Below are 60,948 nucleotides of genomic sequence, written 5' to 3' on the forward strand. Positions count from 1 at the left end.
GAGGGAATTCTTGTGGTTTTAATCCTGGATTATTCCGAAAACTGTAAACAGGAACATGATAATCAACAAAAATTTACATATGAACCCACAAAAAATTGCCATGAAAGAGAACAAACTTATTTATAGTTTATACCAACCTCATGGGAGTAAAATATGCAAATGAGCCATTGATGGGGATATCTCCTGTTAAATTGTTGCTTGAGAGATCACTAGATTCAACAATAACAATGGCTTCAAAAGTTAGTCTTTCAAAATTTAAGATGCAAACTACAACTAAATATCTAAGTTTGCATTATGTTATAGAAAACTAGCTTGTTGGAGTAACACTCACAGGATTTGTAGAGTGGTAACGGTAGTCAGAGACATAGGAATGTTTCCTGACAAGTTGTTATTGTTCAGAAGCCTATTTGAAAAAGTACAAAGAATCAGCATTTTTGATAATAAACTAATGGAATAGTGTAGAGCTAAATATTAAAATTGAGAAATGAGTTCATTTAGCTTGTATAAGCTTGACTCTTGTAGGTTTGAACTCAAAAGCCTTAATATTCTAAAATTAATCATTTCTTCAAGACCAACCCTTGTTGATTGGGCTTATGACCAAGCCCAAAAGCCATTTTTTGTTTTTTTGAAAATTAAATTTGTTATTATTATATTATATATTTGTGCTTTGAACAATAAATTAAAATATTCTAAAATTTAAAAGAAGTAATACAAATCATAATTTTAAAGTACACACATTTTTTAAAGTTTAAAGTTAATCCAAAAATATAAAATATAGTACTTTTTTAGAGTTAAAATAAATGTGGACTTAAACTGATAGTTCGAACTCGAGCTTGTTCTCTAAAAATTTCAAAAGAGCCAAGATCACAAGTCTTATTATATAAAAAAAAATCCCAATTTTCAAAAATTGAGCCCAAGAAAATACTTGAATGGTAGCCCGATTGCATTCCCGGCTCAAATAAATACAGTACTAATTCAGCATATAAGCTCCACATTATGGAAACAGACAAATGAAATTTAAAGATCAAAGAGAATAATGAGAGCATGACATACAGAAGACGTAGCTTTTGAAGGTTGCCAAATGAGTATGGGATGGGACCACTCAATTTGTTGGAGGAAAGATCCAAGCTAATTAAATTTGTCAAATTTCCAAGCTCTGCTGGAATTGTTCCACTTATGCTATTGTCATGAAGTTCCCTGTAAGATACAAATCAATATTTTAGATTTGAATCACTATACCATTAGAAAACCATAACGTCAGAAATTACATCACGCGCAAATAATATTGAATCCTGAGCCTGAGATGTAAATTAATCAACTGAATTGAAAATGTTATGAAACCTCAATTAATAATCCAATTCAGTGGGCCTGCCTGACTGATTCTAACAACTGGACCAGGTAAATTGTACTGGGAGGGTGACATTTAGGGACCACTTAAAAATATTATTTATAATTAAAGATCCTAAAGTTTTAAAATTTTAACAAATAACCATAATCCTTAATTAAAATTAACATTTTTCAAAGTTAATTTTCACTACTCATCTTGAGCCTTTTCAATATTTATTTTTTTTTAAAATTTTTTAGTGGTCACTTTAAATGTTTTCAATACTTATATTTCATTTTTTTAATACTGAAAGACAGTTATCTTTTAATTCTTTTTAATTTTGAAATTGTGAGATATAGTGATTGAAAATATCAAAGGTAATTACTAAAAAAATTTAAAAATAGTATTGAAAATGTTAAAGATGATTATTGAAAAAAATATTGAAAATAGTATTGAAAAATGAAAATGCTAAAGATGACTATTGAAAAAATATTGAAGATGAGTGTTCTTACATGGTCTTTTTTTTTTGAAATTTCATTTTTAAGGTTCTTAATTGTAATTATATAATATTCTTAGATGGTCCTTACATGTCATTTTACCTATTATATATCCTAAAGTTCATACCCTTGCTACTCAGTATAATAGTACTGTTTATAAGATCATCCTTAAAGAAGCCTCAAGGAAATAACAGAAGAGAATACCAACTAAAAATTATTCTAAAGCAAAATGTTGGCATCATATAAATGAGGCAAATCAAGTTAACAATTATATTTGATTCTCAACTTACAAGTATTGCAAATTTGAGAGCTGACCAAGCTGTGGAATCAATGGACCTGAAAGGTTTGCATTTTCAAGATCACTGTGACAAAACACAAGTTAATTGTTTACACTAGGTGTGCTAAGGATCTTAAATTGATGGTCAAAACCACAGAGAAATATTACTCACACATGGGTCACACTATTGTTGCTGTTGCACGAAACATGAAACCAAGTACAAGGATTTATAAGGGTAGGATCCCAACTTTGGAGAACATCGTTTGGATCAGCCAAATTGGTCTTCCATGCATTCAATGCATCACCTGTCTCAGAGAAAAGCATTTTTTTAGGTGAAAACATCCTTAATATATGCTAATATTAGAATGATGATTATTAGGAGATGGACTATTCCTATAACTTTTAAGGAACTGAAGCAAACAGAAGCTAATTATATCAATTTATGGGAACAAACAAATATCAACCATGTTGTAATGGGATATATGTACAGAAATAAGAATCATGAAGACCAACTTGCAAGAGGATGCCCTTAATAATATTTATGACCCAGCAATAATACAACTCAAAGGTGGATAACCAGATTAAAAAAATAGATTTACTCCCTCTAATTTTATTCATAAGTTACTTTCAATATATTTTATCAAAATTAAAAAAAATTAAAACTTATTAATTCTGTCCAAAAATTTAATAAATTTTCAACCTGTTAAATAAATATATTTTAACAATGTACTTTCTCTCACTAACATTTGATTGAGGGTATTGAAAAGGAAAATTTGTGATGAAAAATTAATAACATGATTTATAAATATTAAAAGATCATATCCTCCACCTTATAAATAGGATAAGAGAAAATAATAATACAAAAAGTTTGTAATTAAGCTATCTAAAACATTAATTCAAAAGTGACCACTCACCTTCTGCATTCCCAGAAACATTTAGCACCAAATCAAATGCTAAAAATGCCAATAGAAGAAACAAACCCATCTTCATATCTCCTATCTTCTGTTTACTGCACTTTTGAGAGCTTCAGCTACATTTATAGATTACATTCATATAAATGAATATAATAAAGTTCCAATTGAATATTCATCGATCAGTCAAATCCCATATTTGAAATCAAGTAATATTCAATGAGAAAATGATTATAGAAAAGCAGTATCAATATATAATTGTAGAGATTTACTCTGTTGTGTTTTTGCACGCAATATCCAACACTTGAAATTCTAACATCTGGACCCTACAAATTCGTTTTATGTTTTATTTTTAGTTATTTTATTTCTAAACATGTTGAACATAGAATTTGTCTTTCAAAGGAACTTCGAGAACTTTGATTAGTCTAACATTGCTGAGTTATAGTCAGAGTCAACCTTCCTAGACTTAATCCCTTTTTTTAATAAAAAAAAATTCTTACGGTTAATTTATAAATAGGATAAGAGAAAATAATAATACAAAAAGTTTGTAATTAAGCTATCTAAAACATTAATTCAAAAGTGACCACTCACCTTCTGCATTCCCAGAAACATTTAGCACCAAATCAAATGCTAAAAATGCCAATAGAAGAAACAAACCCATCTTCATATCTCCTATCTTCTGTTTACTGCACTTCTGAGAGCTTCAGCTACATTTATAGATTACATTCATATAAATGAATATAATAAAGTTCCAATTGAATATTCATCGATCAGTCAAATCCCATATTTGAAATCAAGTAATATTCAATGAGAAAATGATTATAGAAAAGCAGTATCAATATATAATTGTAGAGATTTACTCTGTTGTGTTTTTGCACGCAATATCCAACACTTGAAATTCTAACATCTGGACCCTACAAATTCGTTTTATGTTTTATTTTTAGTTATTTTATTTCTAAACATGTTGAACATAGAATTTGTCTTTCAAAGGAACTTCGAGAACTTTGATTAGTCTAACATTGCTGAGTTATAGTCAGAGTCAACCTTCCTAGACTTAATCCCTTTTTTTAATAAAAAAAAATTCTTACGGTTAATTTATAAATAGGATAAGAGAAAATAATAATACAAAAAGTTTGTAATTAAGCTATCTAAAACATTAATTCAAAAGTGACCACTCACCTTCTGCATTCCCAGAAACATTTAGCACCAAATCAAATGCTAAAAATGCCAATAGAAGAAACAAACCCATCTTCATATCTCCTATCTTCTGTTTACTGCACTTCTGAGAGCTTCAGCTACATTTATAGATTACATTCATATAAATGAATATAATAAAGTTCCAATTGAATATTCATCGATCAGTCAAATCCCATATTTGAAATCAAGTAATATTCAATGAGAAAATGATTATAGAAAAGCAGTATCAATATATAATTGTAGAGATTTACTCTGTTGTGTTTTTGCACGCAATATCCAACACTTGAAATTCTAACATCTGGACCCTACAAATTCGTTTTATGTTTTATTTTTAGTTATTTTATTTCTAAACATGTTGAACATAGAATTTGTCTTTCAAAGGAACTTCGAGAACTTTGATTAGTCTAACATTGCTGAGTTATAGTCAGAGTCAACCTTCCTAGACTTAATCCCTTTTTTTAATAAAAAAAAAATTCTTACGGTTAATGATTTATTCAAGAAAGTTCAGTTTGATAAATTTGTAATGTAATTTGCTTCTATAATAATTTTACAATAACTAGGCTTAGACATAGATCACTCATAAAATTTTCTGTCGAAAGATTTACTCCAAAAGCAGTAAATGATTGTTAGTTGGATTTTTTATTATTAGTTTTAGCATTTGAGTTACTATTGGGGGAAAAAAATCTATGATCCTGAAAGCATGTAAATTAAATGACCACTTGTGACTGTATTTAAGCTTATAATCAATAGTATTGTTATCAAATTTATATTAATTTTTCAAATTGCAAATATCAAATTGTTATATAAATATGCGTATAGACTTAGATTACTTACAAAATGTTTCATTATAGTATATTTATGTTTACTCCAAAACTAGAAAATAATTTTAAGTTAGAATATCTTATGATTGTTTGCAGTATATATAAAAAAGAGAGTATGTTCGGTGAGGCATCATTGGAAAGAAATAACCAATGTATGAGAAATCATCTGACTAAAAACTTTTCCAAAATAAAAATGAAAGAAATCCATTTTATGGTACATTGTCTAAAGATATATTTTGCCCAAATGAAGCATATAATATCCAAAGGAAAGATAAATATATAATATACTAGTTAGAAAATCAAGAGTGGCGTTTTAAGGTCCGAACCTAACGGTCAAACCGATCTGGCTATCAACCAACGTGGCAAGTGGGTTGTTTTGCTGCATTAAGCCATTAACCCATTTTAGTGGTTAGATCAAGTTAGGTCGTTTAGAACCAGATTTTGGATTGGAAATTGGAGTGAGTAGTGGAAAACCAGATAAGTGAGAGATGAAATGAAACTTGTAGTCATTGTAGGTAAAGCTTGTGGTCATTTAAACAAGAGTAGAAATTAAACTTACCAATCAACATATAAAATTTTGAACGAAATGATCAAAGTTAAAGAAGTTGATGACAAAACTTAAATTCGAACTAACAAATCTGGCAAGGAAAAACAAAGTGAGATCGTTCTTAATAATATTCCTTCATCCCTTGCAAAGGAAGATGATTGATGAGAAAATGATTAAATGGAAAAGTTCTAACGAAAGAAAAAACGAGTGAGTAGAAAAAGAATCAGAGAGAGAAGTGAAAAATTGAATTTTTTTTTTAAAAGCTGCCTAAAAAAATTTAAAACGATGAGAAAGAAGATGCAAGGTTGCGTGGGATGTTTAAAATAGTCAAAGAGAAAATAAATGTTTGCCTAAAAATTGGGAAAATGTTGAGGAAAAATAAATAAGAAAGAGAAAGTGCTCCTATTTGATGTATGTATGTGTGCGTGACTGTCAATGAGGAAAAAGAAAACAGTCTAAAATGATTCATTGGTAATTCAAGGATTCACTTTGACTCTATATTTAAAAAAATTAATAAATACTCCCTCCGTTTATGTGTGTGTATATATATATAATATTTTTAAATTAAATTATACAAATTAATAAAAGTTAATTATTTAATTAAAAATACAGTAACGTTTTAATTTTACTTTTAATTATTGTAAAAAATAAATTTTTTTTAAAGTAAATTAATAAGAATATTTTTTTTCTCTTTCCAATTTAATAAGGATATAATGATTCATTTATTAAAAAAATATGCTAATAATTTCTTATATTTAGGGACAGAAAAAGGTTTTAGAAGGTTTTTTATATATAGGGATGGAGGGGCATGTAGATTAGTTTATTCATTATATTTTTAAAGATAATCTAGATATTAAAATTTTTTATAATCCAACATATTAGTATTAAAATTTTATGCGTTTAGACATACCTTAATTACTTTTTCTTGTACAATTTACCCATGACTTTATATTAAAAAAATAGGGCAATTGATTGTGCATACTTATGTGGCAGAGAGCACTTAAACGGCATTTCTTTTGTTCACTCTGATATATTTTTTGGCTAAACACTTGAAAATAAATTTCTAGAAAATATAAATTTTACACACCGTGGTGTTTTTAACACCTTTATACTTTCATTGGATAAAAAATAACACACACACATAAAATATGTGTATGATATTATTTTTATTAATTATTATGTCTCCAATCTTGAACCATGAAAACCTTCACTCCCTGATCTTTTTAACGGAAGCAGGAAACATAGGCAATTGTAACCATATATAATCTCCAACAACAATCCATTGCAGCTAACAAACCACTCACATAATAGTACGATTACAGCAATGCCAAAATGGCTTATCAATACACGCACTCACATGCGCGTGCATAACTCAAAACAAAGAGATTATTCAAAATAGGATTATGAACCTAGAAGCCATAGATAATAGGCAAAAACAGGGCAAGCACTTGGCAATGTTGGAGATGGTGATCATGATTCATTTAGAGATGATTGTGGAGAAGAGGGTCCTCCAGCTGCAACAAAACAATTTATAATTCACACAAATCAAGCCAGTTAAAGAGTTTCTCATAAGCATGTCAAAACTCTTAAATACTTTCTCAGTAGATATATCTCTTCTTTGCTAATAATGTCTTTCTAAGAATCTCTCAGTTTCAACCATGAGCAAAATAAAAGGATTCTTGAGTAGAACCAATAGGTCAAGTCTACTAAAAAAATTATGAGATGATGTTAGACATTAGTTTCGTATAAAAAGTTAGGTGTACACTTAACGACTAACTCAATTTATTGGTGATACTATTAAATGATTGACTCAATTTATTGACTGAGTCCATCATGAAAATATGAGTTAAGCAGAAATTTTAATATAAGAGTATGATTATTTATCATATTCTTTCATTTGACAGTTGACTGTGTATGAAAAATATGGACAAGGTATATAGTCTGATAGATACCTTGAAATTAAAACTTTAACCATTAGACTAGGAGATCCAAAAAAAAAAAAAAAACCAAATACTCTTGTTCAACCATACTATAAATCATACTTAAACAATTTATGTTTCTCAAAAAAGTTGGTTAAAATTTTGATTTTCTAAATTTTTTACTTATTTTCAGTCGTACGCTTAATGTGTGGAATAAATATAATATTTGACTTATTCAAAATATCTTTATTAATTATTTGAATGGAATATAATAAATAAAAGTATAATTGAAATATATATATATATATATATAACTTATCCAACATTTTATATTTTAAAAAATTAAAACTTTTAAAAAATGTCCTATATTATAGTTCAAAAAAAGTACAAGAAAATAGTTGTAAAACAAGTATCCACAAACCTAATTTGCTTCATTGATCTTACAATGATTTTTCTGGTACAAAATTTACTCCAAACCAAAACCAGTATATCATTGGAAGTTAGAACTTTTTTAAAAATTACTTTTGCCGTCTAAAATATAGTATTTGAGGTATAGTAAATAAACGAGAACACACACAAACACAATACAATTGAATGGAACTTGAATTTTACAATAGTATTTCAGCACATCAATTCAAACTAAAAATCAACATTAACATTAATAATCTAGTACTAATTAGAGAATCAAGAGGAAAAGTCTCTATTTTTAGTGAAAGTAGGAAAAGTAGCCATTTGTGAACATGTAACTCAACCATCCATTGTTATACAATACAACTGCTAAATCATAAAACCACTTACATATCAGCACAACTGCTAACACAACAATGCCAAAATGGCTAATCAACACACACACAACTAAAGTAAATTATCGAAATAGGAAATCATCATCATGTAATCATCTCTCTAGCCTCAAAATATGCAGAAACAGGGCAAGAAACAAGAATCCAGAAGCAATGGTAGACATGGAACATGCAGCAGAGCAGCCGAGAGATGGTGTGGAGGAGAGTGGAGACACAAAGCATCTCATTTGCAGTGCCCACTTCACAACCTGGTTGATGATGTTTCAGATGATTATGGGGAAGTGGGGCCCCCAGCTGCAACAAAACAATTGATTATTCACACAAATCAAGTCAGGGAGTTTCACGTCAGTATGGTAGAATAAAACACTTGGCAAAAACAAAATAAGGTTTCATTAATTATATTTATTTTAATATTATATTTTCTTTTTTATTATTTTTTTATTTAATTTTTTTATAAATAAAGTTATATTAAATGAAAGGTATGTTTGGAAATTTATAATTATGTGTTTAAAAAATAAAATTGTAAAATATATTTAATGAATTTTATTGACATGCATAATTTTATCAAAAAATATAATATCTCATAAATTAGGATGAAGGGATCGAAGTACCTTCTTAGTACAGATCACTTCTAATATATTTATGTGTATCTTCATATTGATTGAGTTTGAGATATATTCAGCCCATAAAGGCTTGACCCTTGTGGGCTTGGGATCAAAAACCTTATTACCCTTAAATTGATCATTTCTTTAAATCTAATCCTGGTTGATCAACCTCATTACAGATGCCAAAAGCCATTTTTTTATTTTTTTAATATTAAATGTGTCATTTTTATATTATATATCAGGGAAAATATCACTCAAGGACTATTATAGCATATTAATATCAATTAAAGACTGTAAAATTTTGAAATTTCATTGCAGTTCTGTGGTCCTTAGTTGAAAGTATTTTTTTACGTGAAATAACTAAATTGCCCCTAAATTTTAAAATAATTAAAAAAAAGTCACCCCCCACTATCATCAGTGCCAACCACCAAATAGCTGTTGGCCGGAGATCCTGCTAAAAAGTATCTAACATAGTAATAAAAAGTAAAACTTATTTTTTTCAAAAACCCCCATGGTAAATAAATACTTATCATGGTAGATAGATCTTTAAATAAAGAGCTTTTCTTGCAGTAAAATATTTCTCAAATGGAGCTACCATGGTAACAAAAAGGTTTAGACATAATAAAATAAATCTACCACAATAATTTAAGACTAAATAAGGTAATTAGACGAATACCTATAAATAATTTAGGACTAAATAATTAAACAAATACCAAGGTAAACAAATACTCACCATGATGGATAGATTTTTAGATATCATTTTATAAAGCTTATCATAGTAAAAAGAGCTTTTATTGTAGTAAAATATTTCTCAAATGGGGTTACAATAGTAGAAAAGGTTTAGACATGATAAAATAAGCCTACCATGATAAGTTAGAATTAAATAAGCTAATTAAACAAATAGCTATGAAAACCAATGTTAAACAAAAGATGCATAATTGATTATAAAAATTATTTTTCAATGTATTTAAATATCCTTAAACTCTCTTAATATATTATTAACTTAATTAACCCAAAGGGTAAGAATTTGGGATGTTACAACAATAAATCATTCGAATTAACATAAATCTATTTGAGTTTTAACGACAACAAATTCATGATTAATAATCATACATTCAAACTTTAATAAGTAAAATATATAAAGTTTTAAATCTCCCAATTTGTAATTGACCATATTAGATTAACAAATAATATTGAAAAAATAACAAATATCATTCTGAAATTACCAATATATCGTTATGTTATAACATGGAGGAGGCTTAGAAGCTTGGATTATTACGTACGTACGTACGTACATACATATTTGCCATACATGATTAAATAGACTTGGTAACTTGGTGGCCACTAAACTTTTTAGGTGACCAAGAGGTCATGGAATCAAACCTCCCTTGACCACCTTAACCAATTATCCAATAAAAGAGTCACCAACACCAGAGCTCTAGTGACTAATTGCTAGTTGCGATTCGGTGGTCAACATCAGCGATAGGGGAGTGACTTTTTTTTATTTTAAATTTTTGGAGCAATTCAATCATTTCACGTAAAAAATAATAATAATTTGATCTAAGGACCAAGAAATTGCAATGAAATTTCATAATCTTACTGTTCCTAATTGATATAAATATGCTACAGTGGTCCTTGTGTGATACTTTTCCTAAATATTAAGCTCAAAACTATAAATTAAAATATTCTAAAATTTAAAATAAGTAACACAAACCATCATTTTAAAGTACAAACACATATTTTAAAGTTTAAAATATAATATATTTTTAGAATCGAAATAAATACAGACTTAAACGGGTAGCCTAAACCTATTTTTTAAAGGCTTAAAAGGGCTAAGATCATAAATCTTTTTGTATAAAAAATACCCTAATTTTCAAAGTTCAAGCAAAAAAAAAAGGTTTAAATGGGTAACCCGATAGAATGGTAGCCCAAACCTAAGCTCATTCTTTAAAAAGCTCAAATGGTCCAAGATCATAAGTTTTATTATATGAAAATAAGTTAAGATGTAATTTTATCCTTAAACTATTCTCATAGGAGCAATGTTGTAACATCCCAATTTAAATTTTAATAGTTAATTTTGGTTAATAAAAATTTTGAAAAAAAATATTTAGAGGTAAGCAAATTAGTAGGAGATGATTATTAAATCTAACTTAGAATATAATTATAAATTAAAAAAATTTTAAAAAAATTTAAAAATAATAATAATAATAAATAATATTATTAAATTATTATTATTATTATAAAAAACAAGAAAAGAAGAGAAAAGGTATGGGAAAAAAAACAAAACAAAACAAGAAGAACAAGAAAACTTTCGCCGCATGCCATCATTACATATATATTATAATAATAAAAAAAAGGAGAGAGAGGAAAGAAGAAATAAAAAAAATATGGGACCCACTAAATTTTTATAAAAAATCACCCGTTTCCTTTCGTTTCTTCAATTCTTTTTCTGTGCACAAGCTGAGGCGGAGAGAACGCGAGTCGCCGGTGCGAAATATCTAAATTTTTAAGGTAAGAGTTTTTAATAGGATATTTAGGGTGTAATTTTAAGCTTTTCAAGACTAAGTGTTCTAAAAAATTTTCTTAATCATCCTTCTTCTTTGGTTTCTGAGTTTGTAGTGGTAGAAAATTTAAGATCTGAAAGAGGGATGAATTTATGTTGAATAAATATAGTTTTTGAGGTTGTCAGTAGTATAATAAATGTTCTAGAGTATAAATTTGTTGATGATCTTTGAATTTGTGGCTTATGGATCAAATTCTAGACTAGATCTAAAAATATATGTTGATTTATTGAGGTTTAGATGATTATTTAGAATGAGAAATGAATTATTATGGCTATAGGATTATGATTCTAAGCTAGAGACTCAATTTTTAATTTTTGGGTATTTTAGGTGCGAATTTATGAAATAAAAAAAATTTTGATAATAGAAATTAGTTTAGAAGTTGATTTTTAGATTATTAATGTTTATTGATAATTAAAAGAGGGGTTAAAAATTTTACTTAATAGTATTAACTCTAGATTTGTATTAAGATTGAGATTAGAAATTATGTTATATTTTTAATTCTATTATTAAAATTATTTTATTAGTTTCAAAAATTGAAACTAATATTTATAAATAATATGTTATTTATAGATTGTATTACTGGTGAAGATTGTGGTGAGAGAGAAATTTTAAGGAATAATTTATTGAAAAAGCCACAAGATAACCATGCTTTTAATTTGTGATTAGTGTTACTTCATGTTAATTGGGTGATTATTAAAAAAATTATGAATTTTGTAATATTGTATAATTGTGCAATATTATTATGAATTTGTTTGATTATTGTGGGAGGTGTTGGGAGACTTGCTATTGTTGTTGTATTTATGTGCCACGTGGTACGCCCCTATTGGAGCTCAATAGGTAGTTTGTAAGGGCTCGGGCTAATCTACCTTTGGTCGGGTAATTTAGCACCGAGTGAGGGCTACGGCTCGAGGTTAATGGAGGGATATAAGGATGGTTGTTTGTGTGTATTGTAATATTTCTTATATTTGTTAGAATTATATTATTTTTAATTCTCACTTAGTAAGCACACACTTAACTGTTTGTATACACTATCATAAATTGGCTTTGGTTACTGGGACTTTTGAGTCTCATTATGTGGTTAACAATTTTCAGGAGGAGAGCCACAAGTGACACGTGGAGGAATCCTAGAGGCTTAGTGGCATATATCCACTGTCTCTTTTGGATATTTGATTTATGATTTATAATGTGTTATATTGCCAATATTAGGGCTTTTTGTTTATTGTCAATTATATGAATATATAAATGTAATCATGCCTTTTAAACTATTTCTATTTTTGGTACAATTTGGATGACTGTAATTTTAATATTTGGTTTATTTTGAATTGGTTAAAATGGCATGATTATAAGGCCAAATAACTGGCTTGTGTTGGAAATTGACTAAATTGCTTATTTTAGTTGTTGGGAGTATAAGGATGGACAAATGTGATTTAGTTTACTTGTTGGGAGTATAAGGATGGACAAATGTGATTTAGCCTAATGGCATGTGGGAGGTAAAAATTTATCTGAAATGTTATAGTGTGTGAGTTGAAGCCAATTATAAAATATTTTATATTGAAATTATTGATAAAAAAATGTGTTGGGTGGCTGTAACTCAACTATGGTTGAGTTAAATTATTTTAAAAAAAAATTTTGGTGTGTTACAAATGTTGCCCCTAAACTACTCATTGTAATAATATTGCCCCTAAACTAATTAAATTAAAGCAATGTTACCCTTGTCGTTTAAACATTTGTTACTATAATTAGTAAGACCCACTTTTCATGAGTTAAAATACAATTTTGCTCCTAAACCATTCTTAGAGGAGTAATGTTGCCCTCACCATTTAAAAATCATACACGTTCATTAATTGTAGCTAATGAGACTTACTTTTCATTATCTCTCTTTAGTTAACATTGAATCAAGTCAAGATTTCAACTAAACTATAGCATTTTAGTTGTTGCATTAGTTTTTTGTTTTTTGTTAATAATGCATATGTGAGAGTATATTTATTTATGACAGTCAATTTTATAGATTGATACACTCAAGACAATAAGAAGCGACCTTTTACCTTGAAAATATTGTTTATACATGCTTTTTATTGAATCAAGAGCTCCTCTTGTAATGTTATCAGTGTGAATTTATACTTCAACAATTGTTATATTTGTCACTGAAGAAAATTAATACTAAGATTGAGCTTCTTCTTAATGTATAGTTTAAGACTTATAGGAATGTTGGTCGAGAATATCATAACATGGATAAATACTTTCATATGAATATTGGATGTTAGAAAGAATGTGAATGGAATGACATTGGTACAAAAAGTACTTTTCATTATTTCTCTTTAGTTAACAGACATTTATGATTTTTAAACTACGGGAACAACATTGCTCAAATTTAATTAGTTTAAAAGGAATATTTCTCCTTTGAGAATAGTTTACAGGTAAAATTGCATATTAACTCATAAAAAGTGAGCCCACTAGCTATGATTAATGGATGTTTAAATGATAAGGCAACATTGCTCCAATTTAATTAGTTTAGAAGCAACATTGTTACGGTAAGTAGTTTAGAAATAAAATTGCTTTTTAACCATATAAAAATATTCCAATTTTCAATAGCTTGAGACTAAAAAAAAGGCTTAAATGGTAGCCCGATCAGCCCAATCCATATTCCCAGATCAAATAAATACAGTAATAATTTAGCATATAAGACCCTCATGACGGAAATTAATAAACAAATGAAATTTAAAGATCAAAGAGATTAATGAGAGCACGACATACAGAACACATAGCTTTTAAAGGTTGCCCGATTAGGCTGGGATGGGACCACTTAATTTGTTTGAGGAAATATCCAAGCTAACTAAATATGTCAAATTTCCAAGCTCTTTTGGAGTAGTTGCACTTATATTATTGTCATGAAGTTCCCTGTAAGATACAAATCAATATTTTAGGGTTAGAAAACCATAAGTTCAGAAATTACATCATGCAAATAATATTGAATCCTGAGCTTGAAATCTAAATTAACTAACTGGATTGAAAATGTTATGAAGCCTAAATTCATAATCCAATTCTGTGGATATAATGGTTAATATATAGAGATAATCATGGAATGACATGGACCTCCAGAAACTGAGAAACACAGCAATTTTTGCTGTACTGGTATCAAAATGATCAACTCTAGTTAGTTCAGAGTGTTTAAATCATTCATTATTAGTTTTTAAAGGCAAAAAGAAAACAATCCAGGAGTTAAAACATCAAAACTCAGGACTATAGACAGATGCATAAGGAAGATAAATTTGTTTGACTATTCTTTAGGACAATATAGAGGACAAGAAGAGAGAATGCTTTGTCAAAAACAGACATTGTTATTAAGAGAATAAGAGGCCCTTGGCAAATTATACAAGGAGAGTGACATTTAAGATTATTATTTATAGTTAAAGATTCTAAAATTTTAAAATTTTAAAAAAGGACCATAGTCCTTATCTGGAATTAAAAATTTTTGAAGTTAATTTTTTTCATTACTCATCTTGAGCATTTTCAATATTCAGTTTTTTTAAAAAAAAATTCAAAAATTACCTTAGATTAAAGGTAACTACTAAAAAAAATTAAAAAAAATAGTAATGAGAATGCTAAAGATGACTATTGAAAACATGAAAGATGAGTATTCTTAAATGGTTTTCTTTAAATTTCATTTTTTAAGGTCCTTAACTATAAATAATATTCTTAAATGGTCCTTAATGTCATTTTCCCTATTATATATCCTAAAATTTTAGTGTGTGTTTGGATAGAAGAGAAAATCAATTTTTTAGCCCACAATCAATTTTTTGAACAAAATTACCCAAACACCACAAAACTGCAAAAATCGATTAAAGAGGCAAAATGCACGTTTCCCCATAAGCTCTTTCTGTTTGCTTTCTGCTAAAAGTTTGTCAAAAATGTTGGGAAAAATTACAAAGACAAGCTCAAAAAAAAATTACAAAAAAAAAACACATAATTTAATAAAAATAAAATTAAACTCTCTTCTTTTCCCTTTTTATTTCTTAATAAAATTTAAACTTTGTATCTTCAAAAAATTAATATTTAGTATTTAAAAATTAAATTATATAGCAATTTATATAGCTAAAAATTCATTCTGATTAAATTATCCAAATATCTTCAATTCTGTTAAAATTAATTTTAAAAAAATAGTATCCAAACCGATTGCATTATAACATAATCAATTATGATTAAAATTAACTACTTAATCAATTATTTTTATAATCTATTATATCCAACTAAAATCCAAACGGGCACTTAAGCTTTGTGGTAGTAAATTATAAAATCAATTCATACCCTGCCTACCCAATATAATAGTAGTATTTATAAGATCATTTTTAAAGAAGCCTCGAGTAAATAGTAGAAGAGAATAACAATTAACAATAATTCTTAAGCAAAGTCTTGGCTTTAGATAAATGAGGCAAATCAACTTAACAATGCATTTGATTCTCAACTTATAAGTACTACAAATTTGAAGCTGACCAAGCTGTTGAACTAATGAACTTAAAAGGCTTACATTTCGAAGATCATTTTGACAAAACACAATTGTTTACACTAGGTGTGGTAAGCATCTTAAATTGAAGGTCAAAACCACAAACAATAAGTACTCACACATGGGTCACACTATTGTTAATGTTGCGTGTAACATGAAACCAAGTACAAGGATTTTCAGGGGTAGGATCCCAACTTTGGAGAACATTGTTAGGATTAGCCAAACTGATCTTCAATGCATTCAACGCATCACCTGTCTCATAGAAAATCAAATTTTATGTGAAAACATCCGTAATATATGCTAATATAAGAATGATGGTTATTAAGAGAGGGACTATTCCTATGACTCCTAAGGAATTGAAGCAAACAGGACCTAATTATATCAATTTATGGGAATAAGCAAATATCAACCATGCTGTAATGGGATATATGTACAGAAATAAGAAACATAAAGTCCAACATGCAATAGGATACCCTTGATAGTATTCATGACCCAACAACAATACAACTTAAAAGAGGATAACCTAATAAATAAACATACTTTAATAATATATTTTCTCTCACTACCATTTGATTGAGGGCGTTGAAAGAAAAAATTTGTGACAAAAATTATAACAACTTAAAAGTGAGAAAAATACCATATCTCTCTACCTTATAAATAGAATTAGAAAAAGTAGTAATATAAAAATTTTGTAATTAATCTATCTAAAGTATCAATTCAATGGCAACAAATATTTCTAAAGTAATTGAGATTTTTAAAAGTGACCACTCACCTTCTGCATTGCTAGAAACATTTAGCACCAAATCAAATGCTAAAATCGCCAACAGAAGAAACAAACCCATCTTCATATATCTTCTTTTTACTGCACTTCTGAGAGCTTCAGTTATATTTCTAGATTACATTCATATAAATGAACACAATCAAGTTCCAATTGAATATTCATCAGTCAAATCATATCTTTGTAATCAAATAATATTCAATGAGAAAATGATTATAGAAAAACAGTATCAATATATAATTGTAGAGGGTGAATCTATTGTGTTTTTGCACGCAATATACAAAACACTTGAAATTCCAACACCTGGACCCTGCAAGTTCGTTTTATGGTTCAATTTTAATTATTTTATTTCTAAACATGTTGAACATAGAATTTGTCTTTCAGAGGAACTTCGAGAACTTTGATTAGTCTAACATTGCTGAATTATACTCAGAGTCAACCTTCCTCGACTTCATCTTTTTTTTTCCAAATTTTCTTACGGTTAATGATTTATACAAGAAAGTTAAGCTCAATAAATTTGTAATCTAATTTGCTTCCATAATAGTCTTACAATAATTAGGCTTAAACATAGATTACTTATAAAATTTTCTGTCGAAAGATTTACTCCAAAAGCAGTAAATCGTTGTAAGTTGAATTCTTTTATTATTATTTTTAGCGCTTGAGTTACCATTGAAAAAAAAAATCAAAGATCCAGAAACCATGTTAATTAAATGACCACTTGTAACTCCATTTGAGCTTATAATCAATAATCATGTTATCAAATTTAAATTAATCATTCGAATTGCGAATATCAAATAGTTATATAAATATGCTTACAGACTTAGATTACTTACAAAATGTCTCATTATAGTATATTTATGTTTACTCCAAAACTAGAAAATAATTTTAAGTTAGAATATTTTATGGTTATTTGCAGTATATATAAAATAGAGAGTATGTTTGGCGAGGCACCATTGGAAAGAAATAACTAATGTATGAGAAATCATCTAACTAAAAACTTGTTCCAAAATGAAAGTGAAAGAAAACCATTTTATGGTACATTGTCTAAAGATATATTTTGACCAACAAAGCATAATATCCAAAGGAAAAACTAAACATATAATATACTAGTTAAAAAATCAAGAGTGGTGTTTTAAGGTCTGAACCTGATGGTCAAATCGATCCAGCCATCAACCAGTGTAGGGAGTGTGGCTTGTTTTGCAGCATTAAGCCATTACCCATTTTAGTGGAAAGATCAGGTTAGGCTGTTTAGAACCAAATTTTGGACCTGAAACTAGAGCAAGTAGTGGAAAACCAGACAAGTGGAAGATGAAATTAAAATTATGGTCATTCTAGGTAAAGCTTGTGATCATTTAAACAAGAGTAGAAATTAAACTTACCAATCAAGTTATAAAATTTTGAACAAAATGATCGAAATTAAAGAAGTTGATCACAAAACTTAAGTTCGAACTAGTAAATATGGGAAGGAAGAACAAAGTGAGATCATTCTTGATCCTGTTCCTTCATCCCATACAAAGGAAGATGATTGATGAGAAAATGACTAAATGAAAAAGTTATGACGAATGGAAAACCGAGTGAGTAGAAAATGAATGTGAGAGAGAGACAAGTGAAAAATTGGGGGGGGGTAAAAAATTTGAAAAAGATGAGAAAGAAGATGCAAGGTTGCGTGGGAAGTTTTAATAGTCAAAGAGAAAGTAAATGTTTGCCTAAAAGTTGGGAAAAAGTAGAGGGAAAATAAATGAGAGAGAGAGCACTCCTATTTAACGCCTATATATATGTGACTGCCAATGCGAAAAAAGCAAATGGTCTAAAATGATTGATTGGGAATTCAACTGATTCACTTTAACTATATAATTAGAAAAGTTAATAAATATAGAGATTAGCTTACTTAACAGATTCCTAATGATAATATAGATATTAAATTTTTTTTTTATAATCCACCATATTGGTATTGAAATTTTATGCATTTAGACATATCGTAATTACTCTTGTACAATTTATCGATGACTTCATATTAAAAAAATATAGTAATTGATTGTGCATAGTTATGTGGTGGAAAGCATTTAAATGGCATTCCTTTGTTCACTTTGATATATTTTTTGTGCTAACCACTTGAAAATAAATTTCTAGCAAATATAAAGTTTACATATTGTGGTGTTTTATTTTTTTGAATACAAGGTCACAATTTAAACCATGCAAATAGACCAAAATTAAGTCAAGTCAAAGGTTATAAAGCTCTTACAATCATTAGGCGGTCTATCAAATACATAACATCAGCCTTATGGGTCAAAAGATTAGTGCATTTATTAGCTTCTCTATAAATATGATCAAACGTGATCTCTCAATCTTGCATGATGATATTCTTAATGTTTGTGATAATAGCTGAGAGAGGGTGGCTATCAATGAGGTTGCAATCAATGAGAGATAGAGCCTCTACAAAATTTGAATAGACATTTACTCTGGTGAGCTTAGCATTCCAGCAAAGGTTCAGCCCTTCCATTATTCCTAAGTGTTCAGCAGCTATTTTGGGTTGATAGCCAATGTTTGTGATCTCTCAATCTTGCATGATGATATTCTTAATGTTTGTGATAATAGCTGAGAGAGGGTGGCTATCAATGAAGTTGCAATCAATGAGAGATAGAGCCTCTACAAAATTTGAATAGACATTTACTCTGGTGAGCTTAGCATTCCAGCAAAGGTTCAGCCCTTCCATTATTCCTAAGTGTTCAGCAGCTATTTTGGGTTGATAGCCAAGGTTTTTGGAGAAATTCTTAATCCAATTACCCTTATCATCTCTTATAAGTCCTCCACAAGCAGCTATACCATTAAAGTTGGTAGAACCATCAACATCAAGTTTAGCCCATCTCGTACTTGGTATGTTCCATCTCGTTTCATTTTTGTTGTTGATTTTGCTCAGAAGATCTACTTTATATTAAAGCTTTAGGTCATTAATAATTTTTTGGGTGCATGAGAAGGTGATGTCGTTATCTACGATAGCATCTTCTGAATAGACTTTCTTGCACCTAGCTTTCCATATGTTCTAGCATGCCTAAGCAAAAAGTTTCTTCCATGGCAATTTTCTTGTACATAGTCTGCCAGTCTCAATTTTAGCATTCCAAATTATCCAATCCTGTATAGAAAAAGAAAAGAAAGTGTTATGTTTGATAGGATTGACTAATTTATACCATACCTCTTTAACTTCCTTACAATCCCGTAAGATATGAATCAAAGAATCAGGAGAGTTACAACTAAGAGGGCAAACACATTGTTGATAATTATTCTCATCAAAATGAGTAAAATTGACTTGAAGATTGTCCCAAGCAACTTTTTAGAAAAAGTATTTAATTTTTTCATAAGTTGGCCACTTCCAGATTTTGGACCAGATGTCAGATTGTTTCTGAGTTTAGCGAACCTCCAAGGCTTTGTAAGCAAATTTGATGGAGAAGTTACCATCAGAAGAAGGTCTCCAAATAAGAGTGTCTTCATTATTTATAACATCTTAATTTTTAATTCCCTAAATTACTAAGATTAATAAAGATAATTAAGTAAGTTGATGTGGGGTGTGGTCAGAGAAAAGTAATAAGTGTTTTTAGTTAGATTTTTAGATATAATTTAGGTTTAAAGTGAAATTGGGCCACTTGGGGACTAAAAAAGTGAAGAAAAACAAGCTAAACAGCCTCTGTGCCACATGCGGCAACACATGAGGCCATCAGGCGAGAATTTCCTTTTCTATACCACATGCCGCGGCACGTAGGGACAAGTGCCGCAACACGCGATGCGAATTTCACAGAATTAATACGTGAACTAATGTGAAAAATAGAGAGAATGAAAGAGACGCACCAAGCTTTGCTAGGTTTGCTTGTGGATGACATTAAGAGTATTTTGAAAGCTACAAACACCAAAGGTAAGTATCACACTCATTAATCTCTCCATTTCTTCCACATTTATGAGTTCATAGTTAGGCTTTGATAGTGGAAGTGGATTTTCAGTCTATATGAATTATGGGTCTGAATTTATTGACTTAAATGGAGTTAATGGGAGTATATTAAAGTATTTAAACCTAGTATAATGAATTTTTGGTGTTTTGGGTTATTGAGCACCATTAATATCCAAAAATCTCATTTATTATAGGTGGTTGGAAGATTGTGATGCCATTAATAGAAATTTAATGGTTTATTAATGTTATTAGGGACTAAAGGCAATTAATAAACCCTAGGGATATGCTCAAATTCTTATGGAGTGAATGTTAGGCAATTTAGAAGTAGAGATTGAGGGTTTAATACTTGAGATGGTAATGTTGATGAAATTCAACTTGATTGATTATAGTGTTTAGCTCTATTGAAAAATTCAAGCTTGGAAGCTAGTAGATTGAGAGGTAAACCTTTGATCTCTCAAAGGTTTGAGGTAACCGAGGGAACTTTACTTTAGGTAGTTATATGTTAATTGATTGTTAATTAATTGTTAAATGTGAATTGTGAATGTTACAGGTATGGGTTTGATTTTTAATGTGAAACCATGTATTAGCTCAATGAGTGTATGAAAATTTAATATGCATAATGTTATTGTGGTTTGAAATGCAAATGTTATATCAAAATGTTTTTGAACTATGAATATGCATATGTCTTTAGAAAGATGAATGTGATGATGTGTTGTAAATGAGTAGTAAATTGATTAATTTGATAAAGATGAGCAATTGTGATTGAAAAATAGGTATATGTGATATAAGTGAAGGATAAGAAATTGATGTACACTTGGGTAGCCCTTAGTCGTGAGTCCAATATGTTGATATTGATAATGAGTAAAGAAAAAAGTGAAAAGAGTGAGTATTGTCTATGGCATGATCAGTGGGCAGGAGTTCTCCTAAGGATTGGGAGAAGAGAGAAATCCATATGGTATTTAGGTTGTCCTTCATTATACGAGGATATAGCCTTATCCCACAATTTGTCGAGGGACTATTACATAGTTTATCGAGGGACTAAAACCTAGCTATCTCCACTAGTTCAATGAGGAGAATAGCCTAGGGTATGAGATACCCCAGAGATTTGAGAATGAGGGAAGCTATGGTTTGAAAGTGAGTTATGTGATCTTTGGCCTGGTTACACCTCACGATTGGTGAGTTTGGGTAGTTCAATCACACAGACAAAACCCTATTCAGTGTTATAGCCAATGGTTTCAGTCTGAGGAAATAAGGAAGGTATAAGGTTGGTTGATCATTGCCTAAGTAAATATATGACATATCACATATGTTAAGTTGTGACAAGTCGTGTGAATAATGGGTTATGATCACATGTCTGAGAATATGGTGACAATGCACCTAGTAGATGTGAGATAAAGAAGTTATTAAATGATAAATGACAAGTTATGATATGTGTGAGCATGTTTTACATACTTGGTTTCTTATGCATGTACTTGGTTTATAATTGATATATCACTGTATAGGATATGTTTAATCTTAGTTACTAAGTAGCTAGACTCATCCCTTTCATTTAACACTTTTCAGGCTCTAACTCTGGTGCAGAAAGGGAGAAAGCTCAAGAGGCTACGAATTAGCATATTACTACTGTATACCTCTAACTTAGATTTATTTTGTGTAATAGTATATAAATGCCAATTCTAGGATGTATACCATCACACTTGCACTATTTTGTTATTACGAATGTTAAATTTATATTTTAGGCCCTGAGTATTTGTGTATATTGAGATATATATGTTTGTAAGGCCAAAATACTAGTGCAATTATAGAAATGATGATTTGAATATGTTTGGATTGAATTGGATGCAAAGTGATGACAATTTGCCTCCCCCTCTATTTTTGGTAAAATGGGGTTAAGGAGTGAATTCTTGTTATAATGTTGTTTTAGTGCTTGTGACGTATTATACTGGCAGTCTTAAGTCTAATGGACATGGTCTAAGTGTTAGGAAAAGCTTTTGGCACTTATTGAGGATTTTAGACTCCCATTTTGTATGAAAGTTATGAAAAGTAGTTAAAATGTGTTTGGGTGTCTAACTTCTTAATGTGACTTGTTTTGAAAGTGGAACCCATCCCATTAGCTAATTCATGTAAAGGACTTTCCGTAGACACCTAGATCACGTCATTTGGTTGTTGGACAGGGAATCGAGGCACATCAAAAGTTCTTCAATTTTGCTATCAAATAACAGCAGAATCAGTTAAATTTTTGTGCAACATACCACGGCGCATGGCACCTAAGCCGTGGTACATGACACAGAAAGCAACAGCCGCAACGCAATGTGCATAAGCCATGGTGTATTGCCTTGTATCACAGCACATGTTTTGTTTTTCAATCGTTTTTTACTTCTTTCACTCCTCTGAGATATCCCATGCTTCCAAAATTTATTTTTACTCTGATATAAAGGGTTTTGATTAATTTAAACTCATTGTTATTTAGAAAACTTGAGATCCCTTGCTTTTGAACTAAACCTTGAAAATCACTATTTGAGTTAATCCTTTGATTATCATGAGTTGTATTGGTTAATTGGATTTAGTGGAGTGAGAATATCACATTATCACCATGCCGATTAGGCGGTTGTATGAGTGCAACATGCTTGATCACTTCAGGGTGGAGAAAACGTCTTAAATTATTCAAATTCCAACCACCAACCAAGTTACAAAAATCAAGGACTCTAACATGGAGAATAGGATCAATGTTGTGGAAAGCATACTTCACAATAGGGTCAGGTAGGGGGGCCCATTTATCGCACCAAAAGGATATTTAATCACCTTTACCAACTTTTTAACTTATATAAGACATGAATTTATCCCAAATTTTACATATGCTGCTCCAAGTATAAGAGCAAGAGTTCAGTTTAATGACCATTGGGATAGTGGGTTTGTTGATACTGCGGTGTTTTTAACACCTTTATATTTTCATTAGCGAAAAATTAATGCACACATATAATATATATATATATATATATATGATATTATTTTTATTTAATTATTATGTCTCCAATTTTGAACCATGAAAACCGTCACTCCCTGATCTTTTTGCCCTCCAATATGACTTTTAAAAGCTAAAACATTGATCCGAACAAATGTATACATTTTCAATGGAAGTAGAAAACTTAGCCAATTGTAACCATATATAATCTCGAACAATCCATTGCAATTAACAAACCACTCACATAATGGTACGACTACAAATATACAACAATGCCAAAACGGCTTATTAATACATGCACCCACACGCGTGTGCATAACTTAAAACAAAAAGATTATTCAAAATAAGCCCAGAAGCCATAGATAATAGGCAAAGACAGGGCAAGAATTTGGCAATGCTGGAGATGGTGATGGAATTGAAGATATATCACTTGCAAGCCCACTCCATAACTAGCACTACATAATGATTATTTGGAGATGATTATGGAGAAGAGGGTTCTCCAGCTGCAACAGAACAATTGATAATTCACACAAATCAAGTCAGTTACAGAGTTTCCTGTTAGCATGTCAAAACTCATAAGTACTTTCTCAATAGATATATCTCTTCTTTGCTAATCATGTCTTCCAAAGAATCTCTCAGTTTCTACCAAGATCAAAATAAAAGGATTCTTGAGTAGAACCAGTAGATCAAGTCTATTAAAAAAATTTATGAGACAATGTCAGACATGAGTTTCATACAAAAAAGTTAGCTAAACATTTAACAACTGACTCAATTTATTAGTGATACTGTTAAATGATTGACTCAATTTATTGATTGAGTCCATTATGAAAATATGAGTTGAGCAAAAATCTTTAGAGTATGATTATCTATCATATTCTCTCATATGATCGTTGACTGTGCATGAAAAACATGGATAAGGTGTATAGTCTTATAGATAACTTGAAATTGAAACTTCAACCATAAGATTGGGAGACAAAAAACAAAAAAACAAAAACAAAATACTCCCACCAAACCACACTATAAGTCATAATTAATTAATTGATGTTTCTCAAAAAAGTTAGTTAAAATTTTGATTTTCTAAAATTTTTACATTTTTTCAATTGTACATTTAATAAGTGGAATAAATATAATATTTGACTTATTCAAAACACCCTGATAAATTATTTGAATGGAATATAATAAAGTAAAAGTATAATTGAAAAAATATATAAAATCTACCCAATTTCCTATATTTTATACCAATTAAAACTTTTAAAAATACATCTTATATTATAGTTTGGAAGAAGTATAACAGAAGTAGCAGTAAAACAAGTATCCACAAACCTGAAGGAGTTGGTGCAATTTGAAACAATGGTGGAGGTGGAGGGAACTTTTGTGGTTTTAATCCTGGATTATTCCGAAAACTGTAAAGTGGAACACATTAATTACTTAGGAAAGTTGTTACATTTGATCCCACAAAAATAGCTGTGAAAGTTAAAAGAAAAAAAAAAAAGAAAACATTATTATTAGTACAAACCTCCAGGGAGTGAAAAGTGCAAATGAGCCATTGATTGGGATATCTCCGGTTAAATTGTTGCTTGAGAGATCACTAGATTCAACAATAACAATGGTTTATGTTACAATCTTGAAAATTTTAAGATGGAATAATTATCTAAATTTGCATTATGTTACAGAAAACTAGCTCCTGGAGCAACACTCACAGGACTTGCAGAGAGGCAATATTAGTCAAAGACATAGGAATGCTTCCCGACAAGAAGTTATTGTTGATACGCCTGTTTCAGAGAGTAGAGAGAATTAGTGCTTTTAGATAATAAACTAATAGTGGAACAAAGGAGAGCTCAATATGGTACTCGATTCAACATACAACAATTATCAAGAAACATGATTAATGCGTTGCTAACTTATGCTAGATTTTTTTTGTTTGGCATACTCAGTGGAACAAATATATTAAATATAGAAATGAGTGATTCATTCATAGAAACAAGCAAATGAAATGTGTAGATCAGAGAGATTAAGGAAAGCATGACTTACAGATAACGTAGCCTCTCAAGGTTGCCCAACGTGTCTGGGATAGGTCCACTTAATCTATTCAAGTAAAGATCCAAGCTCACCAAGTTCGTCAAATTTCCAAGCGTGGACGGAATCATTCCGGTTAGATCATTGCCATAAACTTCCCTGGAGTATAAAACAACGAAAATTTAGATTTGAACAAGTATTGAATCAAAAAACCATAATTAGAAGATCAGAAAGCATAGCATGATTAAATGATCGAGTCCTTGAAATCTATCAGTAGTTGATGTTTCTAGGTGGTGAAAATTAAAACAAGTAAGAAAATAGCTTTGTGATAACATCGGCTTAAGAACCACAGCTATTATTGCTGGCACTGGTATCAAATTGATCAACTGTAGTTTCTTCAGAGTGCTTAAATAATTCATCATCATCATTTTTTTTTTTTTAATAGCCAAAAGAAACCAACTCAAGAATTTAGACATCAGGACTCAGACACGGGGATAGATGAAGAAGGAAGAGCCAAAAAAAATAGAGAATGCCTCATCAAAAACAGTCATTGTCAAGAGGAAAGTTTAGGTGCTACCAAAATCTTAAATCTCAGGTAATTAATTAGATGCACTAAAGTTCTAAGCTTTAGTTCATACTTCATAGACAGCTTGCTCAATATAGCAGTACTGTTTATAAGATCAGATTTCAGGAAGCCGCCAGGTGATAACAGAGGGGAATACCAATTAAAAATTATTCTTAAACAAGATCTTGTTATCAGAAAATGAGACAAATTAACTAAATGATACATTCGGTTCTTAACTTACAAATACTGCAAATTTGAGAGCTGACCAAGCTTTGGATCTAGTTGACCTGAAAGGCTTGCATCTCCAACATCACTATGACAAAACACAAGTCAATTATTTTCCAGTATACATGCAGAAAGAATCTCAAATCCAGGTAAAAATTAACACAAAAGTCACTTACACTCTGGTCACACTATTGTCACTATTACATGTAACATGAAACCAAGTACAAGGATTTACAAGACTAGCATTCCAGCTTTGGAGAACATTGTTAGGATCAACCAAGTTAGTCTTCCATGCATACAGCACATCACCTGTCTTAGAGAAAAGCAATTTTTAGGTTAAAATGTCCTTAATGTCCAATCATACTTCGACTTACGTTAATAATTAAAAGGCTCATTGCATCAGTTTATTGAACACACAAATGTCAAAATGTTGTTATGGGAAATATGCAGAGTTACAAGAAGAAGCATGTAAGGCCAACTTACTAGAGGTTAGCCATAGCCATATACTCCTAAATAATTGCCATTCAGAGATAATCTCACAAAGAATTGGAATCAACGAGACCCTCTGGTCCCAAACAATAAACCAACAGTAAACTTGCCACTTTATGATCAAGGAAACACGCAAGCTGAATGATGAAGAGCCCAAGCTGAAATATTATAAAATATACTCCATATATGAAAGCCTGTTCATGTTTGCCCAGTTTGGTTTCTTACTAACTAGCAAAAATACAGCTGAAAGGCGAGTAATCAGATGAACAACACAGAATCAAATAGAAAAAGTCTGCAGGGGAAGCTTATTTAAAGAATCAATCCATTGGGAACAGATGTTTGTGAAGTATAATTAAAGCCCCAAAAAGTATCGTAAGACCCAAATGTTACCACTCACCTTCCAGATTGCCAGAGACATTAAGGACCAAATCAAACCCTAGAATCACCAAAAGAAGATACCAACCCATCTTCATATCTCCTATCTTCTTTCTTACACTACATTTCCAAGAGCTTCAGCTATATTATATATATATATATATATATATATTGCATTCATATAAATGAACAGAATAAAGTCGCAGTTGAATGGTTCTGCATTGCAAGTCATATCTATGACCCAACGCTTGAAAATTCTAACATCTAGACGCTGCAATGCAATTTCGTTGCCGTAGTTTATGGCTCCTTTTATTTTATAAATAAAAATGTTGAACTTCAATTTCTCTTCAACGGAATTTCCAGAAGTTCCTTAGTTAAATATTGCTGAGTAATGTTCAAAGTCAACCTTCCTCACAACTCACAAGTCACAATATATACCAAATTCCCATATTTAACAGCAGTTAAATTTTTAATAATTTTTTTTAAATGGTGTTACATATTAATTCAAACAGCTATAAATTTATATGTGTCAATAGCTAGCAAATAAAATATTTAAGTTTTGAATATTACTTTTTTGTTTACAACTAAAATTTTTATTTTTAACTATTTAAATTAATATTTATAATTATTTTTTAAAATTTTTTTTGAAGATTTATCTATCATTATTTCCCTCTTTTGTAACCTAACTATTATTTTCCCTATTTAAAATATTTAGGTTTGTGTTAACAAGTTGTTTTTAGGTTGTTTTGTATAGGCTCAAGTACTGAGTACCAATTTAAATTCCTAATTATTTACATTTTAAACAATCTATCTCAATCAAATTTCACATTGATATATGTTTATCCCATTACTGGAGGAAATGCAAGCCAAACGAGTGACAAGTGATGAAAAGAGAATTAAGAAAAGTAGGAGTAATACTAGGCAGTGTATTAAAGTTTTCAAATATAATGGTAATGATTAGAACCTAAATTAAAAATACATAAACTTGATGTGAATTCTATCAAGTGGTTCAGGTTGGGAAAAAAAATACGATGGTTTAAAAATTCAAGATGTAATTGAGCTTGTAAGAAAAGCAGAATTTTTTTCAAAATATAAAAGCGAGCAGGGATTTTCTCTCTCTCTGTTTTTTTTTTTTTTTTGGCTATAAAAACAGAGTTTAGGTTAGTTGGGTGGGCCACAAAATATGCATTTAGATTTAAAGAATGCGTACAGAAGTATTTATATATGGCCTATTAATAAAAAAAATTCTTATTGACAGCAGGATTTGATCTGGTTTCTGTCTTTTTTTTCCCTGAATCACATGTAAAATGCTCTCTATGTGGACCAAATTGTATGGGCCTGCTGTTTGTTATAGTGACTTTAATGTTTTTGGTACATATAGTGACTTTACTTGGTACAAGATGCCATATCATTTTGTGAACGATCACAATAATGGGCCTGATTGATATCAAATTGGACGAAAATGTTTTATTAAAAGTAAAATAAAAATTACTACAAAAAAAATAAAAATATCAAGGGGAGTTTGGTTAGTGAATTTTCAAATTTTTTTGAAGAGGTGCTGATATTTAATATTTAATATTCTTAGATTGAAAGAGAAAAATCTTTATTTTTTTATATAAAAATTAAAATACATCATACTATCTCTGTTTCAAATTATAAGAAATTTTTTAAGGAGTTTATCTATCTCAAAATATAAAATACTTTGAATAAATTAAGATTTTATTAAATATTAAAATAGTATGTTTTCCTTTCAAATCATCCCTTGCATTTGCAAGTATTATGCATTTAGAATACACATGACTTTCTTTTCTTTCTTTCTTTGTTTTTTTTTTTTTTGCCAAAAGAATACATATAATTAATGATTGGGTTTCGTTTTTTTAAAACAAAATAATAGGTAGGCCTTTTTACACTGATTTTTTTGTATTTAATTAGGCTAAAATATACAAAATCACTCTAAACTTCGATACAATTATACATAACTCCTCTCACCTTTAAACATTCATAATTAACCTCCCTAACATATTATTTTTATTCTCAAAGTCCTCTATCATTAATAACCCTGTCATCATATTAATAGAAATTATCATATCAGATTAATGAGATATACATAATACCTAACATGAAAAAAAAATTAATTATTCTTAGCACAATTTAAGAAAGAATCATATAAATAAAAATTTATTCTTTAAAACAATAAAAATATGCACCACTAACAATAAAAAATAAAGATAAAATTATCATGAAATTATTATTAACTTGTATAGGATTTTACATGAGATATTGCCTGCCTTTTGGTAGTAAAAACATGTCAACTTTTATTAATAAAATAACTAAAAGTTATGGTATAAAAATAAAAATTAAAAAAATTAATTTCAAACCTCTGAAAATGAGTAGTTCTATGCAATTGTATTAAAGTTTATGAAAATTTTATATATTTTAGCCATTGTAATGCTAGCAAGATGAGATTGTTTTAGATAGGTGTTGATTATGTTTTTTTGTAGATATATACCTACAAATTAGCTTTTAAATTTTATGTATAAAAATGTCTAAGGTCTTAAACTCATTTTTAATACAATATTTTCTTTTAACATTTTAAATTGATGCAAGATGGCCCTTATTATTAACGTGGAATATGAGAATCCCAGAAGAATACCTTGAAATGACCTAATCACTCTAGAATAACAAGCAACTTCTTTGGAATTAAATTTTTTACAAAATTACCTTACTAACCCTCAATCCAACACGCTCACTCATCCTGTTCCCTCTCCTCCCTCGCATGCGCTCTCTCTCTCCTTGTAACAGTGACCGCAGCGATTTTAGCTTTTTCAGAGACTCAATGGAATTCATGGGTGGTTTCGATGTTCGTAGTGGCCAATGTTGGGGTTTTCATTGCGTCCACGTATGTTAACGTTTGTCCTCGTAATAATATGGGCTTTTAAGGAGACTATGTCGCCAGGAGAATCCCCTGTTTGGACCTTCTCCTCCCTGCATGGGTGAACAAGATCTTGGGAGTTTCGGCTTTGGCAACATATTATTGCATGTCTGCTGCTTGGAAGTTGTTCAAATATGGATCTACAGATGAAGTGGAAGAAGCTCTGATGATTGAAGCACTTCAAGTTGGTGCATTTCAAAGGCTATTGGTAGTGTTGCAGGTTCGTTGTCGTGATGAGACGAAGGAGAAAGCAACAAAGCTTCATCGTACCCAACGGAGAGTAAAAAGCTTAAATCACTTCCGCCGGTGTCACAGAAACATGAAGTGAGTTGGAACCGGTACAAGGGAAGGAGTTGGATGGGGGTAGGAAGGTAATTTTATGAACAAATTTAAGGAAAAATATATTTACATATCCTTACAATTTTACTCAATTTTAAATTAAATTTTTATAATTTATTTTATTTTAATTGAGTTCTTATAGTTTAACCAATTAATTTTTTTAACCCCTTAAAGTTAAAATCCTTACACTTTTTCTTTGAAAAAAATTAAAAATTTTTATATTTTTATTAAATGATTATATAACTACAGAATTAATTACATAATTTTTATAATTCAAAATTTGTATAGTTAGATTTTTTTAAATATATATAGATATATATATAATTTTCATTAAAAAAGTATAATAAAAAATAAACAATGGATTAAATGAAATTTTCTTTTTTTGATTTTGGCTGAAAGTATTTAACTGAATTTTCTGCAAAATTCTAGAGTATTTTTGTTTTATAAAATTTAGTAATTTATTATTAATTTTAATCTTTATATGTCAATTTATATAATAGATGAGATTATAAGAACTTGATTAAAACAAAATAAATTATAAAAATTTAATTTAAAATTGAGTGAAATTATAAGAATCTGCAAGTATATTTTTTTAAAATTTAATCTTAGAGAAGCCTCTTGATACTTTACAGTGATTAAGTCATTTCAAGGTACTCATAGAAAATTCTTATATTTCAAGAAAATTTTTCTGTTATTCTCTTTTTTTTCAGATTTGATCTCAATTGAAAAAAAAAAAATTTGTGTACGTATAAAAATAATTGCTCCCTGATCAGTTTCCTTGCTTTCACCTCAAGTAAAGAGTTTAATATATATTATTTACACGTGATGTGAGGATGGGAAGTCAAATCACGAAGATCAAATCAATGTTATTGATTCATGATTATATAGTTAATTTGTGGCTAGAAATGAAATAACTGGATGCGGGATTAGCTAACTAACAAACGACACTCACTATCTTACAAAAAGGAAGTCCCAAATATCTATGTGATCAGTGTAAAGCGAGTGTCACGAGTGAGGGGGGCAAAAATAAATAATAATAATAATAATAATAATAATAAAGTGACCTCTCAAAGTGTCTTCAACATCAAGTTATTAATTATCATTGTTTTCACTAAGCCTTCGTTCTCACGCATGCTTAGTATTATAAAAATTATTATTATAATATGCATAATTTATTATAAATCCTGTCGTTTATTTCTCAAACTTTATGTGAATTAAAAGATCTATATTAATTAATTAATTATTTAATTATAAAAGTCAATTTGGGATACACTTTTGTGTAATGTTTTAAAAGCCAGATCAGATGTTGAACCAGAAGAAGCAATGAGCCACGATTTTCATGGTTCAATAGGTTAGACCGGCAACTGAATCGGTGACATAAAAATTAAATAAAAATAATATTTATATACACAAATATATAAATAAATGTTAATTTATTGATAATGCTTGGCATCCCGATACCAAAGACTAAATGCCTAGATAGCTAGAATTGGAGGCAGAGGCATGTTAATATGGGCTCATGATCTCTTAGCAAAATGCTAGAGGTGGAGACATGCCGTCATATCATGACTCTTGAGCTTTTAATTTCGATACTAAAGGTTAGATCGCTAAAACTAAAGGCAGAGAGGCTAAAGGAGAGCTCAAAGATTAAGCATGAGCTGTGGAGGAAGAGAGATTATAAATTAGAGCAAAGAAGATAGAAGAAAAATAGAGATTAAAGAAAAAAATTGTCAGTCTGAGTGACTAAGCTTAAGTTTTTTTTTCTTTTTTTTAATTTTTTAAGCTTGAATCATGTTGACTCGCTCTGGTTTCTAGGTCAACTCTAGTTCTCTTAAAACTGCTCAGGTTAATTTGGTCCAAATGTTAAATTAGTTCAATTGGTTGGATCAGACCGTTTTGTTTAACGAGTGACAGTTGAATCAGTCGGATTGTCCGATCTGATTCGGTTTTCACATCATTGCTTTCATGACCATGTCATGAGGTAAAATGTGAAAGCTACACATCATGTCTTCAAGAGAAATTTAATTTTAATCCTGACTCACTTATAAAATTTTTCATTTGCACCCTGAGAAATAATTTTAGTTGTATAGTTTCAATTACTACCATACAAATTAATACTTATTGTATTTGCATGACTTTTAATATGAATACTACTTTTAAGATAATTTTGTTGCTATGTTATTATAATTGCATTGGGGTAAACGTCATATAAGAAAACTGTGTAGATTGTAGTTTAGAATCTACGTTGGGCTCGTACAAAATCAAGGGAAAGAGGCCCAATTATCAACAGTTGTCATTGCTGCTTTGAAACAAAATTAAAAGATTACTGATGAGATTGAGTCTAATAAAAGCAGTTAATACCTTATAATGTTGTTGAAAGAGGTGTTCGCATGTAATGTCAGATAATGTCTCGGATATGATTATTTTCAAAAAGGAAATACTTGTGAAAAATTAAAAGAAAAATAAAAGTTTTTCAGGTTCAAATTGTCTTGTGACCGTTGTAATTTTACTCAATGAATTAAAATTGTTTTGTCATTGAAGAAAGAAAATACATTTTGAGAGCTACATTTAATTGAGCTTGATAACATCTGAATTTGGCCTGCATAGATAGTCATGTAAAAAAATTGTTAAAAAAGGAAAAAACAAAAGGAAATGAAAGGAAAAAAGGAAAAGGACAAAGGAAATGCAGTCTTGTGACCTTTGTAAATATTGCAACTATTTTTAAGCTTTAGATGCAAGTTTGATGCTGACTCACCCTCCCGCTTGATTATGCAATCATTTTTAAAAATTATATTTAAAAATTTATTTACTTAAAATTTCAAACCAGGTGTGGATCCCTGGAGTTTAGGGGACACTATTCAAAGACTATAAATGGTGCCTGAATATTTTATATCTTGATTATGGCTTAAAATTGTCAAGAAAAATATTTAAATTTTATTTTTCTAATTAATATTTTTATTTTAAAAATTAATATAAAATAAACCTTTTATTTAATGATTAATTTCAAAAGGTAATGATCTAGGCTAAGTATTAAAATTAAATATACTTAATTGAATCTATATGATAAAAAAAATTCATCTTATAAACACATGTAACTTGTTCATTCTGCTTAAAACAAATAGGTGCAAAGAAAAATTTTAAATAATATAAAGCTTGAAAGTTATAATGTGCCTTTATTGTTTTTCATCAAAATTAAGAAAAACTTTAAAACTTATTAACTTTATATAATAATTTAATAAATTTTTAATTTTATTCATATTAAATATAAGGGCTCAATAACATATTTTTTTTCAGTAATATTTAATGGAAGATATATAATACGGGAAACTTGTGAGAGAACAAATATTGACATGATAAATAAATAGAATTAAAAAGTCCATGTGAGGGCTCATTTTAATCTCCTTCTTGTCACCAACCTTTTCACTGCATTTCCAACTTCCATATGCAACCACATGATTCAATTCTAGTAATCGGAATCTTTAATCTCATTTGTTCTTGGTTAGTTAGTTTAATTAATTAATGTCCTTTTTAATTTGAGCTCTCATGAAAAAACCTTCCCCAACTTAATTACAAGTACTATCCTATTCTTATAATAATGACCTTAACTTTCTTTTAAAGGAGGTCTTATATTGTGAATTAAAAGTAGTAACTTTCATGTTTTAACATGATACCATAAGTCTGTTTCAAAAAATTATTTATAAATAACTTTGTGTTCGTGTGTGTCCATATTATAACATAATCAAAATTAAAGAAATTTTTCATATATATTATGCTTGACTGTTGTTATTACTTGATAAATATGATTCATTCTTGTCTTCTTCTTCGCTTTCTTTGTCATCCATTAATTAATATCTTGTCATAAATAGTACTTAGATAGACAAGCCATTCTAAAGTATTTTCTCCATCACCTAACCTAATTACTTGATGATTGAATATTGATGCATAAAATTTTAAATTCTTATTAAAAGCATATATACGATAAATTAAAGTGGTATAAATCATAACTCTTTGCTTTGCAAACCGATATTAAGTAGATTTTAGAAGTATGATTCTCTCAAGAGCGTATCTTAATCGAATCAAACTTTTCGTATTTCTTCTCTCACCCCTGTAGTAATAATTATTTTTTTACAAAAAGATTAATTAAATTTAAAAAGGTAAAAAGGTTACAGACCATGTAATAATTAAAATGTTATCATTTAATTTTGGGTTAATAAGCAACATGGACCCTTAACTTTTACTCAAAAAGTGCCATGGACCCTAAATTTTGCTCAAAAACTTTTATAATGTGCAAAATAAACTCTAAGCTTTTAAATTCATAATAAAATGAACTTTAACCGTTAAATTTTTAAATGCCATTACTGTTCACACAATGTTATTCACTATGTGCCTCAGTTAATCCTAACGTGTCATTGTCAAAATTATGGCCTATTTGTCATGACCAACAATACCTTCATCGCAGTGAATTATGTTGAGACTAATTTGATTTACATAATAGTCAACGTTCTATTCATAAATGGTGAGGATAATTTGTTTAAAATTTTAAAGTTTAGGATCCAAAACACTACTAACATAATAGTGTAGCACCCAAAAATGCGACGCGAGTGGCGTGCAAAAGCAAAGGTTCTAGCTTTTAGAGCAAAAATTGACTGAATGGGAGTCGCCATCAAAATTTTGAGGAAATATTGAAAAATTATTAAAAAAAGGTAAGGATGGTATGTAAAATCAAAAATAGGTTCGAGAGTCGATTAAGTGTAAAAAAAATGTTAAGCACCTCACAACATCCATTCATAAGAACGGTTACTTAAAGTTAATTGTGCTAAATTAATATAGTTTTAAAGTTATTTCAATTATCCCTTTCCTATTTACATGTTTGATATAAAAAATGATAATAATTAAGTGAGGAATGTTTATTTATTTATAAGAGAGAACTTGACTCAAAATTAGACTCTAAGGCTTACATATTCTGTAATAGGGATCAAAGTCCACATAGTTTGGGATTATAACTTTGTTGGTAAAAATATTTTTGGAGAGAAATTAATTAAAAATAATTTACCATTTTAAAAATAAAATAATTTTTTAAAATTTTAATATGTGTGTTTTAAATTGTAAAAGGTAATTTAATTTCAATTATTTTCTCAATTTTTGAATTTTTTGGAATAAGAAAAAGGTAAAGAGTTTAATTTTTTATTTTATTATTGAAAATTTAATTACTATATCTGTAGAGCCTTATTAGCTTATATGATAATATAATTATTCTAAATATTTGTGGAGATCACAAAACCTCATACAATAAAAAAGCTTAACAACTTAATTTATTTTACTTAAATTTTTAAGTATTAATAATGTGTGTGTGTGTGTGTGTGTGTGTGTGTGTGTGTGTGTGTGTTTTAAGCATATTCATACACATACACTTTTTAAAAGAATCTTAATCATTATACCTATAAGGTCTTATTGACTTATATAGTAATATGACTATTTTAAATATTTGCGGATATTTTAAAATCTCACACAATAAAAGAATTAAATTTATTTAAATATATTTTTATTAACTTACTAGATTTATTATACATGTAATGTATATTTTTTATATAAAATTCTAATCATTATACCAACGAAGCTTTATTAATTCACATGGTAATACAATTATTTTAGAGGTTTATAGAAATTTAAAAATCTCATATGATTTAAAGATCTCATTAGTAAATGTGATTATAATTTAAATATATTAATTTTTTAAAAAAGATGTATTATATTATTATTTACAAAAATTATTTACTTATTTACTATGATAATCACATCATCTGTGAGAATTTATTATCTTACATGATGATGCAATTAATTTAAATCTTTATGAAGATTCTTTAAAATCTCACATGAGACTTAAATATTTTATTGATTTAAGTTAAAAAGGAAAGTTAATTTTAATGGTAGGTCATTAGGACCCATATTAATATATACAAGTTGGATCTTCTTACCTGCGAAATTATATTGATTTACATAGTGAACGATCATTTTAAATACCTATAGAGATTTTAAATTTCACCCAATAGATAAATTCTAAATAAAACATTCTCTCTCATTATTATTATTATTATTCCTATTATTATTATTATATTTAAAAATTGTCCAAACAAAATTCAGTATTCACAGTGTTATGATATCTCCATGAGAAAATGTGATACAAAACTTGAGCTAGTTTAAAAAAAAGCTATGTTCGGCTAGTAGGCTTAAGGCTCTCTGATGCAAATCTTAAGACAAAGATTTAAACCCCAATAGCAAGTAAAAAGAAAGAAGAAATTATGAAGACAAGTTAATGCAGAGCATGTAAAAGAAGAAACCAAAACACTACAATATGATAAACGCAAATAGTCACTATGAAAATTATGACTATAATGAAATGAAACTCCAAGGCCACATGTAGCAAAAATCATCACCACAATTATTTTTTGACAGTTTGCACTAGAATTATAGTAATTGTTTCACCGCAATCAATGAGATATAAAACAAATTAGCAGTTGTAGAGACAACGAAGTTGAAAATAATAATTTGAGATTCAGAATCATGAAGTGCATTACTTGAAAACTTCAAAACAAAATGGCACTGAGAAACCATTAATCTAAACCACTATAAATAATTAATTATAAAATCACAGTTTATTAGACCATGAAATCAACAAGAAGCCACTTTCAATTTTCATATTCAATCACCAAAGTAAAAGCAAAACAAAAGCACGTTAGCCAAACCTTCATGGATAATAGAATATCACTCCTATAAGCAATACCTTCACAGCTTCAAGTGAAAATTGTAGGAAAAAGAAATAGCAGTGACATCAATGATGTTCTCTCCTTGACAGTGTGAAGGTCAGTATCGTAGCTTCCCCTTCGCTCGATGGATGATGCTACTTTCTCCAAATTCAGACTCTTCTTTGAATCTTTCTAGCATCCTCTTAATTCTCTCTCCCTTGGACAGCATCAAGCTCACCTCTCTCTTTCATGCTCTTAAAACTCCGATCCTTCTAAATCTCTCTCACACTCTCGCTCCAACCTCTTTTTCTAAATTTTTGTCCTCCTCTTCCAAGCAAATACCCAGTCTTTTTCTCTCCTCTTTAGCTTCTTCTCGGTTCTCTCTCTTCCTCTAACCTCTAGAAATCTTTGCTGTTGCTCTTGTACTCTCAATCTCTCTCTCGCTCTAGCCTCCAGAAGCAAATAGTAGGTCCTTTCTCTCTTTCATCTGGTCTGAGTGCTACGTCTGTGCTCTGTTTTTTTTTTCTGTAATGCGTATATCTACCTTTCTTCTGCAAGCATCTCTAACTCCTTTTCTTTGCATATGTGCATGCTGTGTTTTTGCTCCTTTTGTTTGCGCATGTCCAGATGCTTAATGCCTTTTTTTTAATGCTTAATGCCTCTCTTTTTTTTTAATTCTTTCTTTTTGTTTTTTTTCATGTTATGTTAATCACAATTTTGGAAATCAGATTAAGAGAAAAAAAATATGATTTTGAATTAAGCAAGAATATCTTTTTTTGATTTTGTTATATTATTATTTTTTAAAAAAATATAATCCTAAAAGGATTAAATTTTATTTTTGTATTTTTATATTTTTTGATTATTTTAATGAACTAAAATAAATAAAAATATAATCAAAATATTATAAAATTAAACCCTATTAATTAAAGATTTTTTTATCTATATTATTAAAACTTCATTTTTTATTAATTTTATTATTATTTTTATTAAAAATGTCCGAATAAAATACAATGTTCATAAATAGTTTATGGCGTCAATTGACAACAATGAGTCAGCATCAATCGGGCCCACGGTGAATAATACCACTTGAACAATAATGCCATTTAAAATTTTAACAGTTAGGGTTTATTTTGCTATAAATTTAAAAGTTTATTTTATATATTTTAATAGTTTAGGGTTCAAGGTGCTTTTCGAGCAAGAATTTAGGATCCATTTTACTCATTAACCCTTTAATATTATATATGTTTCTTATATATCACTAGTTTGTTTTTGGAAGAATAACAATTAAGAGCCCCACAAGAACATTAATGTCAAACCAAGAGTTTTAATACTGAAATATGAGAGAATTAGTACTGAATTTGGGAATGTTATGCTACTTTACCCATGTTATGCTATTTAAAAATTATTGCAAAATGTTAAAAAAAGTTAAACATTAATATTTTCTTCCTAATATATGATCAACCTTGAACCTCTTGAAAGATAGGATTAACTTTAACCACTCTTCTAAGTTGACTTATTGATATTATACTGTAAAATATTTTAAATTAATTTTTTTAATTTATCCAAATAATAAATTGAAGAATTAAGAGAATAAATAAATAAAAGTGTATATAAGAATTATACAAATAAATCAAAAATAAATTTTTATGTATAGAAAAATAACAAACAACAATTTGTAAATGTTGCTAGAAAGAAGATCTATAGACAACATTTATATTTTTATTGAACGAGAAATAGTTTTGAAATGTTGCCATTAAAGAGAACTTTTATAGGCAACATAAAAAATGTTGCCTATTCAAAAATTTTATTTCAACATTTGAAAATTTTTGCTTATTATACTTTAAGGAATATTTTTTAAATGTTGCCAAAAATATGTTACTTAAATTAGGGGAGCAATAGAAATATAAAACAATTGTTGATTATGATCATATTAGACAACTATTTTAGAACTATTGCAAATAAATCTACTGCCTAAAGCAAAAAATGTTGTAGTAGGGCCTATTTTTTCATAAAGGTAAATATGTTTATTTTAATTTATCGGTGGGGTGAAATTATCTTGAATTTAATTGTTTAAAGTTTAAAATGTATTAAATATAATTTTAGGATTCAAATTGCTCTTGGACCTAGAGTTGAAGGTCCAAAATGCATACTAACTTTTTTTTAAGCAATGAAAATTATGTATGGCACTTGAAGAAATATTATTATATAAGCATGAAAAAAAATTATTGTAAACATATATATAATATAACATAAATATTTTAGGATTAAGGTATATTTTTACTCCTAAACTATTTTTTTAGAAGCGTTAGGTACCCTGTAGAAGGAATTTTTTACTCCTTGTAAAAATAATTCAAGGGCCGTAAAATTTTCTCACTTATCAATACTTGAATAAAATTGCTCATTCAAAAAAAAATTAGGAGTAAAATTGCATATTAACCTAATATTTTAACATATTTACACAGACACACACACACACACATATATAATTAAAAAATATGTTCCTTTATTTTCATTAAGTCATACCCCCTCAATATTGCATGGCATAAAGAAATCATCAATTATTATAATTGTGGTAAACTTTTTAGCAATATAAATTATCATTAAATTAGCGAGAAAATCACTCTTCATCTTCTTGTGAAAATTAGACCTTAAATTTAGAAAGGAAACCTCATTGGTAGATGTCCTTAGTATAGTGTTAAAAGATATAAATTTTTTTTAGGAGAGAATAGTTTTGGATCTTAATGATGCATTAAAATCTTTTAATGTGAGCTAGGGATATTTACAATGTTGTTAAGAAATTTATTATTATATTTTTTCAGACAAAGACAAAATTCAAGTGGAATATGAAGTACAACAAGATCTGTTTGATGCCCCAAGATTCAAATTTTCGTAATTTTAGTAAATTTTATTAAAAGTTTATAATGGTTGGAATGTCTGATTTTCATCCTTTGATGAATAGATCATCCCAACTTGTGCTAACTTGGTCATTATTTCCTCAATATCAAATTAAAAAATAATTTAAGATAAGATTATACATATCAATAAAATACAACAGTAACACTTTAAAAACTTACTTTTTAAAAATAAAAATATAAACTTACAAAAATGACATTCATTTAAGATAATTTTAAATATACAAATTTAATAATTATACTATAATCATTTCAATTCTCTTTTCGCTTGAAAAATAATATTAAAAAAATATTATTAATAAAATTTTATTTTTATCAAATTATCTTATATTTTAAAATACTAAAATACTTTAAAAGTTATTATATAATTTGGAATGGATGGAATAGTTCGTTAGAAAAATAATTATTTAAATTTAAAATTTACCTCTCTTAAATCATATATTTACACTTTACGCTCACTTTATTTGTTTATTATTATAAATAATTTTAACTAACTCACATAACCTAATATAATTAATTAATATACTTAAAATATTATAATATTTTCAAATAAACTATCCATTAAATCTATGGAATGAAAAATAAACCAACTTATTGAGGGTCAAGTTGTTAGAGGCTTTTTTTTCAGAACAAACATATAAAAAAGATACATTATAATAATAAAAGGAGATGACATATACACAAACTTTCAAATTCAGGTCAATTATTTTTTATGAGTTGGCTAACACTGTACAAAAAGTGATTGATACTTAATTGCATTGAAAAAGATGTAACCTCATTGAATACGTTTGATTCCCACTAGAGCGAAATCAAACAAAAACAAAACATCACATGCATGCATAGATACATAGTACATATATATCATTAAACAATAAACATAATGCCTTGGCATAAGGTATTGGTAATTTCTTAACAACTCTAAAACAAATTAGTTGAAACATTAATTTTTTTACAAAAAATTATACATCTTTTTAATTGTATTCTCATTAAATATTATATATAAATTCCTTAACAATAAAAATTAAAATTTCAATGGTCTATTTTTCAAAAGATATAATAAATGAAATATGTATATAGTTTTATAGTTGAAAAAACATACTCAATGCCTTATATTTTTGATCAAATATGGCTTTTAAAAAATACTTTATGTTATGATTGACAAAGAATATTCCTTATTATTATAATTATTATTGAAGAAGTATGTGTCAAAAATAGACCCCGCTAGTGTCCCCAAGTCTTTGAGAGATTGTGACTGAGAAACTCGCAATGTTCACACCTATTAAGGTGGGATTAATATTATTATCTTAATTTTTCTACCTTTTTTTCGGTGGCTATCAACAACTAGCTTGTGTCATTATCAATCACATAGTCTCACTTTTAATTCATTGCTATCATTCATTAATTTAGTTGTGACTCCATTCATCTTAAACTTGGCTGCTTGATTGATATTATTAATTGCTTGCATTATATTGTCTGTCGAATATTTGAACTGTATTTTGGATATATTATATAGTTGAAATAGGTGACTTTAAGTTTTTATATTCTTCATTCTCTATAGATTTATCCAAATAAAACAAAAGAAACTGACAACATGTTCAACAAAGACATCTAATCCATACAAAACACACAAAATGAAGCTTAGAAAATATTTTTATTGCATAAAAAATGAAGAATTAGCTCGTGAAAGTTGCCCATTTATCTGAAGATTAAACTACACCATATTCGTTTGGCCAAAAAAAAAAAACTACACAATATTCAACGTAAAGACGTATAATTTGGGAAAACAACATTTAAGGACCTTATAAAAACATTGATCACAATTAAGACCTTGAAATTATGAAATCCTAAAAAGGAACCATGATCCTTAACTTGAATTAATTTTTCAACATTCATCCTCTATATTTTCAGTACTCATCTTTCACATTTTTAATACCCATCTTGAGTATTTTCAGTACTCAATTTTTTTTAAGTAGTCACCTTGTATGTTTTTAATACTCATTTTCATAGTTCTTGTACTAAAAAGAATTAAGGATAAGTGTTTTTAAGTACTAAAAAAATAGAAATGAGTATAACAACATCTAAACTGACTGCTGCGAAATTGAAAATGTGAGTATTGGAAATGTTAAAAATTAGTACTAAAAATTTGAAAGATTAGTATTAAAAATGTAGAAAATGAGTGCTGAAAAAATGGGATATAAGTGCTGAAAAAAATTCAATTTTTAATTTTAAGACCATGATCATTTAGAATTTTAAGGTTGTTAATTATAAATAATGTTATTAAAGAGTCTTTAAAAATTAAATGCCACTTTTCCTATTGTACATCTACCAATACAAAGTAAATGGAAAAAAACAAATCTAAAACATATCAAAAGAATGACAGATCGAACTTATTAATTTCTTTCCCTTTGGGGGGCCAGAAAAAATAAAGAAGGAAAAATCATGGATACATGTAGTACTACCATTTACCAACTAGTTGCTTAACTTGCATCCAAAACAAAGCAAAAATCAAAAACAACAAAAACAAAAAAGGACATAAATTCAATTCAATCATGCTTGATTCAGATTCACGTTATGCTTTTGCGGGATGCTCCCTGCAAAATGCGTAAAAAAATGTCAATAAATTAAAATAATATTAACTACTCATCTAATCCAATAATCTATTCATAATAACATTTAAAATGATATGGTCGTTGACATAACATCAAAATCATTCTCAGTAATCAATTTAATTTGAACCTTTGTATCTGCTTACCATTTTCTCTACAGATCAATATATAGTTGTACCAGATCATTAGTTATACATACATACATACATATATATATATATATATATATAGAGAGAGAGAGAGAGAGAGAGAGAGACGCAAACACACTGGGACAGACACACGTGAATAAAGACAAACTTGGTTGGCATCTCCAGTAATGTTGCACGGGATGCCTTGTTTTATATTCCAATTCACATGTAAAAAATTATAATAATAATAATAATAATTAATTATTGTGAATATTATACCCAGTGATGTACAACCAGAATTCCTTTCCACTTCACTACAAATTGTATAAATTAAACTTAATCATATTGCTTCATCTATATCCTTTAGATGAAAAATAGCGAGATTCAAATATTATTTACAAATTCGTGTTTTGAAGGTTGTAAGTAAGGATATGTGAGAAAAAAATAAACTGAAAATAATAATATGTTTAATTAACAAGTTTTTCCTTTACAAATTATAGAATTTCGCTTGAAAATTTTTGTTTTGACACTTGCAGATCATAAAATGAGAGTAGCAATTTTTTTAGACCAATTTACTAAAAGATCATTAGTCTTTACTTTGAGTTTCCAAATCTTTCAGTCTTTATTTAAGTTTAGTTTAAGCTTTTGATAATTTGGTCCTTTAATATCATTCACGTGAGAAATTAATCAATATTGTCCATCTTTTATGTGGGGTAGGAAAATGGGTTGATCGTTTTATGGCTAACTCTTGATAGGCTCAAGCTTAAAGGAGTTGGCATTAAAAAGCCTGATTATTAAAAAATTATACTATATGTGAAACTCAGCCTTTGAACTTGCAAGTTTGTGACGGACCTTAGGAATATATATAAGAGCATATGGTGAAACGGAAAAGAATGATCATGAGTAAAATGAAATGAGGTGAAGTGAGACAAAATGAAATAAAATAGAACATTCCATTGTTTGGAGTTTTATTAAAAGAATAAATTATTTTATTTAATTATTATTTAAGAAAAATTATGAAATTAATAAATTTGAATTAGATGTAATTATATTTTTTTAATTTTATGGTGAGGGAGTGAAAAGGAAGATGGTAATTTTGTAGTGATCTCATTTATATCATATTATTTCATCATTGACCCCTCAAATTAGGGTGAAAAAAAGATTTAGAATGGTAAGGAATGGCTTGGAAAGCCACCTTATGCCATTCCACCCTCTTTTAAAAATTTCTCCCAAATAATGATATAAGGTTTTTGGCTATCTCATTTCATTACATCTTTGAAAAAACTCTCAAACATTACCTAAAGGCTTTAGGCATTTTTAATTGTTTTCAAAAAAGTTTTGATTTAAAATAAATATATGAAAAAATTATATTATAAATAATTAAATGTTAGCCAATTAAAATACTAAATCATTATTCAAGTTCTCAAAATCAAACCAAACAAAACTAAATAAAATGAACAATTCATTTTTAAATATCAACAAATCAATAATATTCAAACATCAACATCAACAGTATCAACATCATCGCTATCATCTTCAATATCAACAATATGTTATGAGTTGGCTTTGCAATGACAAAAATATTGAGATTTTATTTTTTTATTTAGGCTAGGATTTTTCTATTTTTTTTCAATATTTTTACTCCTTTTTTATATTTAGATTCTTTTCCTCCTCATTTATTAAATATTAATACAAAAATTTATCTCACACACACATGAGCTTAAATGTGCTAGCCCTTGACTTTAAAAGATCAATGCAATTATTTTTTAAGCCTATTAATACTTGCCCATTTAAGTTAAATCAAATATTTAGTGCACTCAAATTTCAAACTCAATAAGCCAGTTTGATAGGTTTGGTTCGTTTTTTGACTCTATTTTATAGAGAGAGAAAGTATCAATTTTTAAAAGGTGACATGTATGTAAAATGGAAGGAGTTAGGAAAGAAAATAGACTTGAATCTGTTTCATTTTTTCCCCTTCAATCTCTTTAATTTCCTCAAAAAAATAAGACTTTAGAAGGTGTTTTTTTTTTTAAAGGAAAGAGAATATTTGGTCATTATCAGAATCACATGGTGGTAGGAGAAGAGGATGAGAAAGGAAGCTACCATCTCCAATCATGTACTTGTCAATAATTATCCAAAAAGATCAGAAATTTCTATAGCAAATACGACATGCCCATCCATGACTTCAAAGAAAGTAGTAATTAATTAACTAAATTGATTGATGATTAGGTTGTTGCATTATTTTCTAAATATTTGATTTTAATTTTTAATAATTTTAAAATTGTCAATTTCTGATGTGATTAATCTTGAAAATAATTAATTCTTTTGTGTTCTAACACAAGAATTATACATGAATTAACGCCACCAAATTTTTTAGCATCTACAAAAATTATTTGTATTCGCACTTGCTTTACAAACCGAATGAATTTGCTAAACGGACCTTTCAAAAGTTAAATTTCTTGTTTAATCTTCATTACAATGATTTTCTTTTATATTCTCATTTTCTTCCGATGAATGATAATGTTTTTTTTTTGGCCAAATATAAATCACCATGTTAAACCAACGAGGATTGGCATTAGTAATAGAAGGGATTGTGATTGTTTAAAATATAACATCTTGGGTTTGAATATATGTGAATGCAAAAAATACCTTTAAGAGAATTATTTTCATTTGAACTCAACAATACTTAAATTTAATCCCATCATATAGTCACATTGGAAAGAATAAAAATGAATAACATTGCTAAATTAGCTAACATTTTTCTTGAGAAGAATTAGTGAGTATTAGATTTTATTTTTATTATTTTTTTTTTTGGCCTTGCTTCACTATATAAAAGGCACTCAGTAAGAGCCTAACTCACAATCTCTTGATTAAGAGATATTTAAGACAAGTGCTTATTGTTTAGTGCTTGAGTTAATGTAGGACTTATTTTTTTTATTGTTTATAAGTATTTTTTTATTTGATATAATTTTCTTCAAAGTAAGGTTAGAAACTAAATATAAGTATTTCTCCCAATAAAGATTTGAACTTTAATTTGACATATTATGATGGACTAACCCTTTTTATTAAATCTAGTCAATCCTCAATGGTAGGACTTACTCCCTCTATTAAAAAATGTAATATTTTTTAAAAGGTTAGATGTTAAAAAATGTAAGATATTTTTAAATAAATTATTATCTTTTTTTTAAAGTACTCCTATTAAATAAATTACTTTATATTTATTTTAGGATAAAATACCCTATTAAATATGAGTAAATATAAAAAATAAAATTAATTTAAAAATAAATAAATATTTTATTGAGAGATAATATTCAGCTACTTAAGAGAGTATTTTTTAACATGCATGCACAAAACTACAACAAAAAACCTCACGCCAACAAACACTCTTTTAACCTTAAAAAAGTAACAAAATCAAATAAGAGAAATAAAAAGATTGCATTTTAAATTAAAAATTGTCTTGATTGATACATCAGCAAGATTCTTTGAAAGACCAATCCTTTCACACAACCCAAAGGTTTCACCGATCTCTTTTTCTGTATACTTTGGAATGCAAATTTTGGAAGATTCACTGAACGTGGAAGAAACATGGAGTATAGTGTTACTACAATCATTAATAAAGACAGAAAATTTAGAGCCATTACAGAGCAATTAAATTTTCCTTAGAAACTAGCAAGTCTGGATTCTGTCATTTTGTGCTTTCAAACAGTTATATAATTTTAATATTTTTTATTCCACAATCTAGTTTATTGGATAAATTCAACTATCAGCACACATGAATAACACAATACTATACTCTCTGTTTTTTATAAGATAAAGTTAAGCAACTCCTGCTTATAAAGAAATGTTAATTATAATCTTAAAATTGTTTTTAAAAAATTTAATTTTTTATTTTTTATAATTAATAATCATAATAAATTTTCATCTAAAATTTAAATCATAATAAATGAATAAGGGTAAAATTCAAAAATAAAATTAATTATTCTAATTTTGCCATATATTAAGGAATAAAAAACTTCTAAACTTTTTCTTATATTAAGAATTAGGAGAAAGTATTATGACAATCAATAAACAAATATAATAATTAATAGCTATCTTTGGATTGAACAAATTTTATAAGATTAGACATTGAAAGATTGATAATTTTTTAAAATTATTTCTTGATTGAAGGATCTGGTTTGATTTTCTTCAATCACATTAACAATATTTTCTTGAAGAGATGCTGATTTTCCACAGTCATGTGTTCCCCACTGAAAGTCAACTAAGTCGCCTGCAGCAGGACAAGCCTCACAAAAAGAATATCAAGAAAAGTATTGTGTCCCCAGCATCTGTTAAATATATTATTGTAATAAAACAATTTACAACTTGCAACCCAAAAAAAAATTAATTTTAAATAAATTATCTTTTTCATGTTCCTAACAAATACTCTCTTCAATCTCATTTATAAGTTATATTTTAAAAAATTTATTTAATCTCATTTATTAGTTACGGTACAGCTTTTTAAGTAATATTTAAAAAGTATTTCTAAAAATACCGTTCATGAGAAAAAAAAAATAACATGACATTATTTTTTGGATTTGTTATATAGGAGTATATTTTAAAATTCTACACATTTATTTTTTTGTACTTTTTTTTACATTGATAATGATAAAATTGATAAAAATAACTTATAAAAAGGATCAAAGGAATACAAGATATGTAAAACTATAGATTAATTCAAATTTTAATGTTATCAGATTCAAGTGAGTTTTGAGAGTAGCTCTTTTTAATGTATTGTTTCTCAAGACTTTTGCTCATATAGCTTATGTTATAGGACTAAACTAAACAAACAGTCTGACATTTATTATTTTTATATTATAGTTTGTTTATTATATTTGCCAGATATATATTATTATACATTAATGATAAATCTCTTATAAATTTTTAATTATAAACCTCTTGTATATTAATAATAAATCTTTTGTATATCAATGTAAATTAGTAATACACACAAATTTTTAAAAATTTGATCCATATTTTTTTAATATAAGATTTTTTTTTCGGCCAGTTAACTAATTTATCATTTTTCTCTCATTAATTCAAACTAAGGGAAGCCAAATATTCATGATAAATTAATAAGTTATACTCTGTTTAGATTTGTTTGAACTACATGATTTTTTTCAAATTTTAAAACCTTGTGTTTCCCATCATAAAAACCAAGACTATTCCAATTATATGATTTTAACATCCTGAATTATCTTATTTTTTATCTCCTTTTGGTTTTTATTCTATAAAATAATATGGTCCTATTCACTATTCATATTCCAAATGTAAAGTCCTTGATCTATACCTAATGTTCGACAATTAGTGTATATTAGTACTAAACAACTGTATCAAAAGGAATTGACTCCAGCTAGATAGTTTGAATTTTTCAAATTTCAAATTATTGTAATTCTTAGGTTAGTTTTTATTATTTTTTATGGTCAGATTAACCAGATAATTTTGTGATTAAAAAAAGAGTTAAGGATTGATTTGGGCCTAGCATGTTTCTGTTTACCCTTAAAAATTAATCAAAATCACTGCAAGTTTGACTTAAAGATTGAAATGCCCTGAATTAAATAAAGTGATTTAATTAGTGGCCAGTCATTCCAAAAAGATAAACACTTTGTAGGTTTTAGGTTTTAATTCAAAAGAAGAAATTCATTTATGAATGTTACCTAATACAAGCAAGCCAAATTGAGGTTGATTAGCATTGCAAAATTTCCACAAATGACCTCAATAATTAATCAAACAGTTGACCTTAATTAAGGATTTAAATTGGTGTAATAAGAGATTACGATTGTATACAGAAATGGGTATCAAATTTACCTTTTATGGTTAAAGGAGTACTTTTCTAATTACCGTCTAATTCACATCTTCATCATTAGTAACATGAGAAAACCATGCATTCTACGCTGAGGCATAATTTTTTTTAAAAAAAATAATTATTTGTATGTACAAAAATATTAAAATATAGGTATTTTGAGATGCAAATTTACCAATACATTGTTTATTATTGTATTTTTAAAAATGAATAATTTTAATGTAAATAAAAGAAACAACAGTATACCTGCCTCTTTTAAGAGCACAGAAATATGATATAAGCCATATTGTTTATGATTTATAAATATTATGGCTTCCTATATATTTTATTTTATACATAGAATCTAGAAATTATGTTGGTTGCCAATAATTTAAAAATTCAAAAGAAAAATATAAAATTACATTTTTATCCATTCTCCTCTATTTTTTGATCACTTCAAAAGTGAATATTGAGTACTTTTTTTATTAGAAATTTAAACTTTAGTTTGTTATGTTATAAGAAATTAACCATTTTCGTTAAATCAAGCCTCATTAGTTTTCATTTTCTTTTTTTTTTCTTATTACTCATAGATGTTTTTCTATTATAATCAATCCTATTTAAGGCATAATTGGTCTCCTAATAAAAACTTAAACCTTGATTCTATATATAGTGATTGTGGATAGAGAATAAATAGAAGAAACATGAGTGTTGCATGTCCACCAATAATAATAAATATGAAGGTTGGATCATGGTGAAAGGAGAGAAAAGGGTGCCAGATTGGTCCAACATTGTCTGTTGCTTTTGAACTGTTTGAGAGAGAATTTTAAGAAATGAAATATCTCAATAATTATTGCTCTCCCAATTTTGGACCACTATGCATCAAAGGGTACCCTACCCCCTCCCCACTTGATGTGGTAGGACTTTGCCTTACTTAATTACTTTCCCCCCTTGCCATCCTCATGTTCTGCAACTTGTCATTTTTTTTCCTATTTTTTTATTACATTTTCTAATTCTCTTGGTCAGAAAACATGGAGGAAAGAAAGTTAGCAGAAAAACTTTTCAAAAATAATAAATGTTTTTACTATTTATAGGAGTTTTTCCTCCTCATTTTTTCTCCATCCAAATGAAAGGTTTTTTTTTGTCTCTCATATTTATTATTTTTTTTTAAGAAAACAAGCATTTTATTTTGTTCACATTTAGGATCGAAGTGAGTACTTACTATTATTGGGTTGTATTCTAATATGGATCAATCTAATAGACATGTCTCTCCTTCTCCAAGATATAAGCCATGTTTAGAACCTATTGAATGGTAAAAACAAGTTTTTGCAACTTTTTAAGATAAGCTACCCTTACATAGATTTGGCCAAGATCAAGGGTTTCCAAAAGCATGCACATGATTACCAGCCAACCCGTACAAAGCATTGAGTTTGAATCCATTTAAATACAAAAAATGTTTTTGAAAAAGTTACATCGGTTTGTGATGTATAAATATGACCCAATCAAATAACCATATAAAAAGGACATACATAAAATTTGATATCTACCTAAACCCATTTATAAACTGTTTTATAATATGCTTCATGGGCTTAGCAATATATTATTATGAATGTAAAATTGATATCAAATAAAATTAGTTATAAATTATGAATAATATTATTTATATTAAATTTTATACAGTATAAAAATATATTACAAATTTAAAAATCAATAAAGTGAAAGCTTTAATTTTAAATATATTTTCTAGAAAAAAAATTGGGTGGTTTCCAGTGAGGATCCACCTAAGCTTCACATTGCTGGTTTCCGAATCAAGTTGGACCCCATCTGTTACCCCCGTGACTGCCTTCTGCGAATGTTTCCCGTGGGACCCACTTATCCAAATCTCCTCCCATTATTTTCATTGGACGGTCACACCTTCTGGTCCAATGGTCCGATCCACTCAAGTAATACCCCAACCCAATACGCGCTCTTTTTCTCCTTTATATGGTCTGTAATGACATTAGTATCTTTTAAAATTATATTAGTATTAGAAGTTATTAAGTAGAATATTTGTTAATTTTTTTTTAACATTGTCCGCTTTTCTAATGTTTAGAATTATGATTGGTTATTATTTACAAGAAATTATTTATTATTTTTAATTCATATTCTTAAATAGGAAAAATTTAAAAACTTTTTATTTATAAATAAAATTAATAACTTAAATATGTCTTTTTTTTAATTGTGGTAAGATAAAAAAATCGGAGGAATAAGCACGAAAAATAATTATTCTATGCTAACAAAATTTGAGTAGTGTGTTACTCAATATTTACTATTTAGGGTTTATTTTAAATGATTTGGATTTTTATATTTTTATATTTTATACAAGTTCATTCTGCTTGAAATATTTATATATAGAAAAAGAATGAAATTATGAGATTCATTTTTGCCACATGTATTAATAAAATTTGGTCTTAATTTTTAAATAAAATCATTTTATAGGATTTATTTGACCTTTTTGAATATCCTCAACTAAAATAATTTTGATAAGTCAAAATGTGAAATACAAAAATTTAGATTTCATTGACTTAAAAAATTTAGATGATTTGTAGTTTATACTTATATTTAAAAATATAATATAAATAAAAAGTGACTTTTTAATCACCTATATCAAAAAAAATTGGCGGAAAAAAAAAAAGAAATGAATTGGAGCTAAATTAATTTTGTATGTTTTCCTCAAATTCCTCCTCACTCAAGTCTCAATAGGATTCTGGCCAAAATTAAAAAAAGAGTCTCAATAGGACAAAAAAGGAATCAACTCGGCTTTGTCCGCTACGCATGATATGAGAATTTAGCTGGCAAAAAAAAAAAAAAAAGATACTATTCTTCGGTCAAAAAATAATAATACAAGTATCACTTTTTTCTAATGAAAGTGACTCATCTATTTTATTTTAATGCATGTCTCTAAATTATTAGTTAATGTCTAAAAGAATTGAAAAAAATATAGAAAAATATGTATGTACTTTAATGAAGGAGATAGAAGCTTGCTCTTTGGATGTGAAGCGAGCAACCTATTTATAATTTAAGTATCATTATTTTTTTTGCACTACAAGATACACAAACAAAATAAATAATTCTTTTACGAAAGCAAGATTCATTTTCTATACTTCCCTTCTTGTTTTTTTTTCTTTTGTTTTTTTTTGGCTAGCATTATCAATTTTGTTACCCTTCAACTAAAAGCAAATATAGAAAAGGAAGCTTCTCCTACGATTCATTTTAAAAAGATGACAAAATCACATCCACAATACTAATATGTTGTTATTACATACCAATAACCATCATACTTGAATGATATCTAAATAATGAAATCTTTTACTTATTCACCACATATGTCTTAAAAAAAAAAAAGATACTGATAAGGGGTTTAAATCTCATTAATATATATATATATATATATATATATTTTATTTTTTTTAGACCGGAGTGTCCTTTGCTAACCATGGAGGCTAATATCTCTTATGATGAGGAAGGCAATAGACAAATTTTTCTTTTATACATATAAGAGTTAGGAATTAACAAGAGCTTTTGTCATCCGCACCAATTTGACTTGATAATTTTTCATATAATTATCTAATATTTAATATTGTTATGTGATATTTGAGTATTGTCGGATCTAATAAAAAATAATTACTGTCACAAGTTTTTTTAGTGGTTCAAGCTCTTAACTTTACTTAAGGGGAATAAAGTTTTTTTTTTACTTTTTTGTTTTAATTCTATCCTTAAGCTAGCACATATTTAATGAAAAGGAGACCCACACACCCATGCATATAAGCAAACATATCAATCCCAATTTAAACATAAAACTTTTTTTAAGTAAAGGAAGTGGTGTTAGCATTAAGACAACTAACTGCTGATAAATTCCTTTCTACTTGACTTGATTATTATTGTGATATAAATTTTTATTTTTAAACATTTGAAATTAAAACACAATTCCATAAATCATATAATATAATCCTTAATATCAACCCCTTACATTGTTAATTCCAACAACTTAGCTTTGATTGCTTAAGGAGGATGATGGTGGAATTGGCATTATCCAAGAAAATGACAACCCAATTCAATTAAATATCTTTAATCCCTCACAAGTCCAAATTGGGATTTGTGAAAGTCTTATTACTGTTTCACCCTCAAAATCTGCATCATCCCTCTTCTTCCCTTCTGTGCCTTTCACAGTCCCTTGTGACTTCCTCTGTTTTCTTCCTTACTCCTTTGTCTTCCTTGTTTCAGGCATTTAATACTTTTTTGGTTTTTCATTTCTCATCAGTTTCTCAATGTTTCATTGAGCCTTGAGTTACCGCATTGAGTTGGATTAGATCACATATATAGATACAAACTTCGTTGAGAATAATCTTGATAGAGACATCACTTTCATAAGCATCCAAAGCATGATCAATGATATCAATATTCAATTGAGGATAAATTCTTTGATTTTGGATCTAGAATGACAACAATGGAGGAGTAGCGGCTTCTACAGGTTTTATTTGGCGTAGAAAAAGGAATTGAATGAAGAGTTTTCAAAGTACTAATACTTATATTACTATCCAAATATTGTAATAGAGTTTTTAAGTAAAATTTTTGAAGACTTGATTCTTTATTAAAAAATAAATTTTTTAAAGTCAATGTTTGATCTGACTTCATCAACGTTCTTGCATTCATTTAAAACAAGTTTTCTCAAAAATATTCTTTATTCAGTACTAGAAGCAAATAAATATATTAATTTCTCATATATATATATATATATATATATTGATTTACTCGCATATTAGGCTTTTTACAACACTTTAAATATCACTTTTTATAATCCATCTTTAGAATGTGAAAATTTATTAAACTCTAACATGACATAATTTGATTGTCTTTTGCATAGTTTTTTGTGGCTTTTAATTAAAAAAAACGTTTTAATAAATATAATATAAAGAACTCAACTTTGATTGAAGGACACCATTTTCCGGCATATATGAATCAAGAGGACATAGTCATATTTGGTCATACTTTACTCTCCAACTTCCTTTAAATGCTTACTTTTATGATATTTTACCCCAAAACTAAACGAAAGATAAAATTTTTAACCCAAACTAGGTGCTCTCTTCTCACCATTTGGATTACCAATCCCTATAAACAGAGCCAAAGTTGTAGTCATCATGTAACCAACCAACTAACCCTCACGGGATTTACCGTACTGGCCCTGTATTTTTCAATGTACCACAAAAGTAATTAACTTGTTACTTACACTGTAATATGCATCCATGTGTGTGTGCATGTAAATGTATAAAAAGCATTCACGGACTTTCAGAAAATTACATCAGATTCTTTACAGTTGTTCTTTTGCTCCTTAGCTAAAAACTGGTACAATTAATACAACTCTCTCTTTCATCCAAAAAATTAAAAAATATGGCTCTCTCCAACCACTTCCCATTCACACATCACGGGCTGCTAGAAAACAACGTGTTCTTCATATATATATATATATATATACTGCTGGATCCATATCAAGCATACTCTGTTCGAGTTTTGCCTCAGTTTTCATTTCAAGGCCACAATGGCCTACCATGAAAACAGAGCACTCTCTGTTTTGCTCTGTTTTCACTCTCTCTTCTTCTTCTTCACGGTTCTGTTGATGACTTCTTGCCGGGTTTCAGGCCAGGCATCGCCGGTGTTTGCCTGCGACGCCACGAAGGATCCGGCGGTGGCCGGATACGGGTTCTGCGACCGGTCATTGGTGGTGGACGCCAGGGTGGCTGACCTGGTGAAGAGGATGACGTTGCCGGAGAAAATAGCGAACCTGGTGAATGCGGCGGCGGGTGTGAACAGACTTGGCGTTCCCAAATATGAATGGTGGTCGGAGGCTCTTCATGGTGTCTCATACGTCGGTCCCGGAACTCGATTTTCCAATGCAGTTCCTGGGGCTACAAGTTTTCCGATGCCTATTCTCACTGCTGCTTCTTTCAACACTTCCCTGTTTGAAGCCATTGGAAGGGTCAGATTTCTCTTCATCTTCATCTTTATCTTGAATGTGTGTTTGTTTGTTGCGTCAAGTTGGCTTCAACTTGGATCCAAGCTTGGATTTTTATGCCTGAAAATGACTTCGGTATCACCGAGCCAAAGCTCATTGACAAATCAAGTTTATGAGTCGTTCTCCCTAGCGGTTCAAGTCCACTCAAATTTAGACATCCCAACAATATCCACATATCAAAGATTGTTTGGAACACGAAGCAACAACCCTGAAACGATTTGAGAGGAGAAATGGGGAAGAGACGATGTGAGAGAAGTAGTGGGCCAACCAATACGTTTTAACTCAAAATCTCAAAATTTAAATTTAGATCCTTCTTCTATATTATTAGTTCAAGTCTACTCACACGTGAATATCCTAACAGATTTTCAATCAAAAATATACCAAGTTGATATGATTGGTTATGTAAAATGGATTGTTTATTTGATTTTGGGTTTTTTTTAATATTCATTTCTTATTTCTAAATAATTTGTTTGGGATTTTATGTTATTTTAGGATAAGAAGATCAACCCCAAAATCATGTTGATAAACGAAACTAAAAAATACCATTCCATTATTGGTTCAGTTTGAGCTGATTTATTAGTTTGGTTCAATAAATTTAATTTAGTTTTGAACATTCTCACTGCTGCTATGTGTCTTTTTAACATCTCTTCTGATGGTTTAAGAAAAAGTATCGGAAGTGTATAATTTATACTTCATTTTACAGAGTTTGGTGAGATCTGAATATGACAGATGATTTTGCAGGAACGTAATGTATGAAGCTATTTGCTGTAGTTGGTAGCAGTTTCTTTCTTCTTCTTTTTTTCCCTACTTTATTCTTAATGCTGCAGAACCTTGTTGTCTTGCTCATTTAAAGATCCATTTGCAGTAGAAAATATCTTAAACGAGAAAAAAGTGGTAGTCTTTAATTAGAAAGTATTACTAATAATTAATGAAATTTTATCAATGTATTATTACAGATATAAAGAAGCAGATGAGGGAGTCAAAAACATGATTGATTTTTTCACTTCTCCACTCTTGATTGCAATGTGATTTTTTCAAAAAAAATGCTGAAAGAGTACTTATTTATTAATTAACTAAATGATTAAATGAGGCATTATCCTGAATGAGGTATTCATTATGTTATGGAGAGGTAGATGGGGTAGCTACATGATTAATTTTTCCACTATCTCCGCTCATAATTGTCTTTTATAAAAAAAGTGCAAAGTGAATATTGAATGATTGCTTTCAATTCCAAAATTTCATAACTAAAAATCATGTGGTGTAGAATTTTTTAGAAGACTAGTGAATAGTCCTTTACTCTACTCTCCTATCAAAAAATATCACATTCAAACTTTTCATTATCTTATCTTGTTCTCGTCAATCCAAATATTATTAGGAGGTAACAAAAATGAATGATTGAAAAATACAATTACAAAAAATGAAAAAGCAATGTAGGAATCGCCTTGGTGGGAACACGCATGAACATTTAAAAATGTAAAGCATTTTTAGAAAGGTTAGATGTTAAAAAACGTAAGATATTTTTAATTTTTCTAAGTGTAATAATTGCTTTTTTTTTTCTTCCAAAAGTGCTCCTATTAAATGAATTACTTCATATTTATTTTTAATAAATAGGGGGTAAATATAGAAAGATAGGATTAGTTTAAAAACAAGTAACCACTTCATTGGGGGCAAAATTTGGTTAAAAATGCCTTACATTTTTTAACAGAGAGAGTATACTCTTAAAGGTTCCATCTTTGAATATTGAAGCAAAAGGATGATTGAAAACCAGTACCATGAAGATTTACAAGTACTTTACACAATGCTCATAGTACTTTTAAATAGATGATTAACAAATCACATTAAGTCATCAAAATGCAGGGTTCATGTCTTAATACTTTTCTACTTCTCCAGCTGATATTTTGCTGCAAAATTACCTTCTTTATGACTAACACTGTCTTTCAGATGGTACTTAATGACTAATTGAGAGGTTTCAGCCTGCAAAACTGTGAAACTATTGAAGATTAATCACTCACACACACAATGCAATCACTACACTTAAAAATGCATATTTCATAATACCTCAGCGATCAAGAAGACAAGAAACAACAATAAGAATGCTTTCAAATGATGTTGATGGCTAAATTTTCTTCTGATTTACCTTACAGGTGGTTTCTACAGAAGCAAGAGCAATGTACAATGTGGGGTTGGCTGGTTTGACTTATTGGTCTCCAAACATAAACATATTCAGAGATCCCAGATGGGGAAGAGGCCAAGAGACACCAGGAGAAGACCCTTTACTTAGCAGCAAATATGCAGCAGGTTATGTGAAAGGCCTTCAACAAACCGATGATGGCGATTCAAACAAGCTCAAGGTTGCTGCTTGTTGCAAGCACTACACAGCCTATGATGTTGATAACTGGAAAGGAGTTGAGAGATACAGCTTCAATGCTGTGGTAATTACAATCTTAAGTTTGGATGAAACACTTTTGAGTAACTGTGTGTGAGTGTGTGTCTTTATGGACATGAATGATGAAAATGATTTTGATTTTGATTTGTTGGGTTTGTTAGGTGACAAAGCAGGATTTGGATGACACATTCCAACCACCATTTAAGAGCTGTGTGATTGATGGGAATGTTGCTAGTGTCATGTGTTCTTACAATCAGGTCAATGGAAAGCCAACCTGTGCAGACCCAGACCTTCTTAAGGGAGTCATCAGAGGGGACTGGAAACTAAACGGGTATTTATTACTTATCTTAAAATCTTTTTCACAGTTATTTGTTGCCTGATAACTTAAAACAAAAAAGGAGGGAAAAAAATCAGTTCCTTAGGAAGCACAGTCAGTCAAAGTGTTAGGCTAATCTTTCAAAAATAACACTTCCTACTATCATCACAATACCTTCTGAGTGAGGGGCTCTTGTCAAGAAGAAAAAGTAATTTCTATTTTAGTTCTGCCCCAAAGGAAAAACTCTAGTTTTCTGCTTCTCTCACATAGCAAAAGAATTAGATTTTTCTGTCTTTAGAAAACATATTGTGTTTTGACTAAACATATTTAGAAGCTAAAACGTTACCCAAAAAAAGTTTATTTTTCCTCTCCTGTGTCATCATTAGATAAAGAAGCTATTAAATTTTCCTGTTTAATGTAAACATTCCTTTAAAGTTCTTTGCGTATATCGGATATGCAGGTACATAGTTTCTGACTGTGATTCTGTAGATGTGCTTTTTAAAAATCAACATTACACTAAGACTCCTGAAGAAGCTGCAGCCAAGTCAATTCTAGCAGGTAATTAAGCATGAAAAGCAGCAATAGTAGAATAATCTATTACTTGTAGTTTAGTAGTTTATAAGAAACTAAAATACTCATTTGCATACCTTTGATACATGCAAATTTTGATTAAACAGGGTTGGACCTGAACTGTGGAAGTTCTCTGGGAAAATACACAGAAGGTGCTGTCAAGCAAGGCCTTGTGGATGAAGCAACCATTGACAAGGCAGTGTCCAACAATTTTGCCACATTGGTGAGACTTGGTTTCTTTGATGGTGATCCAAGCAAGCAACCTTATGGTGACCTCAGTCCAAAGGATGTTTGCACTACTTGGAACCAGGAGCTAGCCCGCGAAGCTGCAAGGCAAGGGATTGTGCTGCTTAAAAATAATAAAGGATCACTTCCTCTTGATGCAAAATACATCAAATCCTTGGCAGTTATTGGGCCAAATGCTAATGCTACTAAAACCATGCTTGGAAACTATGAAGGTACTTTCTTGTACATGTCTTGGCCTACGCCATTCGTGCTGTGTCTGATACACGCTCGCTTCTTTATTTCTCTTCTAATGAAAATTCCTGGCTTTTCACAATTGAAGACTTGTCTGTTCGTTCTTATTCAAATGGCATTTTTTTGCAGGTAGTCCTTGCAAACTGATATCCCCTATGCAAGGTCTAACAGCTCTTGTTCCTACAAGCTATGCTTCTGGATGTCCTGATGTGAAATGCAACAATGCCTTGCTGGATGATGCCAAGAAGATTGCAGCTTCTGCAGATGCAACTGTGCTTGTAGTGGGTGCGAATCAAGCTATAGAAGCTGAGAGTCTTGACAGAATTAACATTACTCTTCCAGGACAACAACAACTTTTAGTTACTGAAGTTGCCAATGTTGCTAAAGGGCCTGTGATTCTTGTCATCATGTCTGGAGGTGGCATGGATGTGTCATTTGCTAAGAAAAATGATAAAATCTCAAGCATCCTCTGGGTTGGCTACCCTGGCGAAGCTGGTGGAGCTGCCATGGCTGATGTCATTTTTGGGTTCCACAATCCTAGTAAGTTGCTAATACTCTCCAATCTTAATGCACAAGGACATGTCTCATGTCTATAACTTTGTTGGGCATAAACACAATCCTATAACTAACTTTGACACTCGTGGGTGGTTTTTTGATGCAGGTGGAAGACTACCTATGACATGGTACCCACAATCCTATGTAGACAAGGTACCAATGACCAACATGAACATGAGGCCAGATCCTAAAACAGGATACCCAGGCAGATCATACAGGTTTTACAAAGGAGAAACTGTGTTTGCATTTGGAGATGGAATAAGCTACTCCACTGTAGAACACAATCTAATTAGTGCACCACAATTGGTGTCAGTTCCCCTAGAAGAGGACCACACTTGTCGTTCTTTGCAGTGCAAGTCACTTGATGTTGCTGAAGAACATTGTCAAAATTTGTCATTTGAGGTTCACCTGAGTGTCAAGAACAGAGGAAGGATGAGCAGCAGCCACACAGTGTTCATGTTCTACAGTCCTCCTTCGCTACATAGCGCGCCTCAGAAGCACTTGGTCGGGTTTGAGAAAGTGTTCTTGGCTGGAAAATCAGAATCACTTGTGAAGTTTAAGGTTGATGTTTGTAAGGATTTGAGTGTGGTCGATGAACAGGGACACAGGAAAGTTGTCTTAGGACAACATATGCTTCATGTGGGAGACTTGAAGCATCCTTTAGGGATAAGGATTTGAAACAAGTCTTCAAATCCTTAGCACAAGCTCATTTTCCCTTATTGGTTTCCTTAAAAAAGTCATCATTTTTAAAAGGAACCAGAAATAAATCTGAGGAAATTGTAACAAGTGTGTCTTATTTTTCCAATTAAATTAATGGAATCAAAGATCTGAAAGCGAAATTATACTTTTCAATTGTTTATGCATGGACAATGAAGAATAGATAATTAGAATCTCCACATTAGAATGCCAAGTTTTGAGATATCTATATTTCTTGCCTCTAATCATATTCTTAGTGAACTATGAAAAATGACATTTAAATGAATTGAGCATTTTCATACCTTGTTAATGTCAAATACTCGTATTAAAGACAATGTTATAGTTTATATGATATCTGGGTGGATAAGGTGTTTATATAATTCTCCATACGTTATGTTATTTAAAAAAAATACCTTGATATACTCCTCTTTTTCCTCACAAAATTGCCTTAATATATTTCATAGGCACTCTCCCCCCCCCAACCCCTCCGGGGGGAAATCGTTTTTTATGATCATGGGTCAGGAGGGCCAAGCCCAACGAGAACATTGGGTTTAAATTTTCACAACGTTAGTCCAGCCCAGCTCAGAACAAGTCACTAGACGTTAAAATATCCATAAAACTATAAATTATGATCTTGTATTAGCCTAGGCCCCATTAAGTTTTCTCAGCTTAATGTTAGGCTGATATAGGATCCTAAATGCTCCATAAATAGAAAAAAAAAAAAACTTTTAATATAGTGAATATTTCACTCCAAAGGAGAAAAAAGCCAGGAATTTTGAGATGAGAAAATCACACATAAGTCTTGGATTAAAAAAAAAGTAATTACTTACACCCAACCATATTGTAAATGTATAAAATTTGACTTGTTCATGAGATTAAAAAATAATGATTTTTTTATTCGAGAGCTTAATATAAACATTCCTTCATTTGGTTTGAGGGAGTGGAGCAGGAAAATTTTGGTTGTCCCACTAAAGTCCCCATGAGAGGGAAGGCCCACTTTTATTCCTATGCAAGGAAATGAATGAGAAAAAAAAAATCTTTTATTTTTAAATTTACAGTGAGAGGAAAGAAAATTTATTAAAAATTTTCCCTCCCCATTCTACCCAATATCAAT

The 60,948-nt window shown here is 29.1% G+C and overlaps 4 protein-coding genes across 5 annotated transcripts in view; 1 reads left to right on the plus strand and 3 right to left on the minus strand.

Moving 5' to 3' along the window:
- Positions 1-3,653, minus strand: part of LOC129285655 (BRASSINOSTEROID INSENSITIVE 1-associated receptor kinase 1-like) — a 4,805-nt gene extending 1,152 nt beyond the window's left edge. Inside the window, exons 1-8 of one of the 2 annotated variants that reach the window (XM_054921420.1) lie at positions 3,601-3,653; positions 3,013-3,128; positions 2,271-2,403; positions 2,112-2,157; positions 1,054-1,197; positions 332-403; positions 138-209; positions 1-41 (exon numbers count right to left, since the gene is read on the minus strand). The exon at positions 1-41 is cut by the window's left edge and continues 39 nt beyond it. In XM_054921420.1, coding sequence (XP_054777395.1) covers positions 1-41; positions 138-209; positions 332-403; positions 1,054-1,197; positions 2,112-2,157; positions 2,271-2,274 — 379 coding nt within the window. In that variant the 5' untranslated portion in view covers positions 2,275-2,403; positions 3,013-3,128; positions 3,601-3,653. Of the gene's footprint in view, positions 42-137; positions 210-331; positions 404-1,053; positions 1,198-2,111; positions 2,184-2,270; positions 2,404-3,012; positions 3,129-3,600 lie in introns of both variants that reach the window. The other variant, XM_054921419.1, reaches the window with a different exon arrangement.
- Positions 3,654-19,295: 15,642 nt separating this feature from the next.
- Positions 19,296-23,003, minus strand: LOC129285605 (uncharacterized). The gene is made up of 2 exons (XM_054921353.1): positions 22,931-23,003; positions 19,296-19,663 (listed from the first exon to the last, which is right to left on the minus strand). Exons 1-2 carry the CDS (start codon positions 23,001-23,003, stop codon positions 19,296-19,298), a joined length of 441 nt encoding a protein of 146 aa, XP_054777328.1.
- A 778-nt stretch (positions 23,004-23,781) lies between these two features.
- Positions 23,782-27,589, minus strand: LOC129285654 (BRASSINOSTEROID INSENSITIVE 1-associated receptor kinase 1-like). The gene is made up of 8 exons (XM_054921418.1): positions 27,333-27,589; positions 26,623-26,755; positions 26,463-26,534; positions 25,672-25,815; positions 25,341-25,412; positions 25,157-25,228; positions 24,964-25,043; positions 23,782-24,143 (listed from the first exon to the last, which is right to left on the minus strand). Exons 1-8 carry the CDS (start codon positions 27,406-27,408, stop codon positions 24,121-24,123), a joined length of 672 nt encoding a protein of 223 aa, XP_054777393.1. The 5' UTR covers positions 27,409-27,589; the 3' UTR covers positions 23,782-24,120.
- A 26,707-nt stretch (positions 27,590-54,296) lies between these two features.
- On the plus strand, positions 54,297-59,990 carry LOC129287025 (beta-xylosidase/alpha-L-arabinofuranosidase 2-like). Its single transcript, XM_054923163.1, has 7 exons — positions 54,297-54,798; positions 56,979-57,266; positions 57,382-57,551; positions 57,997-58,094; positions 58,214-58,564; positions 58,713-59,123; positions 59,245-59,990. Exons 1-7 carry the CDS (start codon positions 54,361-54,363, stop codon positions 59,814-59,816), a joined length of 2,328 nt encoding a protein of 775 aa, XP_054779138.1. The 5' UTR covers positions 54,297-54,360; the 3' UTR covers positions 59,817-59,990.
- Positions 59,991-60,948: the final 958 nt, after the last annotated feature.

Source organism: Prosopis cineraria, unplaced genomic scaffold (genome assembly GCF_029017545.1).
Source record: "Prosopis cineraria cultivar Desert tree isolate PC_DT_omini unplaced genomic scaffold, ASM2901754v1 PC11, whole genome shotgun sequence".
Taxonomy (NCBI): domain Eukaryota; kingdom Viridiplantae; phylum Streptophyta; class Magnoliopsida; order Fabales; family Fabaceae; genus Prosopis; species Prosopis cineraria.

Coding starts and splice junctions, on each gene's coding strand:
- LOC129285605 (XM_054921353.1), bottom strand. CDS start 23,003: ATGGCTTATGCACATTGCGTTGCGGCTGTTGCTTTCTGTGTCATGTAC. Junction 19,664..22,930: donor CTTAGGTGCCATGCGCCGTG/GTATGTTGCACA, acceptor AATATAAAGTAG/ATCTTCTGAGCAAAATCAAC.
- LOC129285654 (XM_054921418.1), bottom strand. CDS start 27,408: ATGAAGATGGGTTGGTATCTTCTTTTGGTGATTCTAGGGTTTGATTTG. Junction 25,413..25,671: donor CTTGAGAGGCTACGTTATCT/GTAAGTCATGCT, acceptor TCTCTGAAACAG/GCGTATCAACAATAACTTCT. Junction 24,144..24,963: donor AATTGCACCAACTCCTTCAG/GTTTGTGGATAC, acceptor GTTCTGTTGCAG/CTGGAGAACCCTCTTCTCCA.
- LOC129287025 (XM_054923163.1), top strand. CDS start 54,361: ATGGCCTACCATGAAAACAGAGCACTCTCTGTTTTGCTCTGTTTTCAC. Junction 57,552..57,996: donor GGGGACTGGAAACTAAACGG/GTATTTATTACT, acceptor TCGGATATGCAG/GTACATAGTTTCTGACTGTG. Junction 58,095..58,213: donor AGCCAAGTCAATTCTAGCAG/GTAATTAAGCAT, acceptor TTGATTAAACAG/GGTTGGACCTGAACTGTGGA.